Source organism: Anarhichas minor, unplaced genomic scaffold, assembly GCF_050575085.1.
Source record: "Anarhichas minor isolate MPS153535 unplaced genomic scaffold, ASM5057508v1 ptg000001l, whole genome shotgun sequence".
Lineage (NCBI taxonomy): Eukaryota > Metazoa > Chordata > Actinopteri > Perciformes > Anarhichadidae > Anarhichas > Anarhichas minor.
The window spans coordinates 1,733,474-1,805,562 of NW_027466447.1; the positions used below are offsets into that span (position 1 = coordinate 1,733,474).

The 72,089-nt window shown below is 43.7% G+C and overlaps 1 protein-coding gene across 1 annotated transcript; it reads right to left on the bottom strand.

Annotated features, from left to right (window-relative positions):
- Positions 1–25,369: 25,369 nt before the first annotated feature.
- jcada (junctional cadherin 5 associated a) lies at positions 25,370–46,298 on the bottom strand. Its single transcript, XM_076110727.1, has 5 exons — positions 45,934–46,298; positions 42,646–43,587; positions 39,211–41,164; positions 37,599–38,988; positions 25,370–25,602 (listed from the first exon to the last, which is right to left on the bottom strand). Exons 1-5 carry the CDS (start codon positions 46,296–46,298, stop codon positions 25,370–25,372), a joined length of 4,884 nt encoding a protein of 1,627 aa, XP_075966842.1.
- Between the last annotated feature and the right edge of the window lie 25,791 nt (positions 46,299–72,089).

Genomic DNA, 72,089 nt, shown 5'->3' on the forward strand with positions numbered 1-72,089 from the left:
TTCTCACCATAAACACACCAATACTACTCTAGTGCAGTTAGGCAGTGTTTCCATGGCAACCACTGAAGTGAAGTGGAGTGTTTTAGCTGCTCCAGTCTAAAGATAGAGCCCTCATAAACACAACAGTTGGGCATCCTCAGTGATCATTTGAAACAAAGACAGAGGAAGAGTGCCTACACCAGAGAATGAATGACAGTGGATGTAGCACACACAGAGAAACAACATTTAAGGACTAAATATATGATCATTACCGCGAGCTGGATGACAGATTAGAGAGTTCCACACTGAGGTGTCCAAATCATGTTTTACATGATGATCCAGATCTGCCTCTACTTTTTGTCTCACTGGATGCACAACATATTCGTATTGCCATTATCAAAATGGCTGCAGCGTTCTGCTTGTTCAGCAATATTGTAAATAGCATAGCATATTTGTCATGTGTTTCCTTACAATCCAATCAGTCAAATACAATAGTTTTACACTAAAACTGATTATAGATTGTGTGTATGTGACAGGAGTGGAGGTAACAAATGACATTCAGGCCCAATCCCGATACACCCCTTGCCTCTACCACTTGGCTCACACATACAGGTGCATCTCAATGGATTAGAATATCATCGAAGAGTTAATTTATTTCAGTAATTCAATTCAAAAAGTGAAACTCATATATTATATAGATTCATTACAGACAAGGTGATATATTTCAAGCGTTTATTTCTTTGAATTTTGATCATTATGGCTTACAGCTAATGAAAACCCAAAATTCAGTATCTCAGAAAATTAGAATATTACATAAGACCAATTAAAAAAAGGATTTTTAATACAGAAATGTTGGCCTACTGAAAAGTATGTCCATGTACAGTATACAGTATGCACTCAATACTTGGTCGAGGCTCCTTTTGCATGAATTACTGCATCAATGCGGCGTGGCACGGAGGCGATGACACTGTGGCACTGCTGAGGTGTTATGGAAGCCCAGGTTGCTTTGATAGCGGCCTTCAGCTCGTCTGCATTGTTGGGTCTGGTGTCTCTCATCTTCCTCTTGACAATACTCCATAGATTCTCTCTCTAGAGTACGTAACAATATACGATGTGCACATATGAGACAAATTTTGCGATTATAGGTTAGATGGTTTTGAAGTTATGAGTATTGAAAAACAAAGCCACGCCTTATGAAGTTCATTGGTCCATATCTTCTAAACGTAATGAGATATCAAACATCTTTTGATACAATGTTATTATATAGATCCAATACTGATCCACAGGAAATGTAGTAGCAATCGGACTCAGCGTGTAGGAGGAGGTTGCAAAAATGGGTTTTTCACAAAATTCAAAATGGCGGAAAACTTTGGCAGGCGGAGCTTAGGGGTCCAAGAGGCTTTTTGTAGACCTCATTTGGTGGCATGCCTGTGTAAAATTTCAAGTTAATTGGACATATGGAATGAGGGGGCTAAATTCTAGGGGCCGCTAGCGAGCAATTTTTTCATGCTCGAGCATGGGACCCATAAAATATCAAATTTTCCCACAGTCCTGATATGCTTGCCAAATATGGGGAGGTTGGCGACATGATAAAGCCCCCAAAACGGCGTTTCATTCGAGAGAATAATAATAATTCATACAATAGGGACCTCGCGGCCCGACGTTGTCGGTGCTCGGGCCCTAATGATACAAATAACAATAAGAAATGGGATTTATTCTTAGTCTCGTTTTTTATTTAGATTTTACTTCAACAAAAGTCACATGCAAAACTGTGAGAATGCAACAAATCAAAGGAGCCAATCAGCAGCTCCAGTGGAGAAGGAGTTGCTGGTGTCGGGCATGGGTTTCAAGTTACTTTAAATAACTGTTTTTCAGTGGTGACTGTCCAAAGTTCTCACGGACTTTCAATGGTGTAATGTGTACCCTGTAAACATGACCACACAATGCTGAAACAGAACACTCAAAGTTTTGAAAATTAACTAGGAAAAACTTATCTTGGGATTTTCTACTGTTGCAACTGCCCGGGCAAAGCATGTTTACGCTTTGGGCGCATCCGGCTGGATGGACCAAAGCACCTCTCTGCAATATGAGGTTTCCTTTGTGGCCCAGCACCTCAGAGTCATGCTACAGTTCTGACAACCAATGGCCTACCCTTTCCCAGGCCTGCCCCTCCACACTCACACAAAAATGCCTTTTGTGTGAGTGTGGAGGGGCAGGCCTCGGTCTCAGTGAAGAGCAAACACCAGAGGGGTAAACACTCCTCCCACTCATCACTGCAGCCAGATAACAGGTCCACTGCTTCAAAGGAGCTTCTCCTATTCCGCTGGAAAACCGGTTTGCTATCCTGGAGTTGCACTACACCAAGCATGCGGCGCTCTTCTAGCGGTGACAGGAGAATTGAGCCAGTAATACCTGGAATCATCTCTCCCTGAAGCCCTAGTTTCTAAATCCCCTGCTCTGACGACGCTTATCATTGATGATTCCATCATTATGTCCGGACACAATTAACAAAAAAATTGTTGCTATCATGGAGCTACTATGAAAGATTTGGCTAGAAAAATCCCCAGCCTTTTGGAAAACCACCTCACAGCAACAAAGCTTTTAATACATGTATCTCGTAAACAAACGGTCAGTCCTCAGCAGTCTGAACTTCTGAAACATGATTTTTGCCTTATTTTTAACATGCTTGAAAAACATGGCTCCAGGCAATCACAAATAAGACTTATGTTGCAAATGATCTCATCAGTGAGCAAAATATAGATTTTATTTTTTTGACTGAAACATAGCTCGGTTCAGATGGAGCCTTTCCCTTAATTAAAACCTCTCCTCCAAATTACAGTTGTATCTAGTCGATACGTCTTTGAAAGAGAGAAGGACTGGCTGCTATTATATCAAACTCTTTCAAATGTAAACATTAGGTTTTGGTAGTGTTTCATCTTTTTAATACTAGGCTATACTTCAAAGCCTTCAGTGCTAGTGATTACAATTTATCAACCACCAAATCATGCAGCTTCACCCTTTCCTGAACTTTTTGAATTCCTCTCAGTCTGTTTTACTAAGCATGATAAGATTTCCACTGATGTGTTTGCATGTTGATAATGTCTCGGACTGCAAGGCTATGACTTTTATGCAACTTTTAAATTCTTTTAATTTTACTCAACACATTGTTGGGCTAGCTCACAAGTGTGGCTGCAGCCTAGCTTTATCTCCAGAGGTCTCAATATTGACAAGACTGTGGATATTAAAGGTTACCTATTATGCAAAATGCACTTTGTCATGGTTAAAATAGTGTCAGAAAAGAGTGTCTCTCTTTTTCTCCCGCTCCATTAATCTGGAAACCTGTGTAAAAGAGCTGATCAAAGTAGGCTCCTGTTTCTATGTAAAAAGCAGTGTTGCCAACTCCTCAGTAAGGAAAGTAGCTATTAGCTGTCCTACAATTCGCTAGAAGTCGGTAAATGACGTCATCGCCTAATTTGCATAATTGTAATAGATGTAGACCATCTGCGACCAACTTTTTTAGGAAGTATGGTGTCACGGTTGGGTTTTGCTATGTGTGTGTGTGGGTGTGTGTCTCTCCTGATCATGCTCATTCTCTCCACCTGTGCCAAATCACCTGCCCCTGGCTTTTCCCTCTGCAAGCCCCACTCATCTCCACTCACCTGCCGGCAATCCGCTCATCACCCCTCACATACTTATACTCCCCTGCTTCAGTTGCTGGATTATCATTTGTTCCTTTTCCCTCCCCGTGGACTCGGCGCTCTCCTGTGGTTATGCCCTCGTGTTGACCCTCTGCGCCTCACGGTTTGTGTCTGTGCTTTTGGTGACCAAGCCCTTTTGTGACTTTGCCTTTTATTTTCAGTTTGGATTTTTCTCACTCCCTATTGGAGTTGTTTTTGGTTTCTATTTTTGTTTGCTTGATGCCCAGTAAAGAGCCTTGCATCACACCTCCTTTTGTGTCCTGTGTCTAAGTCTGCGCGCCTGACCCACTCCTAAACCCACACGGTAAACCATGAACCGTCACATATGGTGCTAGAACACCATTAATCATTTCCGTGCACTTTGTCCTGTGCATTTTGAAGTGAGTAGCAGCAGTGGACTCTGAGAAAGTGACTGAGGCTATATTGAACCCAAGATCCGTGAGATGTTTTATCACCGTTGTAGGAAATTTAGGTTTAGAAGTGTGCTTTAAGATGTATAATTACAAGTGTTTTAGAATGTGACCACAAGTGTTTTAGAATGTATAATTACAAGTGTTTTATAATTTATAATTACAAGTGTTTTAGGATTTACGATTAGAAGTGTTTTAGGAATTATAGTTAGAAGTGTTTCTTAGTAGAATGTGTAGCACCTTTAGAGGTGGATAGTAAAATGTTAGCAAGTACTTGGGACGTACCAATTATGCTTGTAAAACTTGTGAAGTTTTTGCCAAAAGTTGCAAATCCTTATCTTTATATAGTATGTTTACCATAGAAGTGTTAAGTCATAAAAGACAGTCATTGAATGTATTAAACTGTGAAGAATAAGTCAAGGGTCAGACAGGGATTTTCAGACAGGCAATTACAGGGGCACAGCGAAGGACGCAACACCCGTGCCAGGGTCCTCCAGCGGACTGATGCGAGAAGGAGTCTGCTGGATTTAGCCAATAGAAACTAAGACTGACATTTTGAGAACATTTACGAACTATAAAAGAAAATTCAGAAAGAGGGTTTGCTCTCTCTTTCCTCACGTTTGATCGTGTGGGTATGTCTGGTTTTCCGCGCAGATCATATTTCTATGTCGATGCTGTAAATATATATCTTTAGATACTGTAAATAGTGTACTTCACTTTGCAATTGTTTTAGCTTCTGAAGTATTAAATGCTTTTGATTATAATTGAAACCGGCTGACTTTGTAGCAGAGGCTGGACCATGTGCGGTTTCCCCCACAGTTGAGAGGTTCCTGAACCTAACAATTTGGCACCCCAGATGGGACGCCCTCTTCGACTGGTTTCGTAGACGGCTTAACGGGTCGTGAATCACGGACATTTTTGGAGTGGCCACGAACAGAAGGTACGCAGAACCGTTTCAATAAAATCTGTATAGGTAGATATAGGAATCTTAGCCGGATTGGACTGAGTTTCTGCCTGTCTGAGGAGGTGTGATTTAGTCTCAGCTGCTGAATAGCTTTGCTAATTGCAAGGGAGGAGCCTACACTCCTGGCAGACAATCAGTAGATTGCTGTCCTTAAGCACTTCTGTAGGCTGGAAGCGTCAGGCAAACGAAGGCTAGGGCGAACAAAGGCAACAAGGCGACTTTTTCATGCCCGACTTCGTCAAGCTACGACTTCTCGAACGTGTAGTTACCTCATTTTTATTGTTCAAACCATGTGTTTGCATCCGATTTCGGTCCTCTCTTCTGCTCGGTGGTCACGTAGACATTGGGCCATTCCCAGGTGCCGTGACCCCGCTAACCTCATTTATCCTACTCTCTCAGCTCATGTTGAGCAAGTGGTACCGGGGGGGCTCTGGAATTGCCAGTCGGCAGTGCCGAAAGCTGAGTTTATCTCAGGCTACGCTTCCTTGCTCTCTCTCAGCTTTCTTGCTCTAACTGAGACCTGGATCACGCCAGAAAATACCACCACACCTGCAGCTCTGTCAGAAGTGTACTCTTTCTCTCACACTCCCAGAGCTGCGAGGCGGGGTGGTGGTACTGGCTTGCTAATTTCCCCAAAATGGAAATACACTCTTGTCTCGGTTCCTCAGTTCTCCCCGTCCTCTTTCGAATTTCATGCGGTTACTGTCACTTATCCAGTCAAGCTCATCATTGCTGTTGTGTATCGCCCACCAGGCCCTCTAGGTGAGTTCTTGGAAGATCTCGACACATTAGTCTCAGACTTCCATGATGATGGCTCCGCACTCATCCTGCTCGGAGACTTTAACATCCAGACTGATAAATTAGAACCGCTTCTTTCCTTCCTCTCCTCTTTTGACCTTTACCCCGCCTCTTCTCCTCCTACCCACAAGGCCGGCAACCAGCTGGATCTTATCTTCACTAGACACTGTTCTACTGCTAACCTCTCCGTCACTCCCCTCCAGCTCTCTGACCACTATTTCATGTCTTACTCCCTCTCCCTCTCCTCGCCCCCCGTACTTCCACCACCTACCCACATGGTTTCTACCCGTAGTCATCTCAGCTCCCTCTCCCCGGCTGATCTTTCATCTTCTGTTACCTCTGCTCTCCCTGACCCTGAAGCCTTCTCTCTCCTATCCCCTGATATTGCTACTGATCTTCTCCTCTCCACCCTTTCCTCTTCTTTGGACAACCTCTGTCCCTTCACCTCCAGGCCTACACGGCCAACCCCACCTGCCCCATGGCTGTCGGACTCAGTGCGTAATGACAGACGGAGCCTAAGAGAGGCTGAGCGTAAATGGAGAAAAGGCAAACTCCCGGGGGACCTTCTTAACTTCCAAGCTCTTCTTTCCACTTTTTCCACCACTCTATCTACTGCTAAAGCTGCTTTATTTCGCTCCAAAATCCTAACCTCTGCTTCCAATCCTAAAAAACTCTTCGAAACTCTCTTCACTCCTCCAACCCCCACCCCCTCCTCCTACTTCCTCCCTTCTCCCTGACGATTTCGCCAACTTCTTTGACAAGAAGGTAAACGATATCAGATCCTCCTTCTCTCAGCCCCCCTGTCCAATCTCTCCCTGTCCACCCTCTCCCTCTCTACCATCTCCAGCTCTTCCCCCACAGCTCTCCCTCCCCTCTCCATGCCCCATCTTACCCTATCTTGCTCCCCTCTCCCCTAACGAGGTCCTCAACCATGTTACATCTAACCGCCCCACCACGTGCTCCCTTGACCCGATCCCCTCCCCTCTTCCCGAACTCCTTCCTTTTCTCACCCACCTCATGAACACATCTCTTGTTTCAGGATGCTTTCCCACGGCTTTCAAGACTGCTAGAGTCACCCCCCTTCTGAAGAAACCATCACTTGACCCCTCTGATGTCAAGAACATCAGACCGGTGTCTCTTCTACCCTTTCTTTCCAAAACACTTGAACGTGCTGTCTTTACTCAACTATCCTCCTATCTCCACCAAAACAACCTATTGGACCCTCACCAGTCCGGGTTCAAAGTGGGTCACTCGACTGAGACAACCCTCCTTGCGGTGACGGAGTCGCTTCACGCAGCGAGATCTAACTCTCTCTCCTCTGTCCTGATTCTCCTGGACCTGTCTGCGGCATTTGACACTGTTAACCACCAGATCCTCCTATCCACCCTCGAGGGGATGGGCGTTTCAGGCTCTGCACTCTCCCTGTTTGCGTCCTACCTGACAGGTCGATCCTACCAGGTGTCATGGAGGGGCTCTGTGTCGGAACCACGCATGCTGACTACGGGGGTTCCACAAGGCTCAGTCCTGGGCCCCCTTCTCTTCTCGCTCTACACAACATCTCTGGGTTCTGTTATTCGCTCGCATGACTTCTCCTACCATTGTTATGCCGATGACACCCAGCTGGTCTTGTCATTTCCCCCCGGGGACACTCAAGTGGAGGCACGCATCGCTGCATGCTTGGCTGACATCTCGAAGTGGATGATGACACACCACCTCAAGCTCAACCTGAACAAAACCGAGCTACTGTTCCTCCCGGGGAAGGGTTGCCCGCACCGAGACCTGTCCATCACCATTGTCCATACCGTGGTGACGCCAATTCGGACTGCGAGAAACCTGGGTGTGACCCTGGATGACCAACTGTCGTTCTCAGCAAATATTGCATCGGTTACACGCTCCTGCAGATTCCTGCTCTACAACATCAGGAGGATTCGCCCCTTCCTCACTGATGAGACGGCGCAGGTGCTAATCCAGGCTCTTGTCATCTCCCGCCTGGACTACTGCAACTCACTACTTGCCGGAGCCCCGGCGTCGGCCATCAGACCTCTGGAGCTTGTCCAGAAAGCTGCAGCTCGCCTGGTGTTCAATCGCCCCAAGTTCTCCCACACAACTTGCCTTCTCCGTTCTCTACACTGGCTACCTGTAAGAGCCCGCATCCAGTTTAAGACTCTGGTGCTAGCCTACAGGGCAGTGAAAGGAACAGCTCCTTCCTATCTCCAGGCCATGGTCAAGCCCTACACCCCGGCCCGACCACTTCGCTCTGCTACCTCGGGGCGACAGTGGTGGAATCATTTCATTGTTTTTATATTAGTTTGTGGCACTTATTGCATTCGTTTGTTTCTGCACTGTACGTTGGCTCTGGTTTATGCTCTTAGATGCTTGTTTGAGGAAAGGACATGCACTTATTACTTCTGGTGACTAGTTGTTCTCTCGAAAACCGATGTTGAATACACTTATTGTAAGTCGCTTTGGATAAAAGCGTCTGCTAAATGACTGTAATGTAATGGAAATGTCCGTGGTCTGCGCCCAGAGGCTGGACAGGAGGGGTCACCGCATCAAGCTGAGTAGCGTGTATTTATGCTATGTGAAGCACATTTGTAAACTGAATTACGAGTACTGAGAATAAGAGTGAATATTACGAGTACTGAGAATAAGAGTGAATATTACCACTGGGATTAAAAGTGGTTGGTTTACGAGGCGAACTGGTGGTGCATAAATTGGGAGAGTCATAGCCTGGCGGGGCTACGTGGTCCGATTTATTGTATTATTGGGTCAGTAAGCTAACTGCTTAAAAGAGTTTGTTCTGTTCGGCGGACTGGAAATGCATGGTCGGGAGTGTCTTTAAGTGGCGACTTTTAGTGGCCTGACTTTCGTATCTCTGGGTCGAATAAGCTTACTGCTTACCAGGGCTAAAGTTGCCGGGTTAGCTTCAAAATCCAGGTGTTCCTTCGGTCAGGGGCCCGACGTTCGCGGACTTCCTCGCCGGCCTTTGCCTTGAGTTAATAAAGGAAGAGTGTGGTTAAGAAGTGAATAAGAGAAGTAAATAATGAGCGTCTAGTGGATCTGAGCGGACTGAATTAGTGCTAATTCCTTAAACGGTTGAGTCAAACTCGTTGGTTTTACATGATTATATTCGGATTCAGTAAGCTAAATGGCTTGGTTATAAAGGACATAAGGGTGGGTAATCGGGAAAATAAGTCCAATAATAGATGTGTCTTGTGTGCATTCCAGCAGTGTTGGAAATACGTGTGTAGCGTCCAGATCTTTAGCAGAATGTAAACCTTAAGTTGACGTGTTTCTGGTCCTTGGCACATAGCTCACACCGACGCCGCTCGTAGATGAAAGCAATACGTGTTTTTATTGATCCAATTAGCGACTTCCTTTATTCCTAAAAGTACGCTGATTACTTGGACATACTATAAGTATCCACAGGTTATCCACAACTTAATCCACGTAGATCGTTCCATATAACACGGTTCATAACACGGTTCATAACACGGTCGGAAAACTGTGCGGCTCCATACTGCTTCAGATATTACTCACAACTGTCAGTAACTGTCGCAAAGTGTCCTTAAAGTGACAGTTGTCTGTCACTTACATGTATTTCTTACTATAACAAATTATAACGACATCCTTGTAACATTCAAAGTAGAAACAGATGTGATTAAAGTTAAACATGTAAATACAAGTGAATATTTAACATCACATTGAATTTGGCTCTTACACACCGGCCCCTAATTGTTCTCAAGATTTAACATTTTAAACAATTACCTAACTTAAATTAAGAGAGCCATGTACTGAAAAGGAACATTCTCACAAAATAACGATATAAGAGCCGGAGGCAGATGACAGACTCCTCACTGTTGCTCAGTCTTTATCACTGTTCGTCTTCCAAAAGCAGACACAGCTTTGTAATGGGCCTGTGTAAAACACTAGTCTTTGTCTTTATGCAGACCTGACGAACAAGTCCTTTGTGGTCTGGAAGTGCCTTAATGACCTTCCCCATGACCCAAGAGTTTCTTGGAGCAGAGTCATCCACTCGAAGAACGATGTCTCCCAGAGTAAAGTTTCTCGATGCTCTTGACCATCTTTGCCGTTCCTGGAGCTGTGGCAAGTATTCCCTGGTCCAACATACAGAATTGGATACCTCCGACTGTAGCTCTTTTCTCAGCAGCTTGTCCATTTTCACAGCGACTGTTGCTGCCGTCAGCTCCATCCGTGGGATGGTAGGTTGCTTTAAAGGAGCCACTCTGGCCTTCCCCATCATGAATGTGCAGTGAACTTGATTTCTCTCGTTCCACAACAGTAAGTAGCTAGCCGTCCCGTAAGCTTCCTCACTTGCATCCGCAAAGTGGTGCAACTGTGCGTATGTAGGATTTCCAAATCCTGGTGGCTTGATGCACCGGTTGACTTTGAAGTCCTTTAGATTGGGAAGTTTTGTCAACCAATCTGTCCACTGTTGTTTGACCTTTTCTGGTAAGGCGTCATACCAGCTCATTTTCATCCGACTCAGTTCCTGAAGGATTTTCTTTGCTGGCAACACCACTGGTGCGAGAACTCCTAAGGGGTCATAGATTGAACTAACAACTGAAAGGAGGCCTCTTCTGGTAAAAGGACAGTCTTTGACAGTAATCTTAAACTGAAAGGTATCTGACTCAACACACCAGTGTGCACCCAGGGCTCTCTCAATTGGGAGTTTGTCTTGTTCGAGATCCAGGTTATTCACCTCTTTCGCCAACTCACCACCTGGAATTGAGTTTAGGACTTTATGGCTGTTGCTGACCCATTTTGTGACGGAAACCTCCCTTGGAACAGATTGCTCTCAGATCCTGACACAGCACAACTGCCTTCTCTTCTGTTGCCACAGACTTGAGACAATCATCCACATAAAAATTCTGAAGCACTGTGTTGGCCACTTCTGGGTCAAACTCTTTCCTATGATCCTCAGCACACTTCCTCAGGGCAAAACTGGCACAGCTAGGTGAAGAACTAGCGCCAAATATGTACACCACCATTTTGTGTTCCACCAAATCTTGCGTGAGGTCTCCCCCAGGCCACCACAGGAACCTAAGAAGGTCAGAATCCTCTTCTGCCACCTTGACTTGGTGGAACATCGACTCCACATCTGCCATAAGTGCCACCGGTTCTTGTCTGAATCGTATTATGACACCTACAAGACTGCTGGTTAAGTCTGGTCCCTGTAGAAGTTGTTCGTTCAATGACGTGCCTTGGTATGATGCACCACAGTCGAACACCACCCTTAACTTCTGCTTCACAGGATGGTATACACCATGGTGGGGTATATACCAGACTTTATCCACATTGCATTGAAGCTCCTCGTCTGATAGTTGCACAGCGTAACCTTTTCCATGAGGTCAGTCATGAAGGCAGTGTACTCTAGTTGATAGCTTGGATTTCTGTTGAACTTCCTCCGTAGGTTAAGTGCTCTCTGCTCGGCAACTTTACGGTTGTTTGGCATGTTGACCATCCGGTTCTTTAGTGGTAGACATAGGCTGTAATGCCCATCCAGAAGCTTTGCTGATCTGGTGACCATGTCCATGAAGCAATGATCATCTCTGGACATCTCGACCTGTTCATCTTTTTCCCTCTCAGGGAAATCCACCTTAAATTGCTGCTGCCACAGGTCATCAAGTCTTGTTACTGAGATGCGGTTTGATGAAACCTTGCATTGTTTACCCTGCTGGTGAGCACTACTTTCTCTTAATGGTGCATTTACAGTCCATCCTAGCCTAGTTCTTATGGCATAGGGTCCGTCGTTGACGCTGTTCACAACCTGCCATGGCTCCATGGCCTTGTGGGCATTAGCTCCGATGAGCAGTCCCACGTCTGCATTGATTACAGGAATGCACACGTCTTTAAGGTGAGACCATCCTTTCAAATCCTCTTGACGTGGAATGTTCTCTTTGTTTACAGGAATGTTTTTTCTACTGAACGCATTTGGGAGCTCAAAGAAGTTGTCCTCGGACAGATCACTGACTTCTATGCCGGACACCTCATAAGTGTCAACAGGTTTTTCATCACCCATCGTTCTCAGTAAGATGGTTGTTCTCCTTCCACTGACTTTAAGTTGGTTCATTAACTTTTCTGTGCAGAAGCAGTCCGTACTTCCTGGATCAAGGAAGGCATACGTTTCCACAGTTTTATTTCATTTTGTTGTTTTGACTGGGACAGGAACTATTGAGAGTATGCACTCTTCTTCGCCGGCCCCAGTGACTCCACATACTTTATTTCCAGCACATACCATTGCACTAGTGACTGGAAGACCACCACTTCTCTCTGTATTGTCAGTAGCTTTGCTTTCCTGTTCGGTTGCATCGTCTCGTCTTTTCATATGCAGGAGTGTGGGATGTGTTAAAGAACACACCTGACAGCAAAGCTTTTCACTGCAGCTCCTGCTCATATGTCCATGCCTTAAACAGCTGAAACACAGTCCTTTGCCACGCAAAAATTCAATTTTTTCTTTGTGTGGCTTCCCTCTCATCGTTTTACATGAGTCTATGCTGTGTTGTCCTTTACAAAACATGCATGAGTTTGTTACTACAATGTCTGAGGGACCCCTTTGCATGCTTGGTTCAAAGTCTTTAACCTTGTGGTCAATGTGCATCGTGCTTGTAGTGAATGTTTTCTTGCTTCTCCAATCCTGTGTCTTTGCCTCTGCATGCACCTTTGTAGCTGATTTAACTGATTGGCTATCCCTTATATCGCCAAATATTGGATGCGTAGCGATTTTGGCTTGTCTACGGATAAAGTCATCAAGGTCTTTAAAGTTGACTTTCCTGTCCTGCCGTTCCTGGATGTCACATGCGATTCCCCTCCATCTTTCTCTCAACTTGTAAGGTAGCTTTGTGACAACAGCTTTCATGTTGGCAGCATTGTTCATTTCTTCCAGGTAGCTAATGTTCATCATGGCATTGCAGCATCCAGTAAGGAAAAGTGAGTAGGCGTTTAAAGACTCACCGTCCTCAGGTTTGATGGGAGCCCAATTTAAGGCTTTATCAATGTAGGCCGCAAGTTTGTGCTCATTTCCGAACTGTTCCTTGAGAAGCTGCTTGGCTTTGTTGTATCCTCTCTCAGGATCCATGTGGAGGCAGCTTCTAATTAGCTCTCGGGGCTGACCACTAGTAAACTGCTCCATATAGTAGAGCCTATCCTTGGCATTATCAGTGCGGTCCTCTACTCCATGCTCGAAAGCCCTTATGAACAGATGGTAATCAAGCAGGTCTCCTTTAAAGGTGGGAATGTCCAACGGCGGCAAAGTCGATCCTTTTTGCTGCTTCATCATTAGCTCTGAGATATTAGCTTGCTGCTGCATAACACTGCACAATGTCTCCACAACATTGCCACTGATTTCAGCGTTCCTGGGTGGCTGCACTGAACGACCATAATCGCTTGGCTGTGGGTTAGGAAGATGAACTGGACCAGTTTCCACATGGCTGCGATGCTCGTGCCTTTCTCTTGATGCTAAGTTTTCTCTTACATTGTTTATTCCTGGCGTTGAATGTACTATCGACATGCGTCCAATGCCAAAATCTTCCAACACTTTAAGCTTAGCATCTGAAGTTGCTAAAGCAATGTTCAACTCCAACTCCTCTCTTTTAGCCTTTAATTCAGCTTCCTGCCTTTCCAATTCTTGTTTTCGTTTTAATGTGGCAACCTTAGCTAGCAATGTAGCTCTCTCCACTTCTGCTTTAAGGCGAATAGATGATGCTGTGGATGACACAGAACTCCCACTTTCTGATCCATGTTTCTTACTCTTTCTACTCCTGGTAGACAGAAGTATTGTGGATATGCTATCCGAGGGCTTGATTTCATCATCACATAGCTTTGCTTGCTCAGCACGTTCATCAAACAACTCTATCCATCTTTCAGTTTTAGCAATGAAAACGTTGGCCTCATGTGCTTTAGGTTCAAACCAACAAAGCTGGTCATTCATATATTCCTCCTCGGTAAGGAACTGTTTCAGAGCATAGTTCTTCTCTTCAAAGTCTGAGTAACCCCTCGTAGTCAACTCTCAGTTTTCGTTTTATAGTGCTAACATCAGGATCCTCCTCCCGTAGTCGCTCTATTTCCCTGGTTTTGCTCGTTAGCTGAGCTAGCTTACTCCGTCTTTGCTGTATTAGCTTATTCCTTGTTTCATCTACAGCCTTCTCTGTCATTATCACTTGCCTTTTCCCTATGACAAACTCTTCTTCTTCCATAATAGCGGTTCAATCAGGTTCCTTTTGCTTCACAGTAATACTGTTAATGCACCTTATCCACGTGAACTTGATTGACAGCTCCTAGAGTTACGCTACCGGCATAACGCTCCACGATCATCAGTACCAAGCAAGCTAGCTTATTAGCACATGCTTACCGGAGTCCGTCCAAAACTGTAGCCTGGCACCTCGCGTCGTAATTCCCTCTTGTCCTCGATAATCCTTTCTTTTCCGTGAGGAGCCAGTTTTCCGACTAATGTAGCGTCCAGATCTTTAGCAGAATGTAAACCTTAAGTTGACGCGTGTTTCTGGTCCTTAGCACATAGCTCACACCGACGCCGCTCGTAGATGAAAGCAATACGTGTTTTTATTGATCCAATTTCCTTCGTACACAACGACTTCCTTTATTCCTAAAAGTACGCTGATTACTTGGACATACTATAAGTATCCACAGGTTATCCACAACTTAATCCACGTAGATCGTTCCATATAACACGGTTCATAACACGGTTCATAACACGGTCGGAAAACTGTGCGGCTCCATACTGCTTCAGATATTACTCACAACTGTCGGTAACTGTCGCAAAGTCTCCTTAAAGTGACAGTTGTCTGTCACTTACATGTATTTCTTACTATAACAAATTATAACGACATCCTTGTAACATTCAAAGTAGAAACAGATGTGATTAAAGTTAAACATGTGAATATTTAACATCACATTGAATTTGGCTCTTACAACATGTAAATATTGTACAGACTGTGACTAAACTGCTTGTGGCTACAGGAGCTAAATGCTAGCTCCGGTGCTTACTGTAAATAGTTAAAGAGAGGAGATTGTAAAGAAAATAACCGGTGAAAATAACATGGACGCCATATCAGGACTTCATGCACAGCTAGCGAAGATTAGCTTAATGACCTTGCAGAATAGAATAGCATTAGATATGATTTTAGCTGAGAAAGGTGGAGTTTGGATCTGCCTGTGGTACTTTCATTCCAAATAACACAGCTTCTGATGGATCGGTGACCAAGGTGCTGGCCGGATTGACGACACTCAGCCACGAGCTAGCAGAGAACTCTGGTGTCGATAATCCAGTCACCGACTGGTAGGTGGGGCAATCAGTTACGTGTCGACGATGAGGAAGAATTTGAACATCTGATGGCAACTGTTTAGTTGAGGCCACTTGTGATGCCATAGCAGGACTTAACGACCAGCTCCTGAACATCTTCACTGGGATCCTGAAGGGCCTGATTGGGTCCAGATGGACTTCTGAAGATATCCGGTGAGATACTGGAAATTTGGAAAATAGACTGCTTTTTTTTTGTTTTTATAGGGTTAAAATGGGATTTCAGGGTGCATTAAATTAGAAAATGTAATTTAGTCAAGTGAAAAAGGAGCAGACAAAGCTTCTCAGAAATTTTCTTCTCTACCCCTCACTGTACAGGATGGATCCTGTACTCAATGCAGGACCTCCCCCACCTCCACCATCTACGGCCCCATCACCTGGACATCTGTGGACTTCAACCGGGATTGATTGATACTGTGTGTAGTGAGGCAAGCGTAGGGTAATCAGTTAGGGGTAGATGATGAAAATGAACTTGAACTGTTGTTTAGATGGGGAAACTCACCCTCGACTTGTTTAAGAGGGATTGTGATTTCCAGGGTATTATTGAATTCCTGTGAACTGTTCACGGACTGTTCCTGTGTTCCTGTGAACTGTTTGGTTTTATGGGAGGGAGTGTTGCTGCCGTGCAAGCAGCTAGCCCTTTTATAATAAATACCCTTTTTGTTAACCGTCAACGTTGCTCAGTCTCCCTTTCCCCGGGAAAATAACACCGTTACTCCCCGCATCCCCTAGATGTCAAAAAGGGGAACGTAACAGTTACGTTCCCCGTTCTGGCATCTGGGACTGAGGGTGGAACTCAAGAAGACACTGAGGGAAAACAGAGGGAGAGCACAAACACAACACGGCACGTAACAGTTGTGCATGGCCTGCACCACTTCACTCTATCTTCTGCGACTATCCTTCCTTAAGCTTCTCATCCCACTTCTCGATCCCAGCAAAGACAATTTTTCTTATTGGGAGGAAATGGTCCACTTCATCATTTCCTTTCCAGTGAGTTCCTTATCAGGTGTGCGCCCTTTTGGTGCATTATCTCAAGGTCCATATTTAGCCTTAGTTCTCATATACTGTAGACAGGTCTTCGTTAAGAACCTGAGCACAGTAATAACTATCTGTTGTTATTCTAGCCCTTTTTACCCTTCTTCGCTCCAGGTCAAGCAGACCTTCCATTTTTGCTGTCACTTCCCCGGTCTGTGCGCTACCGGGGGTCCTTTCTCTCCCTGCTTGAGAATGAAGTCCCAATAGGCAGTGTCGTCTTATCCTTTTTCGTGATGCGTCGGTGTACAGGGTCCACGCATACGGTTCAGCTTGTGTCATGTCCGGTTTTGTTAGCTTCTTGCTGACGGGCTGTGCAGGGCCAATCTCAAGGTCAGGGTCCTGTAGGATGTCTTCCCATCTCCCCCACCTTGCGTTTGTTGCTTTCATACTTTCCACAGTGGCTTTCCCAGGAACCGATGAACTTGGCTTTGGGTGAGGACTTTGAGACAGTGCCCCTGAGCCAGGTCTTTCAAGGCACTCCAGTACCTTGCCAACACCGGTAACTCCTTTTTGTCGGCCGAGTATTTCTTCTCCACCGATGACGTGTAGACGATGGGTGTAGATCCATAGAGTCACTATTCCTCCGTCTTCATTGCTCACTTTGACCACTGCATCATCCTTATTGCAACTGACCTCTGCTACCAGCTTCACCGTCAGGCTTCTTGGTTCCAGCCTAAATGCTCCTTTGATGGCTGTTTTTAGGGTTTCCAGGTTACTTTGGTCTGTAGCGGTCCATTTCCACAAATGGCGTGCTTCTTCAGGTTTTTTCTTCCTCAATCGTGCATACAGCGGCCTTGCGTACCTGTGGTAGTTGGGAACATGATCTCTAACATAATTGCAGAGCCCCAACACCTTACGAAGTTTGTTTAGCGAGGCTGGTGGTTCGATCCGCTCCACTTTTTCCCGGTACCCATCTGACAATCCCAGGTCGGTAGACACCTGGAACCCCAGATATTTTACCTGATTTTGTCTAAACTGGCACTTCTTGAGGTTCAACTTCAATCCTGCCACTGTAAATTGATCACTCATTTCAGTCTTTCCAGGTGCTCCTTTTCCGTGTCATCTGCAATGAATACATCGTCTTTGTAGAGTTCTTGTACCCTTGCGGGAGTCTCTCCCAAACGTAGGCCATGCCATTGTGAGTGAATGCCTTCTTGCCTTGCGGGGCTTTAGCCAGCCTCAGCGAAAATAATCTGTTTGCCAGATCAATGCAGGAGTTGTATTTTTTCAGTCTCAGAGTTTTCAGCTTTCCTTGGGGGTTGATAGACTGGCTCGATTGAGCCTTAAAGTTGATAACTGATATTAGGTTCCTCCTGTATGACTCCCAAGGTGCTCAGCTACTTGACTATCACATCCATTTTTTCAATTGCTCCAGGATTTAGTGGATATTGGCGTTCTGGTGGATGCACACCCCCTTCTATTGTGTGGGTATACTTCACAACCAAATCCCCGCAGTCGTGGACAGGATGTCTTTTATCTATTATTTCCCCTCCGGGGAAAGATCGCTTTCTTGGGTCAGAAAATGTGCCCACTCTCCCACTGTGGCACTAACTAGTTCTTGTATTCCCCTGAACCAGTCCAACTACATTTCTGGTATATCGTAATCTGTCAGGCTAACTTCTAGTGCATAGGCTTTTCTCCCGTCCTTGGTGACCATGAGAACATAGTGGGCATCTCTCGCAATTTTCTATTTTTTTCTATCTATTTTATTTTTTATTCCCCTTCCGGCCCCCCACTTTCAGATCCTTTATCTCATCTGGTGCCTCGTACTCGACTGAGGTCAGGCTCTGCTCTCAGTCTATCTCCTCCGAGTCTTCACTTTTGGTTTCATATTCCGATTCCCCGTCCTCCGCCTGTTCTGATGGAGGTGGCTCAGGATGTGGCTCCTGAGGTGACCCGGCAGGAGTCTTGGGTCTCACCCCGCTGGTTTTGCTGGGGCTGGGATCCTCAATCCTTATCCTCCCTTCTGCCATTTGCCTGTACGGGGTTCTTCCATCAGCTCCACTTTTATGGTCGTCAACCGGTGCCACTAGAGACTTTGTCATCTTCTTTTGGGGAAAGGGAGTCTACCTTAAATCCGCACCAATAGCCTCTTAACTCTGTTGCTTCCCCGTGAGGGTTGGGCGTAGAGGTGAGCCTGGGCCTGCTTCCCTTGGTTGGAGTAGCTGCTTTTTCTTCTCTGACTTTGGGTTTTATACCTCTCCAGTTGTTTGGCCCTTCCACTTTTTTGATGGGCTGATCTATTTTGTCTTTCCACTCCTTGTATTGGGCCTTAGAGGTGACTATCACCAACTCCTGGATGCAAGGTGGCGCATGACCCTTAGTGCCGCTTCTTCTGCCACCTCCCAGGACAGAGTGACTGAGCCACCTGTACTGTTGACTACCATCCGGTATCCTAACTCGCCTATCCTGAGGATTCCTTTGTCCAGCGCCTCAGCTATGGCCTCTCGATACTCATCTTGATTTGGTGATCGGTAAATTTAAGCTTATTTAGATATTTCCAAATCCACCACTTCCCTAAGCCAGAGAGAGAATGTAGCATCGAATCTATCTTGGGGGGGAAGAGGTGGTTATTGCATATGGGGCTTATGTTAAGAAGATAATTAAAACCAAAGTTCCGTCTAAATTGAAATCATATCTTGAGGGTATTGATGACAATTGGATTATTTGTGAGTTAGAAACTGGAAGTGACCAGGGCCATAAGAGATGTTGAGCTGCAAGATCTAGCTTCATAGTGGCACCAGTCTGTATCTGGAGCATGAAGCCAAAAAATAATCTTTTGAACATTTGTTGCCCAGTAGTAATAGCAAAGATTAGGAAGAGCTAGCCCTCCCTGTAATTTAGGCCTCTGTAGAAGTTCTATACGTATCCTAGGGTTCTTACCATTCCATATAAATTAAGTGAAAGCTTTTTCAATACATTTAAAGAAAAATTTAGGAAGGTAGAGTGGAAGGCATTGAAACGGGTGAAGGAATTTGGGGAGCACATTCATCTTGATGCAATTAACTTTTCCTGGCAAGGATAAATTAATTGTTTTCCATTTCTTCAGATCTAATTTTACTTTCTCAAGTAGAGAAGAAAAGTTTTCTTAGTAAAGGTTCTGCATATCTCTTGTGATGTTAATGCCCAATTATTTAAAGCCATTTCTCGACATTTTGAACGGTAATGCATTATCCTGAATTTGAAGCGCCAAGTTATTAACAGGGTAGCATTCACTTTTACTAAAATTTAGTTTATATATTATACCCAGAACATTTACCAAATCTTAACAAGGCGTGGACAATGTGAGGTACACTTAGAATAGGGTCTGATATACATAATAATAAATCATCAGCATATAAAGATAATTTATACTCTTCCTCTCCTCTACAAATTCCACTTATTGATGTTAACGACTTGAGTGTGATGGATAAGGGCTCTATGGCCAAAGCAAATAACAGTGGGCTGATTGGACAGCCCTGATGGGTTGCTCTTGATAATGTGAAGTATTGTGATTGCTTACTATTTGTAACTACAGAGGCCTTGGGTGAATTGTATGGGAGTTTAATCCATGAAATCAAGTTAAGACCATAACCAAATTTCTCTAAAGATGTAAACAAGTATTCCCATTCAACCCTGTCAAAAGCTTTCTCTGCATCCAGCGAGATAACCACTTCTGGTACCTCACTGGATGCAGGAAAGTGAATAATGTTTAAAAGCTGACAGACGTTGGTAAATGAGTGTCGCCCCAAAATGAAACCAGTTTGGTCAACAGAGATCACTTCTCTCATTGTGGTTTCTAGGCGTAGGGCAAGAGCTTTGGCCAGGATCTTAACAAGTGATGTTTAGGAGGGAAATGGGTCGGTGCGAGTCACATTCTGTGTTATCTTTACCTGGCTTAAGAAGGAGAATAATTGATGCCTCAGTCAGTTTTTGTGGCAGCGACCCACGGGACAAAGAATCTAAAAACATATCTAGTAGAATTGGGGATAATTTCTTAGAGAAAGTAAAAAGAAAATTCTATTGGGTAGCCGTCTGGTCCAGGCGCCTTACCACTTTGCATTGCCATTATTGCTTTAATAATTTCAAAATGTTGTAATGGGAGTTCAGTCTTTGTCTTATGTATCATGTTTCATGGAAGGAGCCCGAAGGTTGTTAAAAAAATGTTCCATGCCAGTTCTATCGTTTGCCATTTCTGACTTATACAGGTTTGAGTAAAATGAGGTAAATGTTTCATTAATTTCTCCTGGGTTAATAGTTAATTCACCATTTGCTTTTCTTATTTGTGGGATTTGTTGGGCAGCAGATTGGCACTTAAATTGGTGTGCTAAAAGGCGGCCAGCTTTTTCTCCATGCTCATAGACATAACGCGATTTTTAACAGCATTTTTTCCGTCTTTCCAGTTGATAATAAGTTGTATTGAGTTTGCAGGTCAAGCTTCCTTTTATAGAGTTCAGGGGATGGTGATGTAGAGTACTGGGCATCCACTGTGTTAATTAATTTAATAAGTTGCCTTGTTCATTTCTACGCATCTTATTGGTTCTTGATGAATATGATATAATCTCACCTCTGATAACGGCCTTCAGTGTTTCCCAAAGCAGGGAAGGGGAGATATTATATTTTTTATTAGATTCTAAAAAGTCATCAATTTTTTTTGTATATCAATTCACAAAAAGAAGGGTCAGCCAGTAAGGTTTTGTCTAGTTTCCAAGGAGGGCGTTCCAAATTATTAAAAGACCATGTGAGATCTAATTACACTGGGGCATGATCAGATTCAATTATAGTTGAATATTCAGCTTTCGTAACAAAGGGAAGAAGGGTTCGATCATTAAAGAAGTAGTCTATTCTACTGTATGAGTGGTGCACTGGGGAAAAATAGAAGGATTGATACAGTGGGAATAAAGAACTCCAAGGGTCGACACTTCCTATTTGATCCATAATAAGGGATAATGATTTGGCCATTTTTGATGGTTTTGTAGATTGAGGATTAGAACGGTCCAATACTGGATTAACTGTACAGTTTAGATCACCCTCGAAAATTAGTTGTTGTAAATTTAGATCTGGTATTAATGAAATAACTTTGCCTATGAACTTATCATCATCCCAATTTGGGGCATATACATTAACCAAAACGACAGGTTTGATGGTATGTTTTTAAGGAACTCTGAAAGGCAATGAGTCCTCAATGCAAAACACACTTCCCTTATATTATTCTTTCAGCTAAAACACACTTCAGGCAGAAATGGTAAACCTTTTGCCAAAAGGCCTGTTCAGCCAATAGCATAGTGGAGGGGAAACACTGATGAACAGATGGATGGGGAGATGGACAAAGAAGGATGGAAGGCTGAAGGAGATATTGACAGATGGATGATCTGTTTTCCAGCAGCACATAGCAACAGGACAGCTGAACACACAGTTCAGTAACAAGCTGCTGCTGGCACCAAGTTTGTTCATGTTATAAGACAAGGGCTGGTATTTATTTAATAATCAATAACGTATCACATTGTCAGGTTCCAGGTTATTCAGTTTCCCATCTTAATTGAAATGCTGTTCCAAAGTATTTCCTCCCTGCCCCAAACAGAAGTTTGTCAGTAACTCCATGCATCACCTCTGTGTACCATTGGTCCCTACTGGGGACATACATCTCTAAAAGGTCTCACAAATATAGTTTTTTTTAAACAGTTGATTGCTGTAGTTTTGATCAAACGTTACTCAAAAGGTGGAAATTTATTTGGGGATTATTTCTAGTGGAATAATACCTACATTTAGTATTTTTTTCCCTTCATTCAATGCTCATTAAATATTACAAATAAGATGAGGAAAACAACAGTGCCATCAATATTAAATAATTAATTGTCATATCAACCGGGAATTTGTTTCAGTGCATTCAACCTTTAATCCTGTAATTGACTGCCATCTGCTGGACTCATAATAGTAGTACTAGCAATGACTGATATTGTGGTAATTGATGTGTCCTTCAGGGCCACCGTACTACTTCTAGATCCTAAACTATATTTTTTGGACATAACCTATCATAACAAAGACAGAAACACCCATTTATAGGAGCAGATCGGCAGGGTGGACTTTGAATGTTGGTGGTGAGTGTTCTTGCTCACCAGCAACATTCACCATGTCTGTCAGATTGAGCGGTGACAAGCTCATCTATACAAATTATGAAGAAGACATCCTCTATTTGGTGCTCATGGTGAAAAAAAACAATGAAAAACAAATAGATAGTAGCCCAAATAGATCATACAAAGCAAATGAGCGATGCTGGTCTATCATACAATGGTGGTTAGGGTATCAACTTTTATTTATTCATTTCAGCATTTGTTTATTCTTTTATTTATTTATTTCAGCATTTAAATACTTCTGTATTTATTTCAGCATTTATTCATTCTTTTATTTATTCATTTCTCTATTTGTACATTTATGAATGCATTTATTTATACTTAAGACATTTTTCATCCTCCATAGCTATAGGCCTAGACTGCCGGGGGACTTCCTAGGATACACTGAGCTCCTATCTCATCTTCTCTCTCTCTCCTTCTGTATGAATTTTTGTCCCATTAATGCTCATTACTAATTTTGCTTCTTCCCCGGAGTCTTTGTACTTTCTCGCCTCGCAGGTTTACATGGATCGTGGTTATATCTGGACCCTGGTCCTTCCTCCCACCATTGTCCTGCTGACTCCTACTGCTAGTATCATTTTTATTATTACTCACATTATCTGGTTTTAGCTTATCAAATGTCTGTATCCAAACTGTATTTATTCTAGTGCTTTAAATATATACATTCTAATTAAATAATGGTATTTATTCTAGTGTAATAAATATATACATTCTAATTCTAAAGAGACATATAATGTAGTAGAGTACTGAGCAGTATTGACCACACTAAATATTATTTGTGTAGCATTCATGCATCAACACAAAGTGCTTCACATCAAAGAATCAAGATATTATAATTTTTCTTGAAGTAATTATGCAAATATGATACTAATCTCCAAATATTATGCTGCAGTTTTACTGATATTACGAAATCAATATTTATTTATTTACAAACATAAATCAACATCAACATTTCAAGAAATATTGAATTTAACAACACCAATTATAATAATATTAATTAAACAATCTTAATAAAAACCTATACAAATATCTTAATACTATCACTATCACAAAATACATACTATATACCCCCATGCAATGTGATGTACTTCACTGTGAATAAATATGACAAATTATGCTTTAATTTAACATTTTAAATAGAATATTACACCGCACACACACACATATTCGTCTGTTCCTTCTTACCAATTGATTTGGGGAATATCAGGGACCTCACAGCGGAGGATCTGCCACTGTCTCTGAGCTTCTTTGATCGTGGGTCCTGCTCGGCCCGGCCTCGCCGCTGCCTCCTCCCTGGATATTTTCTTCCGCCTCACAGGGAGGCGGAGGAGGCCCTGATAGGAGGGCCTCCGCCTCCCTGCTTGGCCCGGCCTCTGTCTCCTCCCTGGCTTCGCCTGACTTCTGTTGAAAAAAATAACAGAAATACAGAAGGTATAATAATTATTATTTTTTGATAACCAGTGTGATGCTTCTCACCTTCCGGCAAACTGCACTCACCATTTTTATTGCACGGCGCTCTCTTTTTTTTACCCTTTGTAGGGTTTTCAGGCAGCGTGCCAGCTCACTCTCGACTCTCAAAAACCTCCTCTCAAGTCGCCTGTGGTTTTCCCTGAGGTCACTGCACTTTGGTAGGAGGCATAACGCCTCCTCCTCCTGCTCCTCTCTAACCAAGTGCTCCTCTTCCTCGTGCTGCTCCAGGCCCAACCCCGTCACCATTGGTATGGCAGGGTTGGTGGCCCTCAAAGCTGCAAGCAGCACCAGTGTCGCTCGCCTCTTAACGTCCTCTAAGCTTGACTTGACCCTGTCGCCGTCGAGCTCAGAGTGTCCGTCAGTCATGTGCTTGTCCAGTCTTGAGCTTTTACATTTGCAGCCCAAGACTGGACAGGCCTCACTTCTAACATTTACTCTGCCAGTGGCTAGATTTAGGAGCAACCTTCTCTTCTCCACATTTTTTATTAGATGCAATCGCCTCAGGTACTGAGGCAGAGCAGCATACAGATTTCAACAAACGGGGCAAAAGTTGCTCAATTTTGTTGGCGTCATCCCTGAAAGAAAAAAAAATACAAAGAGACATCTTTTGTCAAAAACATAGGCGATGAATACTAGTAATCATGAATACTCTCTGGTCATTAAAGCAAGGCACGGAAACATTCCCCTTAAAACACCCACACTGACAAAAGTGATTTATGAGAAGATGCTGGACCAATTAAATGACGCTTTCATTGTGGTGTGGAGGTTCATTTGTCTACCTTATATTGAGAGAAACAACTCTAAAATGCTCCAAGACTGGACTGGTGTTTTTCCTTCCCTGTGAAAATACTTTTGGCCAAAAGGGGGCAGCAAGCTACTTTTCTATATCTGTGTCAATGCAAGTTTATTATAATTTCCATAATTCCTATGTATAGATGTTTCAATTTAGTAATTGAACAGGCTAAAATATAAAGCTAAGTTTAATAACTATACTATACTATAGTTTACAATACTATAACTAATGGGGTGGGTGTGGTGTTTGGACACAGGCAATTCTGTGTCTAAACATATATATACAGTACATACACATATACTGTATATATATAAAGATAAGAGGTTTTTATTGTCATTGTAGTGATACAACAAAATTTCGTTTGGTAGCCCTCAGCCTGCCAGCACCAGCGAACAACAACGATAACAAACAATATACAAGATAAAAATACGCAAAAGGATTAAATACATTACTAAAGATAAAAATACACAAAAGGAATAAAACCGTTACTAAAGATAAAAATATACAAAAGGAATAAAACCGTTACTAAAGATAAAAATACACAAAAGGAATAAAAATGTTACTAAAGATAAAAATATACAAAAGGAATAAAACCGTTACTAAAGATAAAAATACACAAAAGGAATAAAAATGTTACTAAAGATAAAAATATACAAAAGGAATAAAAACGTTACTAAAGATAAAAATACACAAAAGGAATAAAAATGTTACTAAAGATAAAAATACACAAAAGGAATAAAAATGTTACTAAAGATAAAAAAATGCGCTGTTTTAACTATCCGGGCCAGGTCTCTCCGGTTCTCTGCTGTGCAGCTGGTGTACCACACGGTGGCGCAGTGGCAGAGAATTGTCTCAAGAAGAAGAGCCTCTGTTGGGCTTTCTTCACCAGGTGGGAGGTGTTAAGGGCCCATGTCAGATCCTTTGTGATGTGGATTCCCAGGAATTTGATGTCACTTAGACTCTCCACCTCCTCACCGTTTATGTGGAGGTGTGGTCTTCCTGGTTCTCCTGAAATCCAAGATGATCTCTTTGGTTTTTATAGTGTTAAGGACCAGGTTATTGTCAGTACACCACTCAACCAGATGTTGTACCTCCTCTGTAATGCGCCTCCTCGTTGTTTGATATCAGTCTTACTATAGTGGTGTCATCAGCGATAAATATATACAGTATATATATATAAATATATATACATACATATACACACATACATAAAAATATATATATGGTTCATACATATATATAGACATCGAACAAAAAGTTCGGAAATTAGTGTTTGGTAGATTATTTCTCTATTGTAACAATGCTTCTTGGCAATAAATGTTATACCGTTGGAAAGCCTGTTTATTTACCTTTCAAACGGTGCCCCAATTGTAAGGAACATGCATTTGTGGGATGAGCAGCACAGCTGAGTATGTGGGTTGCGCCCATGAAAAATTTGCCAAATCTTCTCTGCCAATGCCAAACAGTTTATTCTGCTGTTGCTATCGACTCTTGTTTGGTGTTGTTTGGTGGATTGGATGATTGAAGTCTATCAGTTACAAGGAAGAAACAAGACATATTGGCAATTTTACAATTTATTCATTTAACAAACAGGAGCCTCAGTAGCGTGTGGAAGAACCGTACACAGCCACAACAGCCTGGCACCTCCTCCTCATGCTGGTCACCAGCCTGGTCACACACTGCTGTGTGGATGGCATTCCACTCCTCAAGCAGGATTTGTCGCAAGTCAGCCAATGTGGTTGTGTTGGTCACTCTGGCACGAACAGCTGGTCCCACAGGTGTTCACTTGGGTTGAGGTCAGGACTGTTGGCAGGCCATTCCATCCTCTCTACTCCCAAATTCTGGAGGTAGTCTCTGATAAACCCCGCTCTGTCCCAGACTGTGGAGAAATGGGATTGCCACTGGTTGCAGAATCTCATCTCGATATCTCTCGGCATTGAGATTGCCTCCAATGAAGATGTCGCCCCACACCATCACACTGCCTCCACCAAAAGGTGTTACTCTATCGGTGCAGCAATCAGCATAGCGTTCTCCCCGTCTTCTCCACACTTTGACCCTACGATCCAACTTCCTTAGACAGAATCTGGACTCATCCCTGAACATAACGTTCCTCCACATGTTCAGGTTCCAGTGCAGGTGTTGCCGACACCAGCGCAAACGGGCCTGACGGTCAATAGCAACAGCAGAATAAGCTGTTTGGCATTGGCAGAGAAGATTTGGCAAATTTTTCATGGGCGCAACCCACATACTCAGCTGTGCTGCTCATCCCAGTGTAAGGGCCTGAGGGGCAGGGTAGTGGCTGGCAGCTACATTCCTGCCAGAAGGCTCCACCCTCTCCTTGATGAGAGCATTGAGATCAGGTGTGGGAGGAGACACACCTGATCCGGATCTCCTCATCAGGGAGGGGAACAAAAGGCCAGGAGAGAAACAGAGCAAAGGGAAGAGGGAGGGGGGGGGAGCAACCGGCCATTCTGTCAGAGCGAGTCCAGACTAGCCTGAGGAGTTGGAGGACGTCATCAGTGTGCGACGAGACCAGAGAAAGAAAGTTTGTTGGAAAAGAGGTGGATTACGAGAAGAGAACAGAATTGTGTGGTTGAACAACAACTGTACCGTGAATGCAGATATCATGGGTGATAGTTCAGATGGTGAGAGTGATAATATGCCATGGCAAGAAGCTAACAGAAAGAGGAGAAAGGGGAGCGGCAGTCCAGGCCGCTCCGGAAGTGATTTTGGCGAGGAGAGTAAAAAAGTGAAGGCTACTAGATCAAGTGTGGGGAAGGATGATACAACTGAATGGAAAGTTGTGATTGCGTTTAAGAATGAAGGGGCCCATTATCACCCGTTAAAACTGACAAAGGCAATAGAGAAGGAAATAGGAAAGATTAAGTTTGCCAAGTTTTTAAGCAACAGGCGTCTTTTGATCTTTGCTACAGATCAAAGGCAATGAGAGAAGATCCTCGGAGCAGAAACTTTGAATGGAGAAAGGATCAGCTGTCATATTCCTGGGAGCGTTTCAAAGCTGAGAGGTGTTATACAGGATGTGCCATTGTCGGTGTCCATAGATGAGATAATTAAGAAAGTGAAAGGAGGAAAGGTAGTGAAAGCTTCCAGACTGCAAATAAGTCGAAATGGAATGAAAACTGATAGCCTATCAGTGCTGCTTGAGTTTGAAAATATCTTGTCTAAAAAAATAAGAATAGGATATATGAGTTATGATGTAAAAGAGTTTATTCCAGCTCCTTTAAGATGCTTCAAGTGTCAAAGAATGGGACACACCGCAGGGCAATGTAAGGGGAAGCAGAGATGTGCAAGATGTGGAGGCGAGCATGAATACGGAAAATGTGGTCAAGATGTAAAAATGAAACGCTGTAATTGCGGCAGTGAACACAGCGCTGCTTTTGGAGGATGCACAGTTCAAATACAAGCAAAGGAAGTGCAGAAATATAAAATACTTAATCAAGTGTCTTATGCGGAAGCAGCTAAAAAAGTGAAGGAAAAGGATAAAGTTACACCCAGGGAAAGCCACAGGAATGATATAAGAGAATCTGGGATTAGACAACCTCCTGTGGACCTTCCCCCTGCCCTAGATCAGAGTCAAACAGAGTTAAATCCATGCATAAAAGAGATAAATGAGGACACACTAATTGTAGATCAAATCTGTTTCGTGGCCTTCATCTGCAAAACTATGAATTTGGCAATTCAACAAAAGAGAAAAAGTGACAGAATAAAGACAATCGTAGAGGCAGCCATAGAGATACTGGGGATTAAAGAAGTTAAGGCTGATCTGATTCACAAGATGTTGAACCCTCCCAACTATGATGGACAGGTTCAGGGTGATTAACCTCATAATGGTGTTGCATATCCTACAATGGAATGCCAGAAGTCTAATTGCAAATGGGCAAGAATTCAAGAAGGTTGTAGCTGATCTGACAGTTACACCAGATGTTATTTGCGTTCAAGAAACTCCTCAATTGGACTTCGTCATTTCAGGATACAGCTCTGTCAGATGTGATAGAATTGGAAAACAAGGTGGAGGGTGTGTAACATTTATTAAGGATACCTTAGCATATAGAAAGATTAATGTTCCAGAACAGTATTATTGTATTATGATAGAAGTATGTAGTCCAAGAGGAGATATTAAGTTAGTGAACTTCTATAATCCTTGTAAAAAGCTATCTATGGAAATGTTTGACGAGATATCAGGAAATATTGGAAAAAGAGAAATTTGGTGTGGAGATTTTAATGCTCACAATACATTATGGGGAAGTGAGGTCACTGATGCCAACGGAGGGGTAGTTGAAGAATTTATAGAGGAAAGATCATTAATTTGTCTTAATGATGGAAGCGGTACCAGGGTAGATGTTACTCGAAATTCAGTATCCTGCTTAGATCTTACATTAGTCTCAGGAAATATGAGTAATTTGTGTGAATGGAATACAATGAATGAATCTAATATAGTGATCACTATCCTATATGGTGTTCATTAAATTGTAGTATCTTTACTCAGAAGGGCAATATAATAGAAAGATGGTGTTTTCCTAAAGTTAACTGGGGAAAATTTAAAGAATGTTGTAGGAAGTCATGTGAAGAAATATCTATTGAGAGTAATGTGGACAGCTGTTCGAGAGTAGTGACCTCTATGATTATTGGTGCTGCATCAATATGCATTCCTAAGAGTAAGGTGAATGGGAAAAAGAAAATGGTTCCATGGTGGAATGATGAATGTAAAAATGCCATTAAAGAAAGAAATCGTGCCTTCAGAAAGTTAAGAAGTCTTTTGACTCAAGATAATCTGATCGATTATCAAAGAAAGAGAGCGGTAGTACAGAAAGTTATTAAGTCATCAAAGAGGAATGCATGGAGGCAATTCTGTTCAGCTGTTGGAAGAGAAATAGAGTTACGTGATGTTTGGGCGATGATCAAAAAGATGAGTGGGAAAAGAAAATCAATTAAAATCCCAGTTTTGATAGACGGAGAATATCGGGCAATTACAAATGAGGAGAAAGCTGCGTTATTGGGGAAGAAGTTTGCAAATGTTCATAGCGGAAGTCATTTACATGAGAGGCACAGACAGAGAAAAGAAGAAATTTTAGCAGCACATACAGAAGTTAAAAAGAAAAAGGTCAATGAAGGAACACCTCTTGATATGAAGTTTTCAATACAGGAGCTGAAAACAGCGTTGGAGGGAAGTGGGTATACTGTTCCAGGTCAAGACCAACTATGCTACGCTATGTTTAGACAGTTACCAGAAGAAGCCTTGGAAATTATTCGTAAATTGTTTAATATGATTTGGAGGGAAGGTGTAATGCCAAGCAGCTGGAAGAGTGCTTTGATTCTACCTTTTGGTAAACCTGGTAAAGACCTAGCTAATGCTGGCAATTATAGACCAATAGCACTGACATCTCATTTGTGCAAGTGGATGGAAAAGATCATCACGAGCAGATTAACTCATTTTATAGAACAAAGGGGCTTGCTAAATAAATCTCAGAATGGCTTTCGTAAAGGTAGATCGACACTTGACGCATTGATAAAAGTTAGCAACGAGGCAGAGAAAGCAATAAGTATGAAGGAGATTATGGCTATAGTCTATTTTGATATAGAGAAATCATATGACTCCATGTGGAGAGAGGGCCTATTGATTAAAATGTATAAAATAGGTATTAGTGGAAGGATGTACAACTGGATATTGGATTTTTTGTCTGGACGATCATTCAAGGTAAAAGTTGGAGATGCCGTGTCAGAAGAATTCACTATAGTAAATGGGATCCCTCAAGGTAGTGTTATTAGCCCTATATTATTTAATATTATGATAAGTGACGTCTTTATGGACATTGACAGAGATATTGGCTCCTTGCTCTATGCTGATGATGGAGCAATATGGAAAAGGGGAAGAAATATTAGACATGTGATCAGTAAAATTCAAAAGGCTATAATCAATGTTGAAAAGTGGTCGTATGACTGGGCGTTTAAGATGTCTGTTGATAAGTCTTGCTACATGCTATTTACCAGAAAGAGAAATATAAGCAATACTCATCTTAAATTATATGGACAAAGTATGGAGAGGGTGACAGAGTTTAAATATTTAGGCTTATGGTTTGATGAAAAATGTTTGTGGAGAACTCATATTAAGCATCTTGAAACTAAATGTAAAAAGGTGCTCAATGTTATGAGAGCGGTTTCTGGACATCAATGGGGAGCAGATAAACGGTCACTAATGGATATCTATAGGGCTATTATACGAGCATGTATAGATTATGGATGTATGGTTTATGGAACAGCTGCCAAGAGTACATTACAAGCATTAGATAGAATTCAGTTCAGAGCTCTAAGACTTAGTTTGGGTGCAATTAAATCTACCCCAAACAACGCACTTCTGGTAGAAGCTGACGAACTGCCATTAAGCCTAAGACGATCAAAACTAGCTTTGTCATATTGGGTGAAGTTAAAGGGATCTGCAGAGGAACTTCCCGTAACAAATGTGCTGTATGAATGCTGGGAATACACCCAAAGTAAAGGCAAAGGGTTTGGTTGGACAATCAGTGCAATAGCCAAAGAATACGGTTTAACTGGGTTAGAGTATGGGCCCAATGTAGTATGGGGAAATGTTCCTCCTTGGATACTCCCAGTGCACAATGTGGATTTAACACTCATAGAAGAGAGGAAAAAATGGATGGAAAGAAAATTGTATGACATTGGACATCAGACTCAAGTATACATCAATAATAATTATTATAACTATCTGCAGATTTATAGAGATGGATCTAAAGAGAACGGGAATGGACACGTAGGATCAGGGGTGTTCATACCAGAATTTAGTGTGACAATATGCAAACGAATTAATGACAGATTGTCTGTCTTTACTGCTGAAATTATTGCAATAATCTTGGGACTGCAATGGGTAGAAGAGGTCAGGCCTGAGAGAGTGGTCATCTGTTCTGATTCTGTTGCAGCTTTAAACAGCCTGAAGACAAAACAAACAATTAGAGAGGATTTAGTGATGGAAATATCTCTGATAATGTTGAGACTTCAAAGACTGGGAATAAATGTTCAATTTTGCTGGGTTCCTGCTCATGTACAGTGGGGCAAAAAAGTATTTAGTCAGCCACCAATTGTGCAAGTTCTCCCACTTAAAAAGATGAGAGATGCCTGTAATTTTCATCATAGGTACACTTCAACTATGAGAGACAGAATGGGGGGAAAGAATCCAGGAAATCACATTGTAGGATTTTTAATGAATTAATTGGTAAATTCCTCGGTAAAATAAGTATTTGGTCACCTACAAACAAGCAAGATTTCTGGCTCTCACAGACCTGTAACTTCTTCTTTAAGAGGCTCCTCTGTCCTCCACTCGTTACCTGTATTAATGGCACCTGTTTGAACTCGTTATCAGTATAAAAGACACCTGTCCACAATCTCAAACAGTCACACTCCAAACTCCACTATGGCCAAGACCAAAGAGCTGTCAAAGGACACCAGAAACAAAATTGTAGACCTGCACCAGGCTGGGAAGACTGAATCTGCAATAGGTAAGCAGCTTGGTGTGAAGAAATCAACTGTGGGAGCAATTATTAGAAAATGGAAGACATACAAGACCACTGATAGTCTCCCTCGATCTGGGGCTCCACGCAAGATCTCACCCCGTGGGGTCAAAATGATCACAAGAACGGTGAACAAAAATCCCAGAACCACACGGGGGGACCTAGTGAATGACCTGCAGAGAGCTGGGACCAAAGTAACAAAGGCTACCATCAGTAACACACTACGCCGCCAGGGACTCAAATCCTGCAGTGCCAGACGTGTCCCCCTGCTTAAGCCAGTACATGTCCAGGCCCGTCTGAAGTTTGCTAGAGAGCATTTGGATGATCCAGAAGAGGATTGGGAGAATGTCATATGGTCAGATGAAACCAAAATAGAACTTTTTGATAAAAACTCAACTCGTCGTGTTTGGAGGAGAAAGAATGCCGAGTTGCATCCAAAGAACACCATACCTACTGTGAAGCATGGGGGTGGAAACATCATGCTTTGGGGCTGTTTTTCTGCAAGGGGACCAGGACGACTGATCCGTGTAAAGGAAAGATGTATCGTGAGATTTTGAGTGGAAACCTCCTTCCATCAGCAAGGGCATTGAAGATGAAACGTGGCTGGGTCTTTCAGCATGACAATGATCCCAAACACACCGCCCGGGCAACGAAGGAGTGGCTTCGTAAGAAGCATTTCAAGGTCCTGGAGTGGCCTAGCCAGTCTCCAGATCTCAACCCCATAGAAAATCTGTGGAGGGAGTTGAAAGTCCGTGTTGCCCAGCGACAGCCCCAAAACATCACTGCTCTAGAGGAGATCTGCATGGAGGAATGGGCCAAAATACCAGCAACAGTGTGTGAAAAGCTTGTGAAGACTTACAGAAAACGTTTGACCTCTGTCATTGCCAACAAAGGGTATATAACAAAGTATTGAGATGAACTTTTGTTATTGACCAAATACTTATTTTCCACCATAATTTGCAAATAAATTATTTAAAAATCAGACAATGTGATTTTCTGGATTTATTTTTTCTCATTTTGTCTCTCATAGTTGAAGTATACCTATGATGAAAATTACAGGCCTCTCTCATCTTTTTAAGTGGGAGAACTTGCACAATTGGTGGCTGACTAAATACTTTTTTGCCCCACTGTAGGTGTGGAGGGCAATGAGAGAGCAGATATGATTGCAAAGAGAGCACTAAAACTAAAAGAAGAGGAGATATTGAATATTCCTTTTGGAAAGGGGGAAGCTAAAGCATTAATAAGAGAGGCAGGACGGGAGTTATGGCAGAAGAAGTGGGACGACGACGACAACAAAGGAAGACATTATTATAACATTCAGAAATCCATAAATGTGAAGACATACAAAGGGAAGTATAGAAGAGAGGAGGTCATAATATCAAGGTTAAGATTCGGACATACAGGACTTAACGCAACTTTGTATTTAATGGCAAAAATGGACTCAGATAAGTGCACTATTTGTAATGTTACTGAAGACGTGGAGCATGTTATCCTGAAATGTCAAAGATACAACTCAGACAGGTACATCTTGAAGCAAAAAATATGTCAGTTGGGACGGAAGTGGAGTTTGGAGGGAGTTCTGGCAGTGGACGGAGAATGGCGAGAGTGCTGCAGGGCACTGTTGCGATTTCTTAAAGAAACGGGATTAGACCGTAGGATTTAGTTGGTAGTAGGTGTTGTTTAGGTTTATTTACTAGTTATATATATATATATATATATATTATTGTTATAAATTTTTTTTTTTGTATCATCAGAACAGTGAAGAAAATGTTACCCTGAAACTGCACACTCCGGTACAGTAGGTGGCGGTATGCACCTATGCAAGTTGGTTGCGACCCGCCAATCAAATTTAAAGAAGAAGAGCAAAGGGAAGACGACGAGAGGAGAAGAAGACTAAGCCGGTAAGTCGGCTAGCGGCCCGGCTGTTTTAGTTTAGTTATAGAGTTAAGTGATCGAGTTCTGGAAGGAGCTACGTTTTCTGTTTTGTGTTGGTTGAGGTTTGTTGGATTAAAAACCCTTAAAAACCTGCAGTACTGACTCTGCCTATGATTGCTGCGCTGCCACTAATTTCTGTCCTCCGTGCCTTCCTGTTACACCAGAAATGCATGTTCCTTACAAATGGTGCAGCGTTTAAAAGGTAACTAAACAGGCTTTCCAACGGTATAAAATTCATTGCCAAGAAGCATTGTTACAACAGAGAAATAATCTACCAAACACTAACTTTTTGTTCGATGTTTATTATCCACATACATATTATGTACATACATCACCTTATATTATTGTAAAATGTGCATATAACTGTCAAAACTTTGTCCTTGCATAAAATAATGTATATTTATTATTGTAACAAAATCGGAGACAAAATGTTTCATGCAAAGACTTTTATTTATGAATAGTCTGCAGTACTGTACAATAGCACACACCTGTCTCTATTTCTGATCATCGTCACTGTCAATGATCATTTTAAATAGACAAATATTGTGCCTTCAAAAACAGTTCCCTTTTCACAATAATCTAAAAATACCGTGTTCTGTTTTAAATATGTAGCATAACTTTTTGAAAATAAAATATACATTATATGAAATATAACAGTTGTTTATTGGATAGACTATATAGTACCAAATGCAATTATATGCAAATACACCTCTCTGTGACTTCTTAGGCATTTCATGCACAAAAAAAATAAAGAGGAAAAAAAAAAGATGCCACGCACATACAAAAGAAGCTGTACATACTTCTATATGAAAATAGAAAATATCAAAGCAAGATGTGCACCAATAGTCTATATCATGTTACAAAGAACTTGTAGTACAAAAAGACCTACGATAACACGTTATCTGGAACACAGAGGTACGGGTACTGGGTTGGCAACAGGACAAAGACAAAACCTCGCACTGAGCATCCACTGATGAACTCCAGTCAGAGCTACTTCTATGCACGTCTACAACCAGATCCAACACGTCCAACATCAAATACTGGATCAAAGAGTGACAGGGTCAAACAAGCAGAACCAGAAGTTGCAGTTTTAGCTTTGAATTTTGGTATTACACCCAGTAAATGTAGATGTCCAATGCATAGCATAAAGTTTGGTTTGGTATGTTTTTTAATTTCTTGTATTGCTACCCCATAAGTGAAGTGAGTGTAAACCAATTGCCAGTTCTGCCCACAACACACAAAAGCACTGATATGTCAACATTAAAGTATTGAACATGTTCAGATATTGTGATTATGTGATTAGTATTCCAACAGCAATATTCTGTACAGCATCAATATCAAGCTTGTTCGGCTGAAATACTATTATTATTATTGCCAAAACAACTCCAAATGTCTTTCTTCAATGTTAAAAGGAATCACTGATGTCCAATTTAAATTAAGATTCTTAAACTGACAACACTGGATGTGTTACACACAAATGAAGTTCTCCACAGAAACAGTGTGTACAAGGCACACTGCGATCAATATAGCTACATCTATTATTTCCTGCGCAAAAACAAAAGCACTTCTGAAATCACTGTGAACAAAGGAAAACTCCACGGTTAAATATAGACTTCTGCTATTGCCACAAAATATAGATTTTCTTCTTCAACAGTATGAGGACAAACAAAAATAACTCTCAAATCAGACGTTTTGACGCACAATGTCGATCGCTGATGCGGAGACTGACGGTGCCGGAGAACGGGATGAGTGTAATCTCTGAGTATTTGAAGAGATTATCAGGTGCTCACTGGTAACATAAAGCCAATAATCTCAGCAGTGCAAACCTAATACTTGTACCAAAAGGTAGCGCTTTGAAGCAGACGTTTAAATGAGATCAGCTCCTTGCTACTCAAATCATGTCGTATATGTCCCATATACGACGACTATATTGCTCTTATGTGAAACTATTCAAGGACCACAGTGTTTCTCATTGCAATGCTCTTTGAGTACATTCTCTATCACACAAGTATAAGAATAAAGAACAGGGGGTTTCATTATTAGTAATACACCCAAAGACTACACTTCCAAAAATCTAGTCTTTTCTTAACATAGATAAGAAAATATAAATTCTTTCTGCAATTAAATGACTTAAATTGATTTTTATATTCTTAATAAAATCTTATAACTCTTTCTTATTTACATTTGGTGTAGGTTAATACTGATTGTAATGCAATACTGTTGCCTTCTTGTTTTGTTTTTTCCTGTTACATTTCTTTTGTTTGTTGAGCAGAAGCACTTTTACATTCATTTTTCAACACCCAAGCTCGAGAAGGAGCCCAAGTGCAGACGGGAATAATGACATGCATTTTTCCAAAAGCTAAATACGTGGGACAATTTGAAAAGGAGGAAGTCAACTTGCTTGAGCAAATACTCTTTTGGAGAGAATGGAAGGACGAGGACGGCGGGGTTGAAAAGGCCTGGAGAATTGGCACCGGTGGTACCTTTATTTGGCTGTAAAAATGCTCTCGCAGCACCAGGACAGTCAGTTCTGTGAGAAGTAATGCGTAACAATATTGGAGGGGTCACGGCTCACTAAGCCGCGAGGTGAGATGAAAGCCTTTGTTGTTGGAAAAAGCTATTAACTTGAGAAAGACAGATTTCCGCAGTGGCGAAGGCAGTGTCAGAGGTTACACTCTCTCGACTTGACTGGGGTCGTAGGAGTCTGATTAGAAAAGAGAAGAAAGAAAAGATGAGACAATACAATCAAAACGAGGCAGTACGATATTATTGGCCCTTAAAAAGGTAGATATTAAAAGGTACCCTGTGAAGTTCTTCATCGTTTGTCAGAGTTAAATAATGACCTCAATTGTCCCCCCTCTCCACTTCCCCACCGCTCAGCTTTCACGTTAGCAATGTTCCGCACTTGAGCACATGCTACATCTATGTGACATTTATGTTGTCGCTACAGTGTAGAGAACCGCTGCCCAATCGCGAGATCCTAAGCCCATACCTGCTTTATCACCCATGGCTGTGCAGTTCAGAAGACGAGATTGGGGAACACTTGGTTTTCACACCTGATGTGCACTGTACCCGAGTACACGTGAACAGTAATTCATAGTATAGTATCTTTTTCAAGTAGACCCGCCCACAGTTAGTACAGTACACACTGCTCACACTAATCAAACAAACTTTGGGGTCAAGTGTGCTTGGATCTGGGCCCCTGATGTGAAAGCCTCCAAACACTGAATGTAAGCAGTTACTTTGTCAACATTCTTGGAAATGATCAGGAATGTAGAGCTATCCCTTTAACACTAGATCAAACTTTAACTGAGGAAAAATGGCGGCAACCTCAGGTAGAGCAACTGATGAGGGATCCCTCTCCCAGGACTGACAGACATGCAATATATGTTTCTGTGTACAGAATAATATACCTGTAGTATACACATTTTTACATAGCTAATACCCATACATTATAATATATGATTCTGCTTCACTTTGAAGTCAAAATAAAAGAACAAATGGTTAATCTCTTAGTTCCTTTGTACCCACCTGATACAGAGAGCATCTCCTCATCCTCCATATTCGAGGGGCCACAGGTCCCAGTGCTGAAGCTGAGAGGCAGCATTATTTCTCTCTTGGGAACACTGCGCGGTTTAGGAAGAAGAGGAGGTTTCTGCAGCTTGGTGCGCTGCTTTGGTTTGGGCAATTGTTGTCCCTCAGCATCTCGAGTTGCCTCACCTCTACTGACCTCTGCTGTATTCTGTCCATCTCTAACTGTCTCCAAAGGCTTTTCTTTGTCATGCCCCACAATTTTAAGCTCCACCTCTCTGTTTGACGCTCCCTTTTTTATGTCAACATCTACTTCTTTACTCTCTTCATTCCCAGCTTTTAGTGCAATCTCAACATTCATGTCTACCGCCTCTTCTTCTTGTCTTTGCTCTTCCTCACATATCCCTTCATTTGCTTCTTCTTTAGGTTTACAATCTTCTTTAGGATCTCCCAACTTGTCATGTGTTTCATGTGCAGTCTCATGCGCATCTGGGTTCTCCTCGCCCTTCCCTCCTTCCTCTGGTTTTTCATAATTTTCTTCTTCTCGTTGCTCCACAACTTCCTCCTTTGTGACTTCCTGAACTTCACTCTCCTCTCTGTCACCGTCCCTCTCCTCAGAATCAACTTCTCCTCCAGAATCTGTACATTTGAGGCTAAGGCGTCTTATTCGAGACACTGAGTCCAGCTCTTTCAGACGGGCCATTCTGTCTGGGGTTGACCTGCCCAGAGATGTAGCAGATGCGGCAGCAGAAGAGGATAGCTTATCTTGCAAAGATTCGATTAGTTTGCATGCTCCACCTCGCCCCCTCCTCTCCACACTGCACGTACTGAGTGCTAGCTTGTCATTAGGGGTGACGGGGAGGGATAGGGGAAGCGTATGAGGCGGGAACTCGGGCAGGTCAAGTACCAACAGGGACTGAATCTCAGTATCTTCACCATCACTGTGGTTGCTGCTGTGCTTTTGTCCGTCTCCTTCCTGGTGGTCTACTCCTGATTCTGTCCCCATGACCTCCTCTGTCTCTGCTCCCTGAACAATCAGGGACTCATCTTTGACTTGCTCACACTCTCCTATCACCTGCTGTGTCTCTTCGCCTCGACTGTGTAGTTTCTCAACTACATAGGTATCCATATCGTCCTCGTTGTCAGCCACAGCCAAGGACTCCACTGGAACAGCTATACCCAGGATTCTGGCAGCCCTCTGCTCGATGGACTCATTTTCAGGGATACCTTTTGCGTACTTGACCTCATACAGGTTGCTGAGGTCTTCTGCAGGTAAAGAATTGGCTTTCTCCCGAATCAGTAAGTTCTCGAGGTGCTTATCTGCCATGGTCGAGTCATTCTTGTAGGTCAGAGGCTCAGAGATGGCATATCTCCCATTGCCATCATCATCCTTTAACACAAAAGAAACCCCCCTTGTCAGCCTGGTGATATGTGGTGAAGCCTCTTTTTGAGGTGATCTGCTGCTTTCACTCCTGGTTCTACAGATTCTTAAATTCACCTCACCCCTAAATGGTAAAACATTGTCTGATTTAGGCTTTCTCTCAGTCTCTACCTCAGCTTGAAGCTCTTTATTTGAATTGTGCTCAGGGCTACCACTATTTTTAACAAGTACTGTCCTGCTCTCCCACGGGAGCTGCACTGACTGACTAAACTCTTTATGATCGAGTGGCGATGGGACGGACAGTGAACGCTGCATTGGCTCTCCAGGACCACCAGGAGTCTCTGTGTAGACAGTTAACCCTACATCCCTCAGCAAGGACTCTTGAGGGACTGGGATATCCTGCCCATAGGGCCGGTTTGGCTCATTGTGTGGGGTTAGTGAGGGCAGGAGGCAACTGTCTCTGCAGCTTGGGTTGGAGAGAATGGGTAATTCATTGGTTGATGGTATGTTGTTGGCCTGTGGTCTGGAGAAAGCACTCTTAATGTCCATGGAGTCCAGATCAGCAGTAGAAGCTAAGGACATAGATCTGACTTTTAAATTGTTAGGTTTTTCTATGTGCATTGGTGGAAGACTGATTGCTTCCCTGCCTGATTCTGGACAAGCAGTGAAATGTGCTCCTGACTGAAACTGGTCTAATCTCTTATTCGCCCCATCTAGATCGTCAATGCACTGACCCACATTGGATCTTTTGCTGATTGTGTCTTCCATCTTCTTATTAATGGTCTCCAGTTCTCCAATAGCATCACAGGGTCGACGGTTCACTGGCTTTAAAAGAAACTGACCAAAGGTCACTTGCTCTGCAGTCTCAGGGGGATTGGAGTTGCTCTTCCTGGGGGACGACGGCTGCTCTCCTTGATCCCAGGCCTTCGATGGGGAGGATAGGTCTTGTTGTGAGGGTTGGAGGCATGTCGTTTGAGTTGGGCTGAGGCTAAGACGGGAGAATGCGCTGTTGCTGGAGGGATGAAGGTTTTTCTGGCCTGCCATGGGGTAACCATAAGAAGAGCTACTTTCTGGCCCCACACCAATATCTGTGGTTTTATCTGAGACAGATTGAATAGGCTCTTGTCCCCCAGGAGGACTCTGGGGTTCTGGACTTTTCACCAATGTCAAAGGTGAGCCAGTCTGGGTTTCCTGGTTACGGTACTGGTTTCCAGGCCAGGACCCGGCATAGCACAACTCTTTGTCTTCCCTGGCTTGAAGTGCCCAGGCATCTATTATCTCCTTCCTTAGAGGAGCCCTCTTGTAGTTCCTCATTGAGGATGTGCTGCTGGTGTGAAAGTGAGAGTAATGGGGTTTAATGAGCATCTCATTCACCGACTTGCTCCGCACGTTGGGGCTCTCTTTGAGGCCCACAGCAAAAGTCCCTGTGTTAGTGACAGTCAGGCTTGGTATTGTCTCATTGTTGTTCTGATCAGCCGCTAAGTCTTTGCTAATGTTGATTGGTGTGTGAACAGGGACAGACACAAGGCAGAAGATGGTCTCACTCACTCTTTTTTTAGTGTTCTCTGGCCCTGAATCTGGGACAATTTTCTTCACTTGGGTGATGGTTTCTGCAAAGACCTGATCTGAGCTGGACCCCTGACGAGAACAACTTCTTGTTAACGGGGCCTGGAAGGCTGAAGAGGGAGATGAAGGAGGACGTTGGTTTTTGGGATATCTGTTGCAGTTTTGGTCAGTTGCTGGGAAGTTATCGATAGCCTTTTTGTGCAAATCACTGTGCCACCTGTTATTGTCATTGTCGAAGTCGCTAGAAGACGTCTGGTTAGCATCATCGGCCAGTTTGGCAGCGATGAAAGGCCCCAATGGCGGGGGCAAAAAGGCACTGTCACTGGATGCAGGCTCTGACACTGTGACACTGGGAAGCTCATTACGGATGTGCCGGATCTTGTCAGCATCCGTCAGAGAGTTGCCACTCAGGGCTGAGGAAATATGGCGGATACGGGGGTCATCAAAGGGGATGTATTGGATCCCTCCACCGGGGTGCTCCTGGGTAGTATACACAGGGTAAAGTTGCTTCATGCTTCTTTCTCTATGGGGATCAGGCCAGGAACCAGCTGGATGTCTGGTGAACCAGTGAGATCCATCCGGAGCCACGTGTATCTGCTGGTACATGTCCCCTCTGTACCTAAAAGTAAAAACAACACAGTTGCACTTTATCTTTGCAACAATAACTCCAACAAGCCAAAAAGGAATAAAAAGTGTGCAGAGTGAAGGCTTAAAAAATGATTCAAGTGATGCTCCACAAATTATATTGCTCTACTCCGGTATCTGTTTAGCATGCTAAAAAATACTAGTCACTCAATTTTAGAATACAATATAAAAGTACCTTTGTTGCACTGAACAGACATTTCTAAATATCAATGAATATAATCAGAGAACAAATAATGATCTTGAGAAGACAGGAGCCTCTCCAGTGTTATTACATAACATAGAACCCATACAAAGAGATCTATCACAATCTGCTTTAAAAATATAAATATATGGTAGGTAGATTCTTATGCTTTGTTATTGAGCGTCATCTAAGATACAGGTGCGACATGGCATAGAGGATTAAAGGGCTATACAATCTGTGGTCATGAACACAGAGAATTTTCCTACAAATAAAATATTATTTAAATGCTCATATTCAGTTTTACTGTCCTTTAAAGAAATCAAACACAACCGTACATATCATTTTAAAAATAATCTTGAAACATTTGGTATATGTAGATGATCTGTACTTTTGACAACTCTCTGAGCTACACATTTCTTTCACTGAATTAAAGATATATTTTAGTCTCATGTTTACACTACCGAGCATTACAGCCTCTTGAAGAAGTCCGACCATACACACTCAAGGGAAAATTCATAAAGAATGGATTGCAGCCACTGATAGCACCATGAATTGTGCAACATTTGCAACAGCTATCTGCCCCGTCATACGGTCCAATTCACCAAAGATATTGTGCTCATGTTATTTTAGCGCAAACGAGCCCAAAAAGTTTTGCAGCTGAGTGCAATTTGCCCTTTTTTGCATCTGACTGCAATTATCGACGTGGCAAAGTATGAATGCGCATGAGACCAATGCATCGGTTGTGAGGGGTGAGAGTCAGCCTGAGCGAGAGGTCTTGTCAGTAGGGGCTCATTTGTGTATTTGTTTATATTCTAAACATTATTTTTCATCCGTTTTTTTCTCGTTTTATGTATTTTCAGAAATGTAATGTAGGGGAGCTTTATTTGTTCATTGACACTCCATGAACTGTCACTGCATCCCAAAATAAATGAGCTTTGAGTGACAACCCTTATAAATACTCTTCAGATACCTCCAACCCTCTGAAGACAATTATAATTTAACTGTGACTACTTGCGGCTCTCAGTGCTGATCTTTGTTAACTTGACTGTTTTTGCAATGAGGCTCATTTGCATAGACATGAGAACATTTCTGCACATTACATAATTTAAACACGTTCAAAAAGCACAGGAGGACCAAAATGCTATGTGCTTGGTAGCTCATAGCGGCAGCAAAAGCCACGCAATTATTTTGGAAAGTTGCCCCTCTGTTTTCAATTTAAAAGCACAGCTAATTTATGTGAAAGGGGAAAAAACGTTTAACTTAATAAAATGTACCTGTAGTCAACAGCAATTTCACCGTAACCCCGGCGCCCCCCTGCCATAATAGGAACTCTTTTATATGATGGGGGAGGGTTGTATCCTGGAGGTCCAGAGTCCTGTGCAAAATAGTCCAGTTGAGGGTCAACCGTCCTTGATAATGGAAGTGGGGTTCTGTCCCTGGCCTGGAGAATCACTGAGTCTCTACCAGACAACATCTCACAGCTTCCCCTGATCTGCTGGTGCATCTCATAAGAGGGAGGTCTGGGAGGTCGTGTGAAGCGGGGCTTTGGTGTCATCGAGAGTTGGTTAGCACTAGCCGGCCTGCCATTCTCCGGCCAGCGGGGCGGCCTGTAAAGGTCATGGTGTGATGGTGGGTGGCCATTGACCCGCCTGAAGAGTTCCAGACCGGATGAGTCTATGTCCACATATTGCAGGCTTTCAGGCTGCAGCATCCTCGGCAGGGACTGGGATTTGGCTTTGGCCCTGGGATGGACTACCATACCCTCTGGTGTCCTGGCATGGAGTCTCTGCTGCTCCTGTGCCCAACGCTCACCCTCACTCTGTGACAGCTGGCGGCTAAAGCTCACGGCTGGACGCCACTCATCTGTCCCCAAGCTCTGGCACTTCCTCTCACTCGCCATCCTCCAATGATGGAGAACTGCTTCCCTCTCCATAGAGCGGGCCTCAGCCTGGACCTGGGCCTGAGCCTGCACCTGAGCCTGGGCCTGTGCTGCCCAGCGCTGCCTCTCCTGAGCTGCTCTCTGACGCTCCTCTGCAGACAATTCTTGGCCTCTTGCTTGTTGAGACCCCTCCGGCCTACCGTAACCCCCCTGGCCTCCTCCATGAGTCTCTCTGAGGTCAGCATAGTCCAGCAGCACAGTGAAGTCCTGGCCTCTCCTCCTCCAGTAGGACACATCCTTGGACTGCGACTGAGGACCTCTTGTGCCATCACAGAACCTGCGAGGAAACACACAAACAAAGGTGTTGTTATGCTTCAATCAAAGCGCTTGTTGGATGGTTGGATAGTGTCTGAAGCCACCTCCTTTCCCACTTCAGAGCTGGGTTTTTATTACAATCTGACAAGCAAGCCCAGTTTACACAGCAATTGGACAGGTATGCAGAGATAAGAAGGGTTTGAACTTACTTTTGAAGCAATTACTTCTGCCCCTTTTTGTTTTCAACACTATGAATTATTTTCATGAAAGACTGAGCCAAAGTGTTTACTTTTATCCCCATATTTGATTGATGATGGCAGGCTGTCTAACTAGCCTTGGAGCATGGCCGTTTGGAACAGCTATAAACACTTCTGCCTTCAGACATGGTCAGACTATGTGTCGCACAAACTAGTTTGTTTCAAGCATAACCCAACCTTTAAGTTCCTTTGGTTTATATCTGATTTAGAGATACGCCAAAGCAATGTGGTAAGCTACTCACAGCAAAGTTAACATTAAAGCAATCTAATAATTAAAACACTGAGATACAATAATACAGGGCCATTAAATGCCAATGGTAAGAGGCAAATAACAACTAACAATGATGACAGATAAAAAAAAAAAAAAAGAAAGCATTTCCCACTAGATGGAGACAGATGTCCATGAGTAGCAGTGCAGCGTCTGGTAATTGGGATTTTCCATGGAGCATAATGAACACATTACACAATGATACACAGTGGCTGTTAGTCCCAGAGTCCTCCAAGACAGATCAACAATTTAGAGGACGTTTCATTGACAGTCCTTGTATTGCACTTTTCTTTAGCTCCTAATCTGAGGAAATGAGCAGCATTTCTCTAAACCAGTGCGGGGAAAGCTCCAGCTATATCTCTGGGAGGATGTTTGATGGCAGACCTGATGGGCTACAACAAGATGCGATGGGTGTCTGCATACAGTCCGATCATTTCAGGCTATTTGTGGAGTGACTGACTGACTGACAACGCAAACAAGACGCAAGCACATGCGTACACCCCCTCAAGGCCGAGGCCACTGAGCGTCCTTGACATTTCCATCCATGATCATCACTGGCCAGAGATGTTTGCTGGGGGAAGGGGGGCTAGGAATGCCAATCTGCTGAATTTGAGGACATCTTATGTAATGAGTTACCATCATTAGCCTAATTGGGTCTAAGTAGCACTGCCTAATGGGAGTGCAAAGATAGGCCTGTTCCTTATCTAAACTAAAGCTGCCAGGCAAAACGGATTTGGATGAGTGGAAAAAAAGGATGAACAAATAACAGACTGAAATCGCAGAACATATGTCTTAGCAATTCCCACATTCCCAACAGAATGCTCCGATAGCACTGGCAGAGCGGCGACATGAAAATGCGGATTACTCGTCTCAAAGAATAAAAGCGAAAAGTGAAAAAAAACACAAACACCAACCACTGACATTATTCAAGGTCATTTGACTATTTTCAGATGATCTGTCACTGGCTGGTGGCAAAAAGGGATTGGGGGGGAAGAGAAAGTCAGCCAAACAAAATGTAAGGAAAAAGCCTGCCTAATTTGTGTGTGGACATGGGAACAGCTGTATTGACTTTGTCTCAGTTACAGCACACTTGCCCCCAGAACTGGTGCAAATAGACAAATTAAACAATCCTGTTTTGAGGAAAAAACAGATAGGCTGCAGCCGGGCGATATCTCTGGAAATATCATACAGTCCCTACCCAAGAGGGTTTCAATTGCATAATGCCAGACGAAGCTAAATATAGCCTATCCTCCATATACATATTTAAATACACCCTATGTGACTCCTGTATTATTGATGGGGAATGCATTATGTAAGTAGGTACATACTTGTGAAAGAATGGACGTCGGTAAGGCAGATTGGCTATGTTTGAGGGCAGAATGGGGAAGGGGGTATGCTGACAAACCTGGCAGGCTGTGTGTGTAGGATTGGGCATGCTCAAACGGGGCACATAGGTTTGCCCAAAAGCTGCTCTGATTACAACTCCGAGGTCCCATGTGGCAGATTAAAACTCCACAGTACCCCTTCTCCCTTGCCCAAGACTTGATTGGGAAGTGGAGGAGAGAAGGGAATAGAGCTGAGCTGAACGCAAGGGGAAAGACAGAAGCCTGAAATGGCAGAAGGGACTGAGCAGCAGTGTTATGCAGTTCCATTTAGGAGGCCATGCAAAATCCACATGCAAAAAACTCTGTGATGACGTATATATTTTCATTAATCTGCTCCATCAAAGCATCATAACAATGAATGATTGTGTCATTTATCATTAAAGATCGATGACACACGTCAGTCAATCGGGATAGGCGCTCATCACTGGTGTCAAGGTACAGCACAGATTTTCTCTTACCCGCTGTCTGAGGTCAGCGACTCTCCCAAGGAGTGGGTGTCGATTTGGCACCGGTTCTCGCCCTCCCGCCTGGACAGGCCTCTGTCCCTGGGTTCGTTGTTGTTGTTGGGACAGCTGCTGCCATACGCTTGAGGCTGCCTGGATCCGCCACCGTTCCCATAAGGCATCCCAGGCCCCCTTTCGTAGCCGTTCACTGTCCTGGGGCCGGGCCTCTTCTCCAGGATTTCATGGTGTTTGCTGTAGGACGGCGGTGAGGATGAGGGAGCATGGCGGGACGAGGACACGGGGGTGGGGGTGGAGGAGGAGGTGGTATGCTTGGGCAGCTTGTATCCATGAGAGATGAGGAGGTCCTCCACGCTGTACATGGTCGCATTTGTTTATGCTGGTGTGTTTTCTTTTTTTCCTCTCTCTGCCTTTTTTTTTGAGAGAGAGAGAGAGAGAGGAAGGTAGGTCGGTTGTCAAGGCGTCTCTGCTTCTTCCCTACATGCAGCGGCAGGATCACCGGCACAGCTGCGCAGCTGAGGCCATCACTGGGAGAAAAAAATCAAGAGAGAGGGGACGACATGAGGAGACAGAGAAAAGAGGGTGACGCTAAAACCATTATACCCGTTACCCGTGTCCAGTTTTTTGTCAAGGGTCCCAACCCATAAGGACAGTTGTGAGGACAAAATAAAAAAAAGAGCCCCCTCCAAACCCAAATTCTGAGCCACCACGACAAAACCGAAATCACCCGCCTTCCCAGCAGCCCGTCCCTCCCTCCTCTCTTCTCCAGTCCTCCTAGCAACAACCCTCTTTCCATCTCACTCGGAGAGCACCGGCACCAAACCCATCTATGTCCAGAACTGATGAGGCTGGTCAGGTAAACAAACGCCCTCAGAAACAACCCTAAATAGCATGATGATCAGTGGCAACAGGCGTTTCAGAGAGCTGCTGGTGTAGATTTCCATACAGTGGCTGCAAGGTAGCTGTTAGTAGCCAACCACTGCTCATGTTTTGCATCAATGAGGCAACTGGGGGTTTGTGTTCCTCTCCGTTCACTTCCGCATCCCCTCTCTCGACATCTTTTCTTCATCTCAAAGGTATTTTCTGGTTACAGTCTAAAAGGATTGAGGACATATTTTCAGCTGCATGCCCTAAATAAATGGCGGTCTGGGATACGGGTTTACATATTCCAAAACTACTACCTTCATTTCTGAAAATTACAGAATATCAGAATCGGAAGGAAGGATTCAGCATGCTCAGTGCCTTCTTTTTCAGTGTTTGTCTGCGTGTGGAGATAAAATGATTTGCCGATTGACACAAAATTAATTCGTTATGCAATTATTCTCGAAAAAATATGGCAAAAGATTTCATGATTTCCTGCTCCTCAAATGTGAATTTTCGTCTATCATAGCCAACAATACATTCAGGTTTTGAACTGGTTGGACAAAACAAGCCATGTAACAACGGGATGGACATTTTTCACTAGTACATGGCACTTTATAGACTACACAACACCTCAATTAATCAAGAAAATAAGCATTAATTAATGAATTACTCATTATTTAAACTCAGTAATTAGAATAATAGATAGGTGAAACCCTATCTGTGTGTTCTCCTTGACAAACACCAATGCTAAAAGTGTTTTAATTTGGCTTGAAGGTGGAATAGTTGTCAACACTGAATAAACCCTAATAATCTTCAAAGAATATAAAAGGTACACAAGCATTACGACTTTTGCTTTCTGCCCCCAGAAAATGACTAAGCTATACGTATTAGTATCAAGGACGGATGAAGAATTGAATTGGTGATACCCAGGGTGCATGTGATCATGATGTAACGCCCTTGATGAAGTCATGCTTGCTGCCTTGTCAACAGGACAGATGCTGCTGCGACCCCCTCATTCAATACTCTCCACTGGAGCATACTGCCAACAACCTGGCTGTCCTTAATAAGAAATGGCATTCGGGAACAGCGGCGCCAGACTCGTTGCCAGAATCAAATGCTGTACAGACAGTTTAAAAGTCAATCACACACTATGATCGTTTAATGGCACGGCCAGATTGCTTGCTTTCGGTTTTGAAGAACAGACTGGCGACGCAGCCTCACCGAAAATTAATTCTGCTGCAAACAGATTAGCATTTGTTGTGCTTCTTAGCATTTGTTTAGCCACAGTCCCATAGAGATGACAAAATCCATCTATGAAAGGAGTCCTGACTCAGAGGGCAGCATCGCTAGCCCCTCTCTATTTCCCTCCCTCCCTCCTCCTCGTACCTGAAGCCTAGGATAGCCTACTAGGTGATTAACAGGATCTAAGAGTGTGAAATGCCGCTCTCTTTGTACGTCTGGCTCGCTAATGCGATTATCTTTCTCATTTAAAACCTTAAACCTGTTAGTTTTGGAGGATTGACTCTTGGCGCTTACCCAGTTAATACTTTAGTTGAGTTGAAATCTTTCCATTTGCGTTTTGACTAATCTCCTCAAGGAGAGGCTAGCTCTGAGTTTGGTCGGGGAGGTTCTTGTGACCAATGTCGATACAAAATAAAAGAGGGGGGATTTGGTTTTGCTCATTTGCTAGCATGCAGACCTGGGACATGCACAGTTTGTACACTGTTATTTCATGAACTGTAGCTGAACTTTCTGGGCAACAGGCCAGTGACTATATGTTCAATAACATAGTGTCTCTGACATACTGTAAATGCCGGCCAAATGGAACCAAGGCGGTAATATTTGTGCTCATTTGTCATAACGGATTATTCAAACTCATTTGATGAACGGGAATGTCTCTCTGAAATTGCAAACACTTTTCTCCTATGCTATAAATTAAGAACCAACACCAGGTGTCCCTACAGCGTTGGAGAAGCCCGTATCAGACTCAGATCAGTCAGATTGGTATCACCACCTTTTTCTCCCTGCAGATGAAGTTTATCCATCCAACCAGGCAAAAGGCTTAATTAGCCTAAGTGAGCCTTGGGTCAAGGGCTATGTTCATTAATATGATAATTCACTTTTGTTATGATCGTTGCACTAATGTGTAACCTGTTTTATCTGCACATCCATATGCTTTCTAATCTGGCTAAACCCTTAATCTGAGGCAATTGCTCTTGGTGTCATCACCAAATGAGGATGATCTCCATCATCAGTAAAAGAGAGGATTTCCTCCTGTAAAGTGACCTGCCTGCATTCAGTCCTCCGCCACTACCCCCCCCCCCCCCCCCCCACCCACTCCTTCCTTCCCATGGCAAGCCCCGTTTAAATACTGCTAATGCTGTTACGCAATGGAATTACCCATTTTATATCAAATAAAACCTCGGATTGAAGCAACGGTATGCAACAATGGTCGGCTTTCATCCCCCTAAACACAACAACATTGTGTTTCGCTACAATGCCGTCTTGTGTGAAAGAGACTGGCATTACAGGCTCTTGGATTTGGAAATTCGGCGGGGGGGCCATATCTGCTGTATTTTAATGACATGGCTCATTCGAAAAGAGAAATTAATGATAAGAGTTTCAGGATAACATGTGCTGAAAAGTAAGCTAAAAATAAAAAGGAACCACAAGAGGACTGGCGTTTCCCTACAGGCGACCCTCACACCATCCTCCACGTTTTCCCTAATCCGCCACTGTACACCATTCCTGTAACATCAGTCACATTTACTACGCAGCCAAAGATGTAAGGCGGCCGCTTTTGGGGTCTAGTGAACTTTTGTCAAGGCCATGGCTTATTTATTTTACAAAAAAAAGGTGCAAGTATTTTTTTTTAGCTGCATGAGGGGGGGGCTGTGCCCTTACTGGCGGCTGCACCAGCGGCAAGCTGCAGGGGCATGACGGCTTGCAGGTTGACAGTTTGGTGTCAGCTCCTTATTCATGGCCCAACTGAGATGAGGGCATAGTGGGGAGTTGGGGAGGAAGGGAAGCAGAGGGACAGCATGGGTGGCAAACAATGCAGGATGGAGACCGAGATCAGGCCTCGGGGAGAATAGAAGTGCAGAGTAAGAGGGTGTTAGTAAATAGATTGTGGGTTACAGATTATGTAAATAAACTTTATAGATTGTGAACAACCATGACATTCAATGAAAATATAGTATAAAAGAAGCAAAAAGCACAAAAACAGAAGATGGTCTGCGATGTGGTCAAAATAAATTGAGTAACAGTGATGAATGTTGTCCTAAAGAACACACTGAGATGTGTGAGAATAGCACATCCCTCCCAGAAGTGACGAACTACAGACAAAAACAAGTCTAGAACGAACAGGTCCCGGCATGAAAAACACCACAACAAAAGGACGCCAGAGCCTGGAAGAAAAGAGGCGTTTAGCCCGCTTCCTAAAAATATTCCACCAGAGCCGCACCTCTTCGCCACATTGTTCCCAGTCTCCTTGGATCTACAACAACTGACCCGAGTGGGTGTGTACTTGGCTAGTCTCTGGCCTGCATCTGTTAGTACTGTGCACGCACAAGGGATTTCTCAGATGACAGCCCATCACATTCAGCAAACAGCAACGCTCCGCAGATTGTTTATCTATGTGACATCACCGTGTCCAGCGGAGGGGCCGTCTCCCTTCCTGAGGAAGTGAGTCGTTGTTGGGGGGGGGGTTAACGGAGGACAGCCGACGGTGTCGCAAATGTTTCCAATCAGGCTCTCTGCGGGCTCCTGTTTGTCCCGCGGAGAGAAGTTGGTGAGGCCTGTTTTTGGCTGGGGCCGGAGTAATAAACAGCCCCCTCAGGCCACATGTTACCCACGCTGACCTCTAGAAAAGCACAATGCTCTCCACTTCAGGTGGGCTGTAACTCAGCAACATATTACATTACATTACAGTCATTTAGCAGACGCTTTTATCCAAAGCGACTTTCAATTCAGATTCTATCACATTTCTACACCGTAGGCACAGCTATGGGAGCAATTTTGGGGTTAAGTGTCTTGCTCAAGGACACATCGACTAGCGGAGCCGGGGATGGAACCGCTGATCCTCGATCGAAGGACGGCCCTGCTCTCCACTTAGCCACAGCTGCCTGTAAAATGTGGGCATATTATCTGGGGTCACATCAATCAGAAAAAAGTTTAGGGGTATTATGACCAAATTAGCAATGACGACAAATTCAAGTGGAAAATCTCTGGAACAGGTTTGTGAACTGACAAGTGAACATCTGTTTAAGTGATGGGTAAGAACAACAACAAAAGATATCACCATCCATCACAGCTCATCCATGTGCTTTCTCTAGCCTTCGCGCCCTCGTAGAAGAGAGTAGAAACAGGCAGGGCCCCCGCGCATTGCGAGTCAATTAGCTCATGCGGAAAGGTTGAGTCAAAAAACACCCACTAACATTATTTTGTTGAGCATATCCCATGGCAACAGTTGTTTTGCTTTTGTGAATGGCAGCCCTCAGACAATAGCATGTGGGCTGCTCAGATATTCCCGCTGCATTGCTTCAGTCCAAAACTTATTGCAGTCGGACTCCGCTGGCAGCGAAATCAAAGGCAGGATGGGATAGGGAGATGGAGGGGGGGATGGGGGTGTTTTTATTCCACCATATTCCAACACATCATGGCCTGAAACAGTATGGTCTGGTTGTGATTCATTTTCAGACTGTCACAAAGTAGTCCAGCCAAACATTTGTTCGTGTTTCAATCCAAAGAAAATGTTCAATAACAACTGGCTCACGCACTGGAGCCGTGTAGCTGATAGCTCATTAACGCACGAGGCAAAGCTGCGCAGCAACCAGTAAGACACTGACGATGCGAGGGTTTTTATATCAATGGACTCATTTCCCCATTGTATGACTGGCTTAGCTCAGTTCAGCTGAAAATGTAGCGATTTGACGTCATGAGATTTCCTCCAACCGGATGCATCCAAACACTCGCATGTGGAGGGAGATTCGGGGCATTTGCTCCAAAAAAACGCTGCAGCTCGTGCCAACATTTGAAAAAAATTATCATTTCATATGGGGAACAAAAGACAAAACATAAAGGAGGGGTTTTTAGTCACAGTAATCCACAGAGGCACTGTTCTGCAGCACACTGGGCTTCACCTGCACTGAACTGCTCCCAACCCATGCGGTTTCTGAGCATGCCAAACTAGCTTCATGGTAATTAGTGTCTGTCAAAGTCCGGGGCTCGCTAGAGATGACAGTGGAATGGTTTATCAGCCAGAAACACAGTGATCAAAGGGTTAGCGCGCTCCGGCTTCCTGCTAATCAGATGGACTCTGCATGCCTCTCGCACAATATTACAGAAGGAAAGGGTAATAAACAATCCAACATAGATGAATTTGACCAATCCAAGAGACCATGCCTCATTAAGGCCAGTTAAGCTCATCGAGAGTATGATGTCTAAAGGCAGCTGACAGGACGTGGCAATGGCAGAACTATGGTGACAGAGGACTGTGATGCAGATTACAGGTGGGATAATAAAAGGCTCTCCACGCAATGGAAGTACAGTGTTGTCGAGATGGATGGTGAATGTGGAAAGTAAAATGCGTGGAAATGGAACGATCAGGGTTATCTCAAGGGCTTAATCACACAACTGACACACGGACATCCCAATGCGGGCAGTTTAATGCACGGGCATCAACTGGATAGGACATAACGGTATCTACGCCAGAACTTGCACGCCAGTGCGCGGATCACACTCTCTGCCCTGTGCTCTCACTCTGAGAGAGGCACACTGGCAGATGTCAGTGGCTTTCACACGTTGGTGGCTGGCTCCGTCCGCCGGCCTCCTTCCTCCTCCTGCCTGCGTCACCTCTGCTCTGACATCACACGTGACATCAGGCAAGGACCTCCGAGGGGATCCCTGTAGCCGGGCAAACATCGGATGACTTTCAAGGGCTTTGGCTGCTACCCAAAGGCAGAAGAAAAAAAACAAAAAAAAACGAATTTTCTTGATTCACTTGACCTAGAAATAAAACTAAAGACAGACAGGGATTGGACTGAGAGAGAAAGATAATCTGTCAAACCTACAACAACCACTGCACACACACACACACACACACGATTACTGGAAAGAGAAAGTCTAGCCTGCAACAGCAGGAAGTCGCTGGTAGTTTGTACCGCTCCTGAAAGTTGAACTGGTATGACTCATTTTCATAGCCGTGGAGGGCCCCTCCAGTTTTCGCTGACCAACCCTTTCCTCCGCTGCTGGAAGGAATTAATGAGCTGCTTCCCTTCTTAATACGCTCCCCGTCCCACCACCCCCTCTCTCCTCGGGGCATCTAGCAGGGCCTTGTGTTCACACACCATGCCGGTCACAAGGATGTGCGAAAGACCTACCACGTAACACACATGCGCCTACGCACACACCGCACCTAAGATCGCACCCTTTTCTGTGAAAATACACATTAGCTGGTGCTGGTCTGGGCTATGGTTTTTTTTGCACTATTTCGTTTTTATTTTTTTTTTAACTACAAATCCTCCACGCTGTCAGGAAAATGCTTCTTTACTGACATTTACCAACAGCTTTGGATGTAAGCTCGCTGAGCTATGAAAGGTCTTGGCAAGAAGGAGCGGATCACTCCCGGGCAATGTTAATAGCACTTTCATGAGTACTAAAACAACCCATATTAATCAGACCTGAGGCTGTGGCAGAGCAGCCAAAACAGGAAGTGGAGATCAAATAGGAAAAAACACTACACCTACTTGAGATGATGATGCTCCATTTGTTCACTGCAGCAACATAACTAAGCAATCATCTTGAACTTGAATCGATCAGGTGGAATCTTGGCTTTGACAATCTGGCCTCTAGAGGTCCCTACGTGACAGTAACATTTATGTCCCGAGACCTTCTGAAATTAAAGCCATTAAGCAGTTGCAAACGCTGTGACATAATGTGAGGTGCGAGTAAAGAGCAGAGCAGTGTCTGATCCATCCGGTCTTCTAGGCTATTAAATATTACTGCGCTGTAAAAACTCCCTTCTCGAGTTCAGCGGTCAATATCAAAAACGTAAATCTTAGGCACATTACATTATTTACCAATTTGGGCACACTGGCAGCAGGATGCCTGTTCTCACAGCATCTATGCATGCAAGCTCGCGAAAGGCGGTGCGTGCAGGAGGCTGCATGGGGGGGAGGAAGGAGAAGAGAGGTCAAGCAGCAGCCATCATCATCATGCAAACAGCAGGTGTGACAAAGTGACAACATGCAGACATCAAAGCGACCTAAACTTGGCATACCATTTGCCAAAGGGCTATTCGCAGCTTATTTCCATCTTATTCTTATTTGGTGCTGCCGAGCGTCCCACGGCAGGACCGAGAGCTACGTTGCCGGACCCGACTGTTGTCATCGTGTCGTTGCGAAATGATTGACAGGCTTGGCATGACGCGAGCCCCGCTGGTTCCGTTGCAGGTTGCTGCCGTGTAGCTTCCTAGCCTAGCCCCCCGACGCGCGCAGTTCACAGATGCGGGGAGAAACCACGCCAAATCCCGTGGAAACATCTGCCCGTTTAAGGTTCCGTAACAGTGAGGATGACACGCATACCTGTTTTAACACGACTTAAGACCTTAGACGGATCAGTACAGGTACATGGTTAAATTCGGCGGATGGATGACCCGCCATACAGACTGTGTTTCAATGATAGCTCTGTTTTATAACTCCAACTGCTCACTGTCGCCCATCACAGCAAACTGTGGATGGAACGCCGCTAAGGAAATTGAAGGCAGAGCAATTATAGAAGTTAAAAATCCAATACAAGTACTAGCTGTTTAGAGTCACAGGGAAAGCCAACCGAATACAAGCCATGGCCGCAGTGTTACACTTACGACCTTAATTGGGGCTCCTGTCTCGACATAGACCTCTGCTCGAAAGCCAGGACACATAAAACTGCGTAATTTGGACGCAGTTTGGCCTCTCTTCCAGAGCAGGGAAAACGGCACATAACGGGGCTAACGCTAGCCCCGGCTAGCTCCATCAGCAATCTTTAACCTTCAGCTGATAGGAGCGCGTCCGCAAACAGTGGCAGTCGACCCGCACACGCGTCAAGTTATGAAAAAATAAACAAACACCGCCATCCTCGCGCTCCTTCACCTTCTTATGTCGCGTCCTGAATGTGGCAAAGTGTGTTTCCCAAATTCCTCTTATCCCGGCGGAGGAGGCAGGGACAAGCCGGACCGGAGAGCACCGAGGAAGCTGGCTTTGGCTGCAAGTTGAGGGACCCGCTGGAAATGTTGAACGCAGAGCAGATGCGACTCTCAGCCTCCGTGTTAGGCTACTCTTCGCAGCGGGGCGCGCGCCTCCTCGGCCGAGCGCATGGGACGTGACATAAAAAAATAACAGAACCCCAGCGGAAGCCTGAATGAAAGAACGGTATGTCGCTCGACCTGGAGCCGCTCTTACCTGTGAAATGGGTTGTTGCGTTGCCTCCTGGTCCCCCGCGCTCATCCCCGCCGCTGCTCTGGACGGACTGAGCTGGGATCTGCTGAGGGAACAGCCCCTCGTCACTAGCCTACAACACAGCAGCGAGGAAACATCCTTCTTCTCCAGCGGGGAGGCAGCTGGATGCTGCTTAGCGATAAGGACACTTTACACTCAGCATTTCAAGACAGAGTACCCTCATCTCATAGAGTCTGTCTGTCTGTCTGGTCCGTAAGTAGGCAGACCACATGAATTAAGGCTGAATTAAAGGCTGTAATCAAAATGATTGATGCCCGCTATTAGAGGTGGATTACTTTCAAATAATAATGTATGTGAGCTGACCATCACCTCCGCACATCTCTAATGATATATTTATTTATGTTGTACGGTGTATTTATGGCATATGCACACGCTAAATATTGTTTTTTTTATTTTAATACTTATAAGAATTTGTTTTCTTTCTTTCTGTTATCATATGCAGAGCTGCAAAATTGAGCCTAGTGGATCATAATCATAATACATTAATCAGCATAAAATTAAACTGTAATGATTTCGAGAATTGATTAATGATTCAATCAAGTCAGTTTTAAAGTAAAAGTTCTCTAGCTCCAGGTTGTTGAAAATTAACTATATAGTATACACGTATCTGCTGGAATTTTGCACCACTGGATCACTATTGCAGGAGAGAAATCATTATTTAGGTATAACATCATTATTATAGAAGTTATAAAGTACAAGTTATTTACAGCATTGGATCAAACTTTGGTCCACTTTTTTGTTTTGGTTCTCCCGTAAGGTTAGCCAAGAAAACCTACTCTACACCCGTCTGGCTCCAGGCCATCAGAGCTGAAAGTCGTACTCCCTCTTCACCTCTTAAAAAAGAACGGACCCTAAAGCCTACATAATATTGACACAGATGTTGCGTACAACTGAATTCCCTGGAAACTTCAGGGAGGCTGGTAGGCTTCTGTCGGCCCTTGCTTGTTATATTCCCACAATGGGAATCATTTCAGTGTTGGACCACTGAAATACATCTTTGCCTGATCACAGCTGTTAAATGTGTCCCGTTGGCAAGAGCTGCAACAATAATGACCATGTTTACATTAAATCAGTTTAACTTTCAAATTACAGACTAGATGATTGTCTTATCTGTTGATGCAGAGATTCACTTTGATCCAACTGGGTTCATATTGTGTAGGGGAGCCGCTTTTGGAAATTGCACGATGATCTACCTGTTTTTAAGATGAAATATTCTCCCACCAGGGACAGATTATACTGCTGGCGGGCCAAGGGGCAAAAAGTAAGCTGTCCCCCCCACCCGTGTTTCCTAACTCAGTTTGGTCATAAGTTGATTAAATTAATTTATTAGTAAGCATTAGGACTGTCCACAACCAAAGAACTAGTTATCTAGTTGATTTAATTGACATATCAACAGAACCACCCAAAAATACCACTTTAAATCTTGTGTTTACCAGAGATGTGCTCATAAGTTTCTTGGAAATAAGTCACTCAGCATGAAAGAAGCACAAAAACAGCTAATCGACTAAAGAAGTCTTGGTTGACTCACCGACTAAGAGGATGCAGTCTTATTAATCAGTATATGAAATTATCACACGGTGAACCTGGGGCCCAATTTCCACAGATGGTATTAAGCCTCGTCACCCAAAGATACTCTTGGAATACATCTTCGCCTGATCACAGCTGTTAAATGTGTCCCGTTGGCAAGAGCTGCAACAATGATGATCATCAAGTCCGCTGAACTTTCAAATGACCTACTAGATGAGTATCTCCTTCCCTGTAAATGCAGCCATTGTTCCAGTTGTTGCCTTCACATATCCTGTGACCACTACTACTGTATACGGAGAAAAGCCATAATGACTTAATAGAGTCAAAGAAGTGAGACGAACCTACGAGAACAATGGGAGTGATATGAGATACTCTAACTGCTGTGATACAGTAGCTAGGAACAAAAAGCATATCGTTTGAGATGGCCCTGCGACTTGCCGGCATCTGCTCAGTGTCACTGAAGGTCAACACTTCTGCTGCTCCCCGCGCTCACAGAGTGCACGCTGCCCGCACCGCCCATGCACCGCCTATGCACCCAACGCATGGCCCAGCCTCGTCTGTTTTCAATTGCACCGTAACACATGCAGCTCATGTGCAGCGCTGCTGAAATGCGGTGCAGAGACGCTGATGTCACCGCTCCATTTGCCAGTTGTGGTTTTGGAGTCTGAGCGGGGTTTCTGAGCTCGGTGAGGAAAGCGCTGCCCGCTGTGGGCTGCTGCTGCTGTTGCCGCTCCCCAATAACCCCAGATCTCTGGTGTTGTGGGAGGGGGGGTTTGTGTTGATCTCTCTCTCTCTGCTCCTCTAGCCAGCGAGCAGTAGAAACCCTGGGTGAAGTCTCACATGAATTCATGAATCTTAAGAGTGGCATTATATAAAGGGTGGCGGCTGGATTTCTGGCAGAGCAGGAAATTGGATAAGCTGAGTCTGGGCAATTTTTATATCAGGGACATCTTGATGGAGTTGCAGTTCATTTGGCACAAACATTTGAATTGTTTCTTGAAAATCTTCCTCTTACTCCTCTGCATTTGTTTACATAAAGCTCCTCCTTTGTGATTGGTTCATATTTTTAGGAACAGTTCGACATTTGGGGAAACACGCTTATTTGGTTTATTACTAAAAAGTTAGACCAGGCCATTGATGCCACTCTCGTATTTGTCTGTTAAATATGAATCTACAGCCACACGAGTATAGCGTAGCTATAAAGACTGGAAACAATGAGAAAACAGCTAGCCTGGCTTGTTCCGAGGGTAAAAAATTCCTCTTAATCTAGTCACTGTGTCTAGACAAGAATAGTCACACAACCTCCCATAAAACCACAACTAGAAACAAAATGTTAATTAGTGAGCTTTGGAAGAGCTGGTAGGTGGATTTAGTCACCTTCAGACAGGCTAGCTGTTTCTAGTGTATATGCTAAGCTCAGTGTCCCCGAACTGTTCACATTTAACGAACATATATGAGAGTAGTGTCAATCTTCTCATTTAAGTCCTGGCAATAAAGCAAATAAGCGTATTTGCCAGAAAAACTGTTCTTTTAATAACTGAAATATATTTAAACATATTTACATTAACAGTTTGTAGTCTGAAAACAGAGCCATATAGACAAGATGTTTCTGATATTTAGACCACAAGAATCCGTTAAGATAATAAAATATTTAGTTAATTTCGATTTTTGTTGTTCTCCTACATTATGTTTTCTCTATTATATTCTCCTCAACAATTTTCTCAATAAGCTTTAATATCCTGTTCCATACAGCCATAGAAAAAAAAAATGCAAAGAATTTAGTATTTTACTTCATAGGTCTAATAATACGCAATCAAATTCAAACACATTGAGTCTGAAAAATACTGGAGGGAGTCTGCTAGAAATCCCAAATTACAGGAAAAATAGAAGAGAAAACAGAGGACATTAACTTGGTGGCCGCAACTGTAACTACAGACCTGTCTGAAAAGACTACATGTCCCTATCATTATGTCCAATCAGTGGACATTGGTGTATTGTGTAAGTAACTGCCACTGAGGTGAGGCTCACAACAAAGGCGGCTGTGGAGAGAGGCTTGCTACAGTAGCTTTAAATAGATCAGCAGGTAATGGGCTTTGGAAAGCTGTAATTGAAGCAATCCTAATGTAGCGAGTGTGGCCACCTTTTAAAAGCTTGGCATGGGCCAGGCAGATTACAATCAGGGGGGCTACGGTGCCACCTGGCAAACACGAGTCTCTCTGTGATCGCTCTAATTTATGGCCACCGTTCTCTTCTGACAAATAACCGACGATGATTTAACCTTTCTCCCCGGCAACAAAAGAGAAAACCTGCCAGGCCATTGTAAAAGATGCAGGGGTTGTTAAACCATTTCCAGACGGATTTCGTTTAACGCCACCTTGGATGGCTCGCTCTCAAAGAGAATGCCGAAGAATGATTTTATGTTGCTTCTTACTCTATCTGGCTGATTTCAAAAGTTGGATGGTTTGTTTTTTTCATACAGAAAGAATGTGCTAAACTTGGCTCGGCAATAATAACTGCGCATTTGTGGGCCTCGTGGACCAAAATTGTCCATTTCCCATCAGATTCCATCCGCAGACCTACAATTAGGATTATTTTAGGAACGCCAGAGTATCCAGTGGTCACTGCATCCTCTGTATCTATCTCACAGAGCCACAGGAGCTGCCCTGAAACCCAAACAATTGCACCACAGTGTAACATACACACACAAAACTGATTCTGTGCTACATTCCTCAATCCATCACGGCCGCCTCTCGATGTAATTGTGAATCAACAGCAGGAAACCATTGTCAACATTTGGGGTATTGCTAGTCAGTGATCACGAGCATGTTGCTCCTTGTTTGCTGCTCGGTAACACGGTTTTCTGTCCGTAACAAAGCGTCTGGACACCAAAGCCATCTGAAAGCGAAACGTGTTATTTCGCCGTCACATGCTACGAGATGATTGCTTTTCAAATACGCTGAGAAAGAGTGAGCTCACTGCATTGTGTCCAAAAGACTGGTTATCTAATCTACTCAGTTTCTTCCTCCGGACAGCTTTTATTTTCCTGGGCTGAGATCCAACAGCAACTGGTCAGCAACTAGCTGGAACAGTGGACAAAAATTAAGTGAAAAAGCAATGATTTTAAAGGCATTTACAAACGCATTCACACACACACACACACACACACACACACACACACACACACACACACACACACACACACACACACACACACACACACACACACACACACACACACACACACACACACACACACACACACACACACACACACACACACACACACACACACACACAGCAGTACTGAATCTTCTCAAATATGATTTTAAGGCCTCTTGCCACATAACACGGCCCTGATCAAACCAGCACCAAGTAAGCAAATCCCTAAACAGCTGGGATTTGACGGAGTAAACTGCCTACCGTATGTGGAGAGGGCCGGACTTGTACGAGGTCTGAACCTCCCTAGCGGTATCACACCACCCACAGGCATCTGCTCAGGAGATCTGAAGGGCCGACCGGGATTTCTTTTGGTGTTTTGGTCTGGCCGTGGACTGTGGATATTGTTGTAAGGTAAGAGATCTGTGGGGAAGAGGGCACGCGGTCCACTCTCAACACATGAGGATCATGTAAAGCCCCCTCACCTCTGAACCCGTGGTGTGAACAGCTGCCTTGTGTTGATGCAGAGATTCACTTTGATCCACCTTGATCTGGACAACTGGGTTCATATTGTGTAGGGGAGCCGCTTTTGGAAATTGCACGATGATCTACCTGTTTTTAAGATGAAATATTCTCCCACCAGGGCCGGATTAAACTGCTGGCGGGCCAAGGGGCAAAAAGTGAGCTGTCGCCCTCCTCAAGTTCCCCAACTCAGTTTGGTCATAAGTTAATTAAATTAAATTACTTTATGAATATACAACATGTAAGCATTAGGGCTGTCCATCAACCAAATCAATTCTTAGTCGACTAACGATCATACGATTTTGTTAACTATTTGATTTAATCTACAGATAAACAGAACCACCCTAAAACACCACTTTAAATCTTGAGTTTACCAGAGATGTGCTCATAGGAAATAAGTCACTCTGCATGAAAAAAAGCACAAAAAAACAGCTAATCTACTAAAGAAATCTTGGTTGACTAACCGACTAAGAGGATGCAGCATCAGTACATGAAAATATCACACAGTGAACTTGGGGCCCTGGGAAGTTGCCAGATTTTCACAGATGGTATTAAGTCTTGTCACCGAAAGATACTCTGCAAATTACATCACCAATTTGTGATGATCCATGCATTCCAGCAGTTATTTGGGGATAAAAAGCTGAATTTCCCCTTTATGTCGTTCTCACTGTCCCTGAAACAGGCTACTTCCACTCACTACAGTGAATGACTTTCTACAGTTCCCATAAATCCTTACAACAATCCCTTTAAGCAGACAGTGATTAACAACCTCACAAACAGGCTGATCTTAAGAATACGAGGACATTGCCCAATTGAAAAAATGTCAACTTGTCTGTGCTTTCTGGAAGACAAATTATGTAATGGAGATAGCGTTTTTTTAATGACCTCAAGCACATCTTTGAATTTATGTACATCAATTTCATGTCACTTATCGGCCGACCTATATGCTGATACGGATATGCCTGGAATAAAGATATATCGGCTTATAAATTGGCAATCCGTTCTCATTCCCAACATGTCACATGCTGACTTGGAGTCACTTTTTACTAAGCTATGACGCTGTGGAACGATGTAAATTCAAACAAAACCATTTGGTTAAGTTTAGGAACAAAACCTTTGTTTGTAGAGTGAAACTTAACGTTGTGACCAGAAAGACGACACATGATTTCACACGGGACACAGACAGCGGCCTTCTAACAACACCTCAACACCTTCTGTGTTAGTTAGCAAGTCGAATCTAAAAGTAATGGAGAAATGGGTGAAGTATTTTCCAGTTGAAAAAAAAAAAAAAAGACACGTCTTGTAGCTGCATTGCACTCTGGTCCGATTTCTGCTTCTGTGGGCAGAGAAAATGTCGTGTCTAGAAGTTGTATCAGCAATAGCTGTATTTAACATCTGTCGTAATGTTTGTGTGTCTTAAGAAATTTCATCAACCATCTTTTCGTTAATGCGTGGACCTTTGAGCATGGCTTGGGAGAAAAACAAACAAAACTGCAGAGCACTGAGGAAACAGTTTGCGTCAATACAATCCTTGTAGTTAATTGCTTGTTTCAGTGGATCTCAGATATTTAGCCAAGGACTGCAAAACATGGAGCCATCTGGCTGCGGACCTCATCAGCTCCTCTCGTCTTTGCTTTGCTTAGTTTTCATTTAATCTGCTTTAAGCTGCTTGTTTAAAAGCGTTGAAATAATTGGTGGGAGTGGAACCAATGAAGTAATGATACACCCATTCTCTCCTCGTGCTAATTGGTAAATGAAATTAATCCACATCCCTCATTCGGCTGTTGCCAGCCCGAGAGGAGCCTGCAAGGTCACGGGACCCCCACTTCTCGTTTTGATTACATTTAAGCAATTTGCTGAGGCTCGACGATTCGCTCAAAGGCACGGCACAGTGCAGGTCTGAGCGGGGCTGCTCAGACCTGCAGCCCCGCGGTGGATTGACAAAGCACAGGACACCGGCCCACTGCGACGCGTCACTCTGTTTGCATGCAGAAGTATGTCTCCCATTATCTGAATTAGATAAGATATAGACGCTCGGTGGAGGCAGGACACGAGGTGCCCACGGGCGAGACATTTGACCTCTGTTTGGTATGTGACTCATAGAGATAAGTGCTTTCATGCAGACATCATGGCTAATTTGATATGTCCACATGGGGGGGGGGGGTGACATCAGTACACTTTGCAGGGGAAGACGCATGAGAAAGGCAGTGGGACTGATGGCTGTCGACCTCTGTGCTTTTGCAGAAGAAGTATCGGGGGGGAAGTGTGGTGATGATCCATTTCGCTTTAACCGTCTGCAGCTGGGACACTGAATCGCTCTGCACTAAACAATCCTTCATAAATCATTACTTTTAACTCGTTTCACCACACGAATCATTTGGATGACAGATCTGCTCGGGAGCAAGTGCACTCGCATGGATCACTCTTTTGGAAAATGCTTGCCAGGCTTTTGGTGACCGGCTAAGTGAATCACTCTCTGTGTGTATTTTGCCATCCTCGTGTGTTGTTTGCAGTCTTTTGCTCCTCTAAGTATCACTGGGCTGTCATATGGCAAAGCACACAATCCCAGTAATACACACACACACACATGGTCACAGCAATATAGGCTGTCCTCGATTTCTCATGGGATCTGACTTGAGTGCAGCAGACACACAGACAGCCCAGTGAGCCAGACATGGAAAAGAGAGGGAAGGAGGATGGAGGAGTGCCAGAGGGGAAAATGCAGGCTTATCGTGTAGACAGCCCGGTGTTTCCAATCTGCAAAAAAGTTTTATAAGTTAGCAGTAATGCGTAATTGCGCCGCAGCCAGCCCTAATTACCAGCCTGACAATGCAGAGAAAGTGTATTATTTCAGGGCTAAGTGGTGGATGGTATAAAGGTGACAGACTGAGAGCTGCAGAGTTTTTAAAGGGTTTGTTCACACACAGAAAAAAAAAGGAAAAAACTTTTCTCGCTTAACTCTTGCCGTGTCTGGCCACACAGATAACTTTTATTTTGTTACTTTCGTTTTTTCTTATCCAATCCAGAAATAATTTTCCAGAAAATGTGTCACTCTGGATAACACTAGCCAAGTTTCCATTCAATTCTCAAGCAAATTAAGCAAACTTTGGAAATGTCGCCACAAAAACAAATCCATCCACTGGTTTGAAGCGAATAAACTCAGCTACAGTGTAGCTGGCTCAGAGGGTGGCGCTATGAGCTACGCGTGGCTGTAATCAGCCAGAAAACAGAGTAGAAAGAAGTAAAGTTTGCGAAACGAAAAACAAAACAAGTTGGCTTACCCTTTTAACCAAACCTTTTTAGAGAAAAATGAATACGAGAGCGGTCTTCAGGAATTTGTTACAATTGAGCAAGTAGCAATTATTGTTTCATGTCAGCTAGTATTGGCCACATTTCATGCATTCACACGTGGGAATGTCGGAGAAGATGCCAACAGCAGAAACAGTTAATCAGTCATGTGAGTAAAATGTTCGCTAGGTCTAAATTTATTCGGCAAATCCATAATCCATTTAGTGCATCAACTCTTTCGACAAAGGCAGAAACTAAGTCAAGCAAGCATAAAAACATTGTTTCGCAATTGAGGGGGTCTTATTGAATCTAGCCGTTTCTATGCAGCTTCTTTAATGCGATACTTTGAAAAGTGCATAAAAATAAGTGAATAGAAACACAGTTTCGACAGTTCTCATTGAAGCCATTATGTACAAAGTTCATCGTTTCTATAAAAACTGTTTATGTGTTCCAGAGTAACTGAGACATTGTTTCGGGAGCGACATGCTGCTGTAAAACTTTAGAAATATAATTTGATAATGCTTCATGTGCTAGAAACCAAATTCCATCCATCTTTTATGATTTAGAGAGCCAAAGTCCTGATATCACCCAGGCAGCCCTCTGCTCCAGGAGCTCATGCAATATCTTGAAGGTTTCCGTCATCTATCTTTTTGAAATACTATTTCTATTCTACGATTGGTGTAACTAATGCAGCACTTGCTTTAAGTAAATTCAAACCCAAGGTTTAAAGGGGGACTGCCCAATGTTCCGCAGGACGACTATTCTGAAACCCCAATAGTCCCAAAAACGTCCCACTGGATGGAAAGCCAATTTGCTGCATGGAGAGTGCGTATTTTCAGAACAATGTGCGTTTGTTTTCGGGATCACATTTTCCTTAGTTGTCAGTTATAATCATCAAAATTATAAGAAATAAACATTTGAAATATATCTGTGTCTGTGTGTAATGAATGAATATAATAGACAAGTTTCACTTTTTGAATGGAATTAGTGAAATAAATCAACTTTTTGATGATATTCTAATTATATGACCAGCACCTGTACTAAGCAGGTATGCGGAGCGGTATGGAGTGGTATTGAGCAAGGAAATGTTCGAGCTGGATTTATTGTTACTTTTTCATCTTAATTTGTTTGTTTTTTAATACTTCTAGAACGAAACTCTTAAATTCCCATTTCACTTTAGTTCTCTGTTGGGGCAGAGGCAGAAATCTCATCGGCAGATAAACCTGGACAAGGCGACTATTTCCAAGTACCATCAGAAGTATTTCAACACCTTTAAAGCAGATGATCCGTGTGCCTGGAGGATGACGCAAGTCCTGCCCTGACCAGTACCAGGCACACATCTCTACCCATCAACCCCCAGTTCACTCTCCTCCCCCCTCTGAAGTCCATCCACCCCAGCAGGGGGGTGATGATGTGCATGCTGAGCAACTGACATGGGAGATAACTCACATCTGGAGCCACAAGCAGGGTCTCCGCTCAGCTCTCACTGGAGTCACTCAGGCGCTGGAGAGAGGACAACAAACCCTCACTTGAGTCAGCTGGAACACTTATACTCCATCTAGTCCACTACACTGGGCCTCTCCTTATTCATTGTTCAGTGGGTAAGCAGAGCGCTGAACAAGAGGCAGAAAAGGGAACATTGAAACTGACCAAAACCACAGGATTGCATAATGTCTGTAAAGTCTTTCCTATCAAAACTAAAATGTAATTCCAAAATAGCTGAGGGTGATGATAACACGTTTATTTAACTAAAGCCTGCAAACCTTTCCGTGCCAGTTGATTTTTACAGATGGTATATGTATGCAAAAGTTATGACTTAGTCAGAGGCGCATGCCATGGAGGCTCCATTATCACTCGCTCACACACACACTTCAGCATGCGCACAAACACACGAAACGACATCCATCCTTCCCAGAAGAGACATTAGCAGTATGATTTGCTCTGTGGGGGCCAACAGGCGTGAGAGATGGATGAGCGACGACGGTTGATGGAGAGCGTATGCACGCACGCACAAACACGGTAGACATGGTTGGGATTCCTCAGTAGGTTCCCTCCCTCTCTTGACATGTTGCTCAGGGATAAGGAACTCTCTTCCTCTACCCTGAGGACTCACAGCGGCCACTGTTAGCTTTCCACAGAACCCTTCCAGTGACTAATTATAGTGTCAGCCTATCTGCGCCCCATTTCTACACCCAGCTGTTCCACATGCTCCCTGGCCCCTGCCTATAGCAAAGAAAACTTTACTCTTACTGGATGCAAGGAACAAGGCACAAGTATTGTTCTTTATTTACTTCTTACTTCATTTTAATGGGTGGGTTGTTTAGGAGTGGAGTGGGAGTCGATGGCAGGAGAAGCACTTCCGATAATGTTACATAAGTCCCATTGCACTTATAAAAGGCTTACCTGTGTGTCCTGTTCCAAGGGATGATATTTGGAACTGATGCAGATATTTGAGAGAAACTGACCCAAGGAGGGAGAAAAATAGAAGACAAATAGAGAAGCAGGAAGAAATGGAGAGGTGGAACACGGGGCAGTGGGAGAGGTATGTCTTGAGTGTATATTTTTTTAAAAACACTGGCCCTTTTTCAAGCTCAATTGAACATGAAATCACCTTGGACGAGGGAAATATGACACAGTTATTTTTTTGCTGAGCTCCAATGCAAGCGCTCTTGAGAGGTAGAGACTGAGGGCAGAAGTTGAGCCAAGAGGACTAAAAGCGTTTGTTGTTTTTCAGCATGTTGATCCTGAGTGGAATCTGAGCTCCCTCCGCGCCGCTCTGTGCAATGCTGGAGGTCTGCAGCCCCCCTCAAATGTTCTTCAGCCCCCCCAAATAATTTGGCATTATTGGCTTTAAAAAAAAAAAAAGAAAAAAAATATATTATTATTTTGGTTATGTCATTAAATTAAACTATTGTTTCTCACATGGACAAGTTATTTATAACTCTAACATGCTACATATGTGCATGCGTTCTGGTTTGTATGTTTTCTCCCCCTTCAAATTACAATCCAATAGCCTATCATCATACTTAACGATATAAAGTTGACACTGTCAGGTCCATTCTCCATCCATTGTGTGCGGTCCCTTTAAGAATTAGGATTTGGGAGTGACGCGGATATTCTTTATTTGAGAAAAGTTCATATTTGTGTTGTCAAATTTCACTATGACCGTCAAATTCTGTCTCTTGTGTTATCATATACTGAATGCAAGCAAAACTACAGAGCAAAATCACACTCTTTCTGATTGAACCAATCTATGAACTGTCTGAAACAATGGATATCCGCGGCCCCAAATGGGCCCCAAAAAAAATTGCTGCAAACATGCCACTCCCCTTGGGGCTAAGACCCCCTTTCTTTGAATCCTAGATATGCCCCTGGGCTCAGCCCAGACCTCTCAAAGGGCCCGTCCGTGCCTCGTCGTTTTTTGCCATGGCCGGCCCTGCACAGTGCGGGACAGTGTTGTGAAGTGGAGCTTCTAATGACGACCAAGGCACGTCTGGTTTTGTACGGAACACTTTTACTGTCTGAAACTGCAGTATAACAACTGTTACAGTAAACAGAGCGCACTCTTGCACCCGACATCTATGTTTTCACTTATCATCATCATTGTTAGCATCAATAAGACACGTACCATGCTACTTCTCGCTTCTCAAAGTAAAAGCACTTCCTGTTTCATGCTCTTCACAATAAAAGTACACATGCAATCAAACAATTTACAACATTCTCCGCCCGATGAACAGTTGTTCATTACTACTCAACCCGTTACTTTAACTTATCTCTAAGGATATATCAACTGAACAGGTCTCCTCAACAAACTGCCTGTAGAGGTATGAACAGTACAGGAACGAATGAGTCCATCCCTCCCAGGGAACAGTTCTTTAATCCTGCCCATCTTCCAGTTCTGCCTGGGCGTGTTGTCCTCTCCAATCAGGATGACATCTCCCACCTTGAGCATAGTGGGTGTCTCACCCTTGTGAGCTGATTTCAAGTCCATCAGGTAGTCCTTTCTCCAGCGGTTCCAAAAGCTGGTTAAGAGTCTCTGCCGGTACCTCCATCTCCGGCCCATGTCCTCTCTGCTCACGTTAGTGGCCTGGGACAGTGGCAGCATAGTCTTTGTCGGTAGAGAAGTTAGTCTTTTACCAACCAAGAAATGAGAGGGTGTGAGTGGTTGTGGCTCTGATGCATCCTCATGTACATAGGTAAGCGGCCTGGAGTTCAACACAGCCTCTATCTCTGTGAGCATGGTTGTCAACTCCTCAAAGTTCAGTGATGCCTTCCCCAGGACCCTCTTTAAGCAGGTTTTCACGGATCTCACAAGTCTTTCCCAGAAGCCACCCCACCAAACAGCTCGCTCTGCAATAAACTTGCAGGTGATCCCCTTGTCAGTGAAAAACTCTGTGAGCTCTGATCCTCTGAATGACTTCCATAGTTCCTTTAGATCTTGTTCTGCTCTTTTGAACATTTTGGCATTGTCTGAATAAACAACCTTACACAGTACTCGCCTGGCGATAAACCTCTTTAAGGCCAACAGAACGTTTTCTGTAGTCTGATCAGAAACCAACTCTAAATGCACTGCTCTGGTGACAGCGCAAGTGAAAAGTGCAATATATGCCTTCTTAGACTGACCACTAGCCTTAACATATAATGGCCCTGCAAAATCCACCCCAATAACTTCAAAGGGAGGGGACTCGGTCACTCTGTCTCTGGGTAATGGAGCCGTGGACTGCTGTGCTGGTTTCACCTTCAATCTTCTGCAGATGTAGCAATGTGATACCATCTTCTTGACTAGCTGTCTCCCTTTTGGAATCCAATACCTCTCTCTCACTTGTACTAGAGTGTCTCTGACTCCAGAATGCATCACTCTCTCATGACAGTCCTGAACAAGTAACTCAGAGTATCTGTGATTTCTAGGTAGCACCCATGGGTGTTGCTGTCTAAAACTGAAATCAGAGTACTGTAGCCTGCCTCCTACACTAATAAGGCTATTCTCATCTAAGAATGGTTTCAAGTCTTTTATTTTTGAATCTCTCTTGATGTCCTGTCCAGATTTCAGCTGGACAATTTCTTGGCTGAAGCTCTGCTCTTGGGTCATCTTCACCCAATACACTTCTGCTGCAGTGAGCTCCTCTGAAGTTAGCTCTCCCTGAATCCTTTGACTACAACAGGCATTAGCTATGAATCTTTTCACCCATGCAGTTATTCTTAATGCAGTTTTTAACCTACTGTACTTCTCCAAGTCCAATAGTGGCTCAGCTTGTTCAGTGCTGGTCAGCTGTACTACAGCCTGAAACTTAGACCTAAGCTCAGTGTTCACCTCATCTTCAACACAGTCCTCATCCATGCCCTTTTCCACATCAGTTGATAGCAGTGAAGCAGGTCCGCTCCACCACAGCTGGCTTTGGATGAGGTTTTCGACGCTCTGGCCTCTGGTAGGTAAATCAGCAGGATTAGTTTTGCCATTGCAGTGACACCACAACTCTGGATTTGTAAGTCCTTGTATTTCAGTCACTCTGTTGGCCACAAATGGCTTCCACCTTTGTGCTGTGCTGCGTATCCAATGGAAAACAATCATTGAATCTGTCCACATGTGCAGCTGATTTCTTTCCATGTTGAGTGGCTTGAGGAGATTATTTCCTAACCGCGCTCCAATCAGTGCACCCATGAGTTCCAAGCGTGGTAAAGTCATTTTCTTTAGTGGGGCTACCTTTGACTTGGAAGCCACAAAGCTTGTTACAACATCTCCTTCCTTGTTCTGTCCTTGCAGATAGGCAACAGCACTGTATGCCTTCTCACTGGCGTCGCAGAAGACGTGCAGTTTGATCTGCGAGTTTGGTCGGATCTTGATCTGGTACCATCTTGGAATGTCCACCAGGTGGAGCTGTGGCAGCTCTACACACCACTGATCCCATTTTTCAGCCAAATCTGGGGGAAGCTGCTCATCCCAACCGAATCACCTCTCCCATAGTTCTTGAAACAAACACTTTACTCAAATAGTGAATGGAGTGAGGAAACCGATGGGGTCGAAGACTCTGGCTGATGTCTTTAGCACACTTCTCTTTGTGTTTTCTTTGTCCTTTACAATGTCCAGTAATCCCTTTAAATCAAACACGAAACTGTCCGTCTCCGATCTCCATACCAACCCCAACACCTTCAGTACATTTCACCAAATTGCTGTGTATGTTGTGTGCTCCACTCCCCTTTCTGTGCACTTGTCTCTCAGGTCTGGTGAATTTGTCACCCATTTGCACAGGTTCATACCGGCGTGAGACAGAATCTCCTTTGCTGTTGTGGTAACTAGAAGCGCTTCATCCACATCACATGAGCTGGAGATAAAATCATCTACGTAGAGGGACTCTCTCAGTGCCTCCACTGTCTTAGGCTGTTCCGCTTCATACTGCTTGATATGTTTTCTTATTGTTGCAGCTAACAGGAACGGGCTGGGTGACACTCCAAAAACCACTCTACTCATTCTCATGATGCGCAGCTCATTTTTACAGTCTTTGGTTGGAGGTCCATGTAGCCACAGGAACCTCACAGCATCCTTGTCTCTTTCTGCTAGTTCTATCTGCAAGAAAGCCTTGGTGATGTCTGCCGTAAAGGCTATCTGGTGGAGTCTGAACTTTATCAGCACATCTAACAGATTTGGGTTCAGGTTGGGCCCAGCCAGTAAACAGTCATTAAGGGAGGGGCAACTCTCTTCGTGTGATGATGCATCAAATACAACCCTCAATTTAGTTGTTATCTTATCTTCTCGAAGAACAGCATGATGTGGCATGTAGTACTTCACAGCCTCAGTTGGCTCTGCCGCTGAGGTGTGCTCTGGTACATCCTCGCAGATGCCTTGCTGCAGATAATCTTGTATGACATCATTGTACCTTGTGTACAGCGTTGCATCCATTTTCAGTCTCCTCTTGAGGCCTTCAAATCATCTCCTTGCAACTCTGAAGTTGTTTGAGAGATCTGGTCTGTCAGGTCGCCACGGCAACTCAACTCTGTAGCGGCCATCCTTGTACTTTATAGTCTTCTCAAAGTTCTGAAGAGCTTCTGTTTCTTCTGGGCTCTGGGTTTTTTCATGAACGATACCCAGTGACTCTACTTCCCGGAAAGCATGTAGTTGTTTGGCTATTTGAGTGTCCTCATCTAGGCAGATGTGCATGCAAGTGGCATCGGTTACACTGGATGTGGTAACTGGACCCTGCAGAACCCATCCGAAGCTGCTTTCAACGGCTACTAGTGATTCTGTTATTCTCTGAACTTTGCCAGTCACTATTTTCCAGTAATAGTCTGCTCCTATCAACACTGACAGTTCTGGATCCTCAGTGCCCTCTGGTAGAAAATCAGCAAGTTGAAGACCTTTTCTCTTTAACTCCTCTTGGATAGGTTCGCTGGGGACCTTTATCACAGCCGTGCACAGCCATGCATCGGCAGTTTGTGTACGAGTAAACAACGTGCCGGGGGGACAGCAGGAAGCTCTGGATGCTCCATTGTGCTGTTCGCCCCGCCCAATTAGGTCTGCTACCGATCAACGACTGCGTGGACATCCTTCGCCGCGACTGTATAAGCACGCATCGGTCAGCATGTTTCCACTGACTTCCAGCAAGTCATTTATGAACATTATCAGCAATTGCCCAGTTCAGCGCGAGTCCATCGGAGCTGATTGGAAGCAGCGCGCAGGGGTCAAACACAGTGCATCAGCGCTGAATCATTGTTCCAGAGTTTACCCTGAGCCATAAGACCGAGGCTGCTGAATGCAGATGCAGCTGTAGCCAATCAATGCAGCCCATGGGCGTTTCTAGGATTCAAAGAAAGGGGGGGCTTAGCCCCAAGGATAGGGGCATGTTTGCAAATTTTTTGGGGGCCCATTTGGGGCCGTGGATATCCATTGTTTCAGACAGTTCATAGATTGGTTCAATCAGAAAGAGTGTGATTTTGCTCTGTAGTTTTGCTTGCATTCAGTATATGATAACACAAGAGACAGAATTTTAGGGTCATAGTGAAATTTGACAACACAAATATGAACTTTTCTCAAATAAAGAGAGAGAAATAATTTTCCTGCTTGTAAAGGAAAGACGGATAAACTAGCTTTCATATCCGCGTCACTCCCAAATCCTAATTCTTAAAGGGACCGCACACAATGGATGGAGAATGGACCTGATAGTGTCAACTTTTGAGTTGTTTACTAGTTTTATTATGAGCAGAAGGGAATAAGATTTTGATCAACATTTACATCTATTTTGTTGTCTGTGTAGTTTTTACATACCAGTGATATTTTATGCTCATTTGGACACTATCACTGAGATAAAG

What these genes read in the sequence shown, in the direction of transcription:
- jcada (XM_076110727.1), bottom strand. Translation starts at nt 46,298, where the DNA reads ATGTACAGCGTGGAGGACCTCCTCATCTCTCATGGATACAAGCTGCCC. An exon ending in TCGCTGACCTCAGACAGCGG is followed by an intron (nt 43,588 to 45,933) that starts GTAAGAGAAAAT and finishes GTTTCCTCGCAG; the next exon opens with GTTCTGTGATGGCACAAGAG. An exon ending in GAAATTGCTGTTGACTACAG is followed by an intron (nt 41,165 to 42,645) that starts GTACATTTTATT and finishes TTTTACTTTTAG; the next exon opens with GTACAGAGGGGACATGTACC.